Raw genomic sequence first — 52,377 nt, 5'->3', positions numbered from 1 at the left:
TTTGTATCAAATAAAGTAAAGGAAATTCACTATAAAATCTTTCACAAAATATACCCTTGTAATAACTTGTCTAAATTCAAATTCCTTTTTTGTGATAAAGAAGGAGAAACTATTATTTGTTTAAATGATGAATGTGACTGATGTTATTTTGGGTATGTTCAGTAATGTGGGGTTCCAGCTCAGTTGAGTATTGAATGCTGTTGCTTAACGAATGTATCACATGCAATGTGGGGTTGATATTTTTTGTTAGGGCAAATCAAGTCTGACATTTTAAAGTGTGAATTACAAACTTTAGAAGACTTTTTAAACCTCAAATACGAGCTTGCACTTCCTGTTCTCGGTGACAAAAGAGGGATCAAATTACAGTTTTTTACAATCGCTGGGACCCATTTCTCAATACTTAGGTCACTTTTTCAAAACTCTTCACACAACTCCTAACCAACTTTCAGCTTGGCACAGCAGTTAATTTCACATCCAAAATGCACTAAAACTACCAAAACACTTCATACATGTCTCAAATCAACTCATTCTTCCATAACACTATCAAAGCTTGTCACCCAACAAGCACACTTTATCACTCATAAAACAATCACCTAAAAAACACTAACGACAGGCAGCATTACACAATGTCTTCTTTTGTCAAATGTCTTTACAAAACAAAACAAGAAACACCTCTCTACTGTTTAGAATTCACTGCAGTATATGTTACAGGAATGAAACCTCTACTGTTTAGAATTCATTGCAGTATATGTTACAGGAATGAATCAGACATGATACAATATGCTTCAATTTGTTTTCTGGCATTGAGTGATTCCAAAATACAAGAATTTGTATATACATCATCTACCGATACAGATACAGTAGCAATGCTAGTCAACCCTGTCTTTTGCATTTGGCCACAGGTTCTCATCCACATTACATCTTATGTCATCTTGGGCAATACACCTAGGAAATAATCTTTTGGCATGCCTGGTCCATCCCGGCAATCTTCTGCAGATATGTCCAGGTATCCAGCGTTCATTGCGTCCAGGAGGGACATTTGATCATGTGGATGGTGGTCATAAACCTTCCAACTCCATGAGGAAAAGTGACACATCCTGGGATGGGCTGCATACCGCTCTGTGACTGCACGGGAGTGGTGAAATGCCACATTGTCCCATACAATTACAAACGTTGGCGGATTCCACCTCACTGCAACCCTTTCCTCACCTGGCCAACTCTTCCATAGAGGTCATCCAGGAATGAAATGAGACGCTCGGTGTGTATGGCCCAATTAGTGGTTTGTGTAACAGAAATCCATCAGAGGATATTGCTGCAGACATTGTGATGTTGGCACCCCTCTGGCCCGGGACATCCACTGTGGCTCTTTTCCCAATCACATTCCTTCCTCACCGCCGTGTTTTGGCCAAGGTGAAACCAGCCTCATCCACAAAGAGAATCTCCATGACTCTCTAAAATAAATCCATGCGACAACATAAGAGTTAGGCTATTACGGTAGTGACATTATACCTAAAACATGTATTGTGTGCCTCTGCCCTGTTTGGTTTTGTTCAAAAACAGTTCTGTATTTTATAGTCATCTTACCTGGATATATTGGTTCCTGAGTTGCTTGACTCGTTCAGAGTTCCTCTCAAAGGGGACAGTGTACAACTGCTTCATTCTGACTTGATGTTGTTTCAGAACTCTAGAAATAGTTGTTATGCTTACATTGTGAATATTTCCAAATGTAATGTCTGCCTAACACTCTGTCCCGAATCTCTGAGTTTTATGCCATTGTTTCTGATGACCATATCAACGATTGCAGTTTCCTGCAGTGAAAATCCTACCTCTCCTGCCTGTGGGAGGTAACCGTTGGGTCATAAGCAGAAATACAAAAACAATTACACACAAGTGGGTTTTGGAGGCTTTGCTCAATTTACTTCTGTAATGTGCAGTTCAGTCAGATGCCCTTGCAGAATGCACATCTTACCTGTTGTTTTGCCGGACATTTCTCACAATAGATGTTGAGCGTTGCAGATTTGTCTTGGCTCTGCAATAGATGTTGAGCGTTGCAGATTTGGCTGCACTCTCAGACCAGCCTCTCTCATTGATAGACCATGATTTATTACATGATCAATTATAGCAGCCCTAATCTCATCTGAGACTACAGCTCTTGATATTCCTCTCAGTCGTCTTCCCACCACACGTACGCACTCCTCTCCCTCTCCCAGCCACTCTTCTTCCTCTGTCAGCCACTTCTCTATCTCTGTCTGGGTCCATGTTTAGATTACAGCATTATTCCTAAACTGTCCCCTTTGTATAGATGGTAATGTTATGTCGTGTGTGTAGGTGGCAGGGAAGTCAGGCGCAGGAGAATCAAACTTGGTATAAATGGAGTAGTTTAATAACGTGAAACAAGAACTCCAAACCAAAGTACATAATAAAATAAACGTGGGTACAAGAACCTGTCACGCACCAATCCTTAATCACGAGCTTAACAACAAACAATCTCTGACTAGGACATGAGGGGAACAGAGGGTTAAATACACAACATGTAAATGGAATGGGATTGGAAAACAGGTGTGTAGGGAGACCAGACAAAACCAATGGAAAATGAAAATGGATCAATGATGGCTAGAAGACCGGTGACGTCGACCGCGGAGCACACCCGAACAAGGAGAGGCATCGACTTCGGCAGAAGTCGTGACAGTAATGAAATTGAAAGACTAACACCTGGGTAGGTGTTCAGCTACAATGGGAATCAGCTGTGGGTTGTCCTAATTGTTTGGATAGTGTTTAATTTTTTAGATTTGGAATAATTTTCAATTCGGTATTGCTGTAGAAATGTCTTATTCAATTTTGTGTTATGTTATGTTTTGAGCTTCAGTTTAAACAGTTTTGAAAAGAGTATGTAAACATGTGCAAATTGGCCTGTAGGAACATAGAGTTTTTGGTGGTGGTTGTGTCTGAGTGAGAAAATAATTCATGAAATTTGTAAGATGTAGTCCATTGAATGCATTTTGTGCCAAAGCAATGAAAAATGATCCACAGTTTAGCCCACATAGACTGCTGTTGTGTTCACTGTGTGAAGAGTTTTGAAAAAAGGGATCTAAGTATTCAGAAATGAGTCCTAGCGATTGTAATAAAAATAAAATAAAAAACTGTAAGATCTGTAGCACATAACACATTTTACTGACCACGGACAATAATGATTGGAGTTCAGGGATTATGGTGGAATTCAGTTATATTTATTTTGTATTTTTGTTAAAATAAAGAAAATATTTGAATTATTTGCATGAATACATTGTGGAACAGGGCTGCAAAACAACTCCAAACAGGATCTCCAAACAACTCCAAACAACCCCAAACAGGATCCCTAAACAACTCCAAACAACCCCAAACAGGATCCCTAAACAACTCCAAACAACTCCAAACAACCCCAAACAGGATCCTCCAAACAAACCCAAACAGTATCCCTAAACAACTCCAAACAACCCCAAACAGGATCCCTAAACAACTCCAAACAACCACAAACAGGATCCCTAAACAACTCCAAACACCACGAAACAGGATCCCTAAACAACTCCAAACAACCCCAAACAGGATCCCTAAACAACCCCAAACAGGATCCCTAAACAACTCCAAACACCCCCCAAACAGGATCCCTAAACAACTGTAAACAACCCCAAACAGGATCCCTAAACAACTCTAAACAACTCCAAACAACTCCAAACAACCCCAAACAGGATCCCTAAACAACTCCAAACAACCACAACAGGATTCCTAAACAACTCCAAACACCACCAAACAGGATCCCTAAACAACCCCAAACAGGATCCCTAAACAACTCCAAACAACCCCAAACAGGATCCCAAAACAACTCCAAACACCCCCAAACAGGATCCCTAAACAACCCCAAACAGGATCCCTAAACAACTCCAAACAACCCAAAACAGGATCCCAAAACAACTCCAAACAACTCCAAACAACCCCAAACAGGATCCCTAAACAACTCTAAACAACTCCAAACAACTCCAAACAACCCCAAACAGGATCCCTAAACAACTCCAAACAACCACAAACAGGATCCCTAAACAACTCCAAACACCACGAAACAGGATCCCTAAACAACCCCAAACAGGATCCCTAAACAACTCCAAACAACCCCAAACAGGATCCCAAAACAACTCCAAACACCCCCAAACAGGATCCTTAAACAACCCCAAACAGGATCCCTAAACAACTCCAAACAACCCAAAACAGGATCCCAAAACAACTCCAAACAACTCCAAACAACCCCAAACAGGATCCCTAAACAACTCCAAACAACCCCAAATAGGATCAGAGCAGCCCTGTTTGTGTGTGTGTGTGTGTGTGTGGTGTGTGTGTGTGTGTGTGTGTGTGTGTGTGTGTGTGTGTGTGTGTGTGTGTTTTCCGAAAGCAAATACAGTATTTGTGTTGTATTAATCTCTGCTCTCAAGCAGTAATAACTCTGATTAATTCAGATTGACAAATGACATTATGAGGCACCTGTTTCCAAGACAAATACAATTCTGCCTTTTTCTTCCTTTAGGATGTTTTATGTGAAAACACTGGAGTGTGCAGAACTGGGGAACTTAATTGACTAAAGCCAGTGATTATAGCTACATCCCAAATGGCACCCTATAGTCTATATAGGGCACTACTTTTGACCAGGGCCTCCACTGCACTATGTAGGGAACAGGGTGCCATTTTGGAACGTGATCTATGAGCACCTACCCTTTACATCGGTAATGAAATGTAGTTATGTTTATGGATTTTACATGGACAAATGCACCAAGCAGGTTTAGGATGTGCAGGAGACCTTGGTTCTAACCTAGTTAGTCTCATTAGGAAGCAGGTAACATGGAAGGATACTTATTTCACAATGTGGAATGGAGACATTGGCTTTTCAGCCTTTTGATATACCATTCAGTGTTCATCATAACATAATAGTAGATAGAAAAATAAGATCTATGTTGTGGTCCAGCCTTGAAGGGGAAATATAGGCCTGAATATTTGACTGGGGAAAAGTAACACTAAAGGACTTTTTCATTGCACTGGCTGCAGATATAAAGTACATTGTGAAATGAATGAAGTCATGATTATAAATGACAGATTACATAACAGAAATATTAAAAGATTATCTTTGTTAATGAGCAGGATGCCAAACCAGCATATAAAATATATGAATGCAGATCTGGACTAATAATGCCCAGATATTTGTTATTGTCAACAGTCTCCCCAAATTGATCCTTTACAGTCCTTTGTTGAGGGGAAGAGAAGATCCCCAACAATAACAGAATCATTCGTACATGTTGTCTGCCCTCATAAGTGCTCTGGCAGTCATATTTTCATTGTGAATTGAGCTGAATTGACAAAGTTGCATTAGTGTACCCAACAGTGTATTAGGTCTCAGAAACTGAAGACAGGTTCATTTCCTCTGACACTTTTGCATCAACGTTGGCAAGTTCAGACTGGGAGGCGGTGTTACTTCTCATCCTTTTGACAAATGAAAATGACCAATAGAATAAGAATCAGCAGCATCATCAGTAGAACTGAGAGGGTGGACAGGTGAACTCTCTCTGCCCCAGACTCCCAACTGACATCCAGCTTGTTGTCCAGACTGAGGTGAGAGGCAGTACAGGTGTAGTTGTGTCTCTTCTTTATGCTCCTCAGTACTGACCCTCCAGACTCTTCCTCAGCTGTAGGTCCCATCTCCACTAGGCAGCACCCTCCCCCCCTGTCAGCTCCTGGTTCTGCCACTGGCTGGCGTCTCTCAGCAGGGTCAGGTTGATGTGGCGGGGTAGAAACCAAACGCCAGGCAGCTCACCTGAAACCCTCCAGAAACCTCTTTCTTTATCAACCTGAGTCTGGGAGGAACTTTACGCATTCACAACGTTCCTTCTCCTCTCTTCAGGAGAGTCTTCTGTGTCTGATGCAAATGGGAAGGTGAACATTCTCAAACAGTACTGCTTTCATAGCTTGCCTCATCCCATCCTAGTAGTAGTTTCCCAGCATCATATATAAAATGTGTCATGTTGTAATATACCATTTGATCTGTATAATGGCATTGAAAGTGTCCTTTACCATGATCAGACTGGTTTCACCATTGTCCAACATCTCACAGCCAGACCATTCTTTGCTGAGCTTGAACACCTTCTGTGAGGTTGAAGTGGTGCTTTAGGTTAACTGATCTCTGCTTTCATGTGGTGGTACAATCTTTCCAAGTAAATAAGCTCCTTCCTGAGCTTCGTCGTGTATTTTGTCTGAGGTGTTATGTCCCCTGTAGATGAAGTGTTTCATGTTGGAGTCATAGTAAGCCACTTGAACATCATCCAAACATCACCACAACCGTAACTCAGGGAAAGGCGTCTCTCCTCTTATATATGTTGCAAGTGCCCACAGAGAATGTGATCCTGAACCTGGGAGAGGAGTGATATATACACAGATATGGATATTTTATATATTTATAACATTAAAAAAATAATTAAATGAGGTAAGAGAGAAAGTAGATAGTCCATCTTAACCTGCGTTGACAACGATGTAAAACGAATGAATAAATAAAGGACAGACGTTTGCCCATGATTTTTGAAATGTTCACTACTTTTCCAGTATCCTCACGTAGCAGTTTCTAGCTCTGAAGTGTCTGACAGACTTTTCTTTTCACTTGTCAAACAAGGTACGGTACTTTAAATTCTGTTGAACGAATCAACAAGTGGGAGGTGGAAATTTAAGACAAAATTAAGCTGAGGGGAGAATGAGGAAGAGAAGGTGAGTCATGTTGCATGTTGTGCACACAGACCAAACACCAATCAGATGATACTGTAAATGAATTACAAAAAATCCTTCGGACCTGAACGTGTGCGTGTATGTCCTGTGTTCATGTTCTGTCTGTCTGTGTTTGATTCAAATGTGTGCTAGAGTGTGCAGCATGTTGTCCAGTGTTCGTGTGTGTGATGTGTGTGTGTGTGTGTGGTTGTGTGTGTTGCGCGGGCATTAGCCTGCTAATCCTGCCCCTCTCTCTGTTTTGCCTGTCCAGCTCTCCTCATACACAAACATACACACACACCCACTCCTCCCCCACGTCACCCTCAGAGTGTGTGTGCAGAATGGGAATTTTTAATGCCACCTTCTAACACTTTCCAATCCAGACAAACTTCTAATAAGAGGCCAAGTAAGAATGTGGACCACTTTGCCAAAAAAAATGACTGACTATTGGCCGGTAAATCAATGAAATAGGAAAAGGAAGGAAAGGTTTGGGGCCACTCTTGACTTGAATAGACTTGTGGAAAAAGATCAGTTTCCAATACAGCTGGTTAAAATTAACCACCATTAGTATTGTGCTTGGAATGGGGACTTGACCCAGTTAGTTTAGGTTGTTTGTGCTTTGGAATGGGGAATTTGAACCAGTTAGTTTAGGTTGTTTGTGCTTTGAATGGGGACTTTGAACCAGTTAGTTAGGTTGTTTGTGCTTTGAATGGGGACTTTGAACCAGTTAGATTAGGTTGTTTGTGTCTTTGGAATGGGGACTTTGAACCAGTTAGATTAGGTTGTTTGTGCTTTTGGATGGATATTACATAGCCATCTTTTGTTCTAAAATGCAGGGTGACAATAAATGATGTATGAATTATATTGCCATACACATATTAAAAACAGCAGCTGTTCATATAAAAAGTACAACCAAATACAGTATATGTGTAGGTCTTGCTTATGTTTATTCCTATAACTTTCCAACCCTAGGACTTAATAATAGACTTTTCAACAACTAACTAAGTAGTGCCTTATTGTAATTTAATCAGGATGTGGAGTGGTAGAAAACAGACAGTCTAACAAAGTTAGGGTTGCAAAATTCCACTAATTCTCAGGTTTTCCTAGCTATTCCCTCCTGATTCCGGAAATCTTCCAACCTGGATTACTGGAAAACCTGGGAACTTTGGGAAAGTTATCAGGATTTTTCAACCCCATGCAGATCCAAGACAAGATGGGGCAGCAGGTAGCCTAGTGGTTAGAGCATTGGACTAGTAACTGAAAGGTTGCAAGATTGAATCCCTGAGCTGACAAGGTAAAAAATCTGTCGTTCTGCCCCTGAACAAGGCAGTTAACCCACTGTTCCTAGGCCGTCATTGAAAATAAGAATTTGTTCTTAACTGACTTGCCTAGTTAAATAAATAAAACATATAAACCGTTTCAATCTCAGGGAAACTCTTCTCTGACTGCAGCAGAAGCCTTGTTTATCATTCTGAAGTATTGTTGCCAGAAGCAGTATCATATTCCTATACTGTTCCATAACTATGTGGTTTGGGACCTGACATCTAAAAACGATCATGTTTAAACCCTCTCTGTGACTTATGTTTATTTTCATCCTATTGATTTACTGATTGACATCTTTATGGTGCAAAATACTGTATTTAAAATCTGTGCAAAAGTACTGTAAAATGCATTATAAACTGGATGGTTCGAGCCCTGAATGCTGATTGGCTGACAGCTGTGGTATCAGACCATATACCACAGGTATGACAGAACATATATTTTACTTGCTCTAATTAAGTTGGTAACCAGTTTATAATAGTAATAAGGCACCTCAGGGGTTTGTGGTATATGACCAATATACCACGACTAGGGCTGTATCCAGGCACTCCGCGTTGCGTCGTGATTTAAAAACAGCCCTTCGCTGTGGTATATTGGCACTATACCACACACCCTCGGGCCTAATTTCTTAATTATAATCTGGCAGTATAATTTCACTTGACACTTTTCTTGAACAATGTGCTTTATACAAAGGTGGATTATTTAACAAGAGTTTAATAAACTGAGTGATGCATAATTAATCCACAGTGCCTGATTATAATGAAATGTAAAGATGTTTTTGTGCACAGATCTATAGTATTTGTCCAGTCATATGGTCCATCACATTAGATGTTCCATAATACCAGTCCAGTCATATGGTCCATCACATTAGATGTTATATAGTATCTGTCCAGTCATATGGTCCATCACATTAGATGTTATATAGTATCCTGTCCAGTCATATGGTCCATCACATTAGATGTTATATAGTATCTGTCCAGTCATATGGTCCATCACATTAGATGGTATATAGTATCTGTCCAGTCACATGGTCCATCACATTAGATGTTATATAGTATCAGTCCAGTCATATGGTCCATCACATTAGATGTTATATAGTATCTTCCAGTCATATGGTCCATCACATTAGATGTTATATAGTATCTGTCCAGTCATATGGTCCATCACATTAGATTTATATAGTATCTGTCCATCACATTAGATGTTATATAGTATCTGTCCAGTCATACGGTCCATCACATTAGATGTTATATAGTATCTGTCCAGTCATATGGTCCATCACATAGATGTTATATAGTATCTGTCCAGTCATATGGTTCATCACATTAGTGTTATATAGTATCTGTCCAGTCATATGGTCCATCACATTAGATGTTATATAGTATCTTTCCAGTCATATGGTCCATCACTTAGATTTATATAGTATCTGTCCAGTCATATGGTCCATCACATTAGATGTTATATAGTATCTGTCCAGTCAATGGTCCATCACAGTAGATGTGTATATAGTATCTGTCCAGTCATATGGTCCATCACATTAGATGTTCTCCTCGTATCTAGTTGACTTTGTCAAAGCAATAAAATAACTTCAGTCTTTACAATGATGGTAAACATTGGGAGACATTTTGGGACTAAGTGGGCTGAAATCTTCCTAGAAGTGACACATGGTTGATGGAGGGCCATGACAAAATGCTGAATTTTTGCACTTTAGCTAGCCTTTATTTGATGGCTATGTTTACACAACCACCTGAAGAACCCGTTCTGTTTTTTTCCCCATATCCAATCTTTTTTTTTCTGACTGTTCACACTCAGTTTTACATGTGACCCATATCAGATTTGCACGTTCATGATGTAGCCTCAGTAGTATCACACAGATGCAAAGCTCAATTCCTGTCATTGTTCCTTACATTTTGGGGGTGGTTGTCATGGCAATGGCAGTGTCACACCCTGGCCATAGAGAGGGTTTTATTCTCTATTTTGGTTAGGCCAGGGTGTGACTGGGGTGGGCATTCTATGTCCTTTTTTCTATGTTTGTATTTCTTTGTTTTGGCCTGGTATGGCTCTCCATCAGGGACAGCTGTACATCGTTGTTGCTGATTGGGGAGCCATACTTAGGTAGCTGTTTTTCCTTTGGTTTGTGGGTGGTTATTTCTGTTCAGTATATCTTGTACTGTGGTTGTTTTAGACTATGAAGATATAAAGAAGAATTCAGAGACAACTCCAGTAATGAACGTTTCTATAGAAAACTGAGTGTTGATCCACACAGGTGTTCCAAAGGGATATATGCTTCTAATCTGGACGCAAAGCCCTATTCACCACCTATCTCAAAACCTGAATATGACATATCTTTGCTGTAAATGTGCCATACGTCCATGCCTGTACATTTTAACCGTAAATTACACAAACCTAAAACAACAACAAGGCAATTATCCAGGCAGACCAGTGGTGCAGGAATAGGCTCAATGCTAGAGCCATTGTCAAACTTTGTAGACTCTTTTATTAAAACTCATGTGCAAGCATTGCATCTTATGTAAAAGACTCTATAGACTTCATAAACAAGATCTCACCAATAAGCGGGTTTAACAGAAGACTGTATTCTGGTCACATTAGATGTCGAGAGTCTATATACCAGCATTCCCACACTATTTGGGAGACAGAGATACTATGAATATCCACCAACAAACTTTATTCTAGAGCTGCGAGAATATGTTTTGAAGTATAACTAATTTAGGTTTGATGATGACTACTACCTCCAAACGAAGGAACATCGATGGCTCCACATTCGCTCCGAGCTATGCTAACCTTTATGTGGGTCTATTTGAAGAACGTTTTGTCAATAATAAAAATGAATACCCATTTTTGAATAAAATCCTGAAGTGTATCGATTATGACGACATTTTTTGCATAATGGGAAGAACTGAACACGAGCTGTCAGATTTTATGGCACTACTCAATGACATGGATCCCAATCTCAAATTCACTATTGAAAGTGACACTCAACGCGTTCATTACTCGATATGTGGATTGAGAAATCAAATGGAACCCTGTTACAAACTCTGTATAGAAAAGAAACGGACAGAAATACTCTATTACAGGGGGGACAGCTTCCATCCTGAGCCATTAAAAAAGAGGACTTCCAAGAGGCCAATTTTTCAGACTGCGCCGTATATGCTACTCCACAGATTGTTGGGTTGCGTCAATCAAATCTTGGATTAGGATATAAACAAACCATGCAACTTAGTTTGCAGTGATTATTAATTCATCTTAGTAAATAGAATGATAGTACAAATGGTAAATATGATGTTCGTATACCGGGCTACTGCACCACCTCGCAGCGTATACAGAGAACTCACTTTTTAGCACAAAGTCCTTCTTAATACTCTGACAGAGATAGTTCCCGCTCAGAGCAGGCCTATCGAGTAGAGTCTGAGCGTGGTTTAGACTTACTCAGCCTATCGCAGGCGCACAGGCTGGTCCAAGCCTCCTGGCGCATCACATGTTGCCAGGCGTTGGATCTTATCTTCTTAGTGTATACTCAAGAGTCAGCAACCACTCAATTTCAGTGTATTTACTTATACAGTTGTTTCTCACACTCTATCTGTTCCTCACATGCTCCCTTGTGATGGGTTCCACAAACCTCCTATCACTAAGTCAGCTGCCTACACCTTGTTACACATGTTCTCTTTGTCTACCCATTATGCTGTCCTGTTAAGTTCTGATATATTATAAACCATAATTATAGTGCACATTCAATATCTGCAGAAGCATAAAACCGAAAAATTAACCCTACAAGATGAGTATCTAGAAAAGCAGCGGAGACGCGCATTAGGTTTCTAAGAAGAGGCTATTCGCCACAATGTGTGGATGAAGCATTGTGGCATTAGGAAAAAACACGAGATGAATTGTTACAAAAAAGACCGGCTAAAGCTAAAGTAACACTCCGGAATGGTCACAACCACATATACTTGAATTCGCGAACAGTGGGAGGTGTGGTCAAGAAACACTGGCAATATTTTATCATCGGACCCAGTTTGCCGGCTGAATTAAAAATCCACCACTTATTGTGTATGAGAGGTTCCGCTCGCTCCGGGCAGCCGGAGCGGAATGGAGAAAAACTCGCCTCCCTGCGGACCTGGCAATCTTCACGCCCTCCTCTCTACATTTTCCTCTTCTGTCTCTGCTGCTAAGCCACTTTCTACCACTCTAATTCCAAGGCATCTGCCTCTAACCCTAGGAAGCTCTTTGCAACCTTCTCCTCCCTCCTGAATCCTCCTCACCCCCCCCCCCCCCCCCCGCCTCTCCTCTCTGCGGATGACTTGTCAACCATTTCGAAAAGAAGGCTGATGACATCCGATCCGAAATGACACCGCTGGTCCTGCTCACACTGCCCTACCCTGTGCTTTGACCTCTTTCTCCCCACTCTCTCCAGATGAAATCTTGCGTCTCGTGACGGCCGGACCGGCCCCCCCACAACCTGCCCACTTGACCCTATCATCCCCTCCTCTCTTCTCCAGACACATTTCCGGAGACCTTTCTCCCCTACCTCACCTCGCTCATCAACTCATCCTGGACCGCTGGCTACGTCCCTTCCGTCTTCAGAGAGCGAGAGTTTGCACCCCTTCTGAAAAAACCTACACTCGATCCCTCCGATATCAACAACTACAGACCAGTATCCCTTCTTTCTTTCTTCTCTTCCAAAACTCTTGAACGTGCCGTCCCTTGGCCAGCTCTCCTGCTATCTCTCTCAGAATGACCTTCTTGATCCTAATCAGTCAGGTTTCAAGACTGGGCATTCAACTGAGACTGCTCTTCTCTGTGTCACGGAGGCTCTCCGCACTGCTAAAGCTAACTCTCTCTCCTCTGCTCTCATCCTCTAGACCTATCTGCTGCCTTTGATACTGTGAACCATCAGATCCTCCTCTCCACCCTCTCCGAGCTGGGCATCTCCGGCGCGGCCCACGCTTGGATTGCGTCCTACCTGACAGGTCGCTCCTACCAGGTGGCGTGGCGAGAATCTGTCTCCGCACCACGTGCTCTCACCACTGGTGTCCCCCAGGGCTCTGTTCTAGGCCCTCTCCTATTCTCACTATACACCAAGTCACTTGGCTCGGTCATATCCTCACATGGTCTCTCCTATCATTGCTACGCAGACGACACACAATTAATCTTCTCCTTTCCCCCTTCTGATAACCAGGTGGCGAATCGCATCTCTGCATGTCTGGCAGACATATCAGTGTGGATGACGGCTCACCACCTCAAGCTGAACCTCGGCAAGACGGAGCTGCTCTTCCTCCCGGGGAAGGACTGCCCGTTCCATGATCTCACCATCACGGTTGACAACTCCCTTGTGTCCTCCTCCCAGAGTGCTAAGAACCTTGGCGTGACCCTGGACAACACCCTGTCCGTTCTCCACTAACAATCAAGGTGGTGACCCGATCCTGTAGGTTCATGCTCTAACAACATTCGCAGAGTACGACCCTGCCGCACACAGGAAGCGGCGCAGGTCCTAGTCCAGGCACTTGTCATCTCCCGTCTGGATTACTGCAACTCGCTGTTGGCTGGGCTCCTGCCTGTGCCATTAAACCCCTTTAACTCATCCAGAACGCTGCAGCCCGTCTGGTGTTCAACCTTCCAAGTTCTCTCACGTCACCCCGCTCCTCCGCTCTCTCCACTGGCTTCCAGTTGAAGCTCGCATCCGCTACAAGTCCATGGTGCTTGCCTACGGAGCTGTGAGGGGAACGGCAACCTCCGTACCTTCAGGCTCTGATCAGGCCCTACACCCAAACAAGGGCACTGCGTTCATCCACCTCTGGCCTGCTCGCCTCCCTACCTCTGAGGAAGCACAGTTCCCGCTCAGCCCAGTCAAAACTGTTCGCTGCTCTGGCACCCCAATGGTGGAACAAGCTCCCTCACGACGCCAGGACAGCGGAGTCAATCACCACCTTCCGGAGACACCTGAAACCCCACCCTCTTTAAGGAATACCTGGGATAGGATAAAGTAATCCTTCTAAAACGCCCCCCCCCAAAAAAAAATATTTAGATGCACTATTGTAAAGTGGTTGTTCCACTGGATATCATAAGGTGAATGCACCAATTTGTAAGTCGCTCTGGATAAGAGCGTCTGCTAAATGACTTAAATGTCACATTTACGCGATAAATTGGGTTCATGCCAACTGCCAGCCACGAAAGAAAATCAGCCAGGCTCATTACGCCCTCTACCAAATGGTAGCTATAAATGCAGAGGATGCGCACAGTGCAACAATATGATGAAGTGTGAATATTTCTGCCACCCTCACACAGGTAAACGTTCCAAATAAATGATATCATTACGTGTTCCACCACCCATGTTATTTACATTATTAAATGTCCATGTGGGCTCTGTAAAACCTCCCGCTCTCTCAAACAGAGAATTAGTGAACATAAAAGTTCAATCAGGCGAAACCACAGGGATTATCCAGTCGCAGTACATTTAATGACCTAAAACATGACATTTCTACCATTAGATTTTGTGGCATAGAGAAGGTCAAGATATCAGACAGGGGAGGTGATATTATAATACTCTGAGCAAAAGAGAATGTTTTTGGATTTTCACCCTCCAGACATTATTTCCCAAAGGACTTAATGATGAATGCCTATGTATGTTATGTTGTGAATTTGAACATGAATTATGTGTCTATTTAAGATTGCTCTGATGTTTTTCGTATGATGTACCCAATGATTAATGAAAACTTGCTATGTCCTCATTGTGGTTTTATGACATATTCAATGCGTCTTATTTATACACTTTTGTGGTGTTTGTGAAATGCATATTGTTATGTTGGTAGCACTTATTTATTTTTCCTTTGTCTCCAACCCCTTTCCATGTGTGGAACGGATGTGGGTGGGGCTAGGTCTATATAGAGGTGCTGTTTTCAGAAAATTCACCAAAGCTCTGACGAAGGCCGTTAGACCGATACGTACGCTTATTAAATATCAGTGATACTATCAAGAGCAGTGTGCGGTTTCCTTTTTCCTTCATCCTGTTTCAACTGTTGCCATGCACCTGTAAAAAGATTGCTCAGATGTGCAGTGCCTTTTGAATTTTGTTTAGTATATCTTACCTGACAGAACTGTTTGGCTGTCATCTTTTGTTTCTCTGTTTGTGTTCTCAGTATAATAAATTAATGATGAGCACTAACCACGCTGCGCCTTGGTCTACTCCATTTGACAGGCGTTACAGGCAGGTCATGTGCAAATACTTCAGAGCAAAACAAATCTGATTTGAGATTCCAGACTGAGGTCACATGTGGAGCCAAATTGTGTCAGGATATATAATTGTATATAAATAATTGTCAAAAGACAGATGGGGAGAGGAATCAGCTAACTTCCTAAATTTCAACACATTTTGCCATGGTGCAGAAAGAAAAGTGAACAATTTTTTAATGCTATTCTACACATTTGTCATGAGGCTAAAATAACATTTGCAATTTTAAAGCTAATTTCATACACTTTTGTGATCGCATGCTTTCTGAGGGCCCCCCCAACCTCCAAGTCTGTCTGTCCCTGCTTGTGTGTGTGACTGTGTGCCTGTGTGTGTCAGATATGGATATTTTTGGTTATTTTGTGCCTCAGTGCAATTTCAGGAAGTATGAACGACAACCAGGCAAGTTTCACAATGAACAATACTTTATTTGGAAAAGGGTAGGCAGCACTAACTGATTCATTCAGACTGAGAAATGGCATTTACTCTTTATGAGGTATCAGTCTCCAAGACAAATGCAATTAAGCTTTTTTCTTCCTTTAGGATTTTTAATGGTAAAACACTGGAGTGTGCAGACCTGGGGAACTTAATTGACTTAAGCCAGTAAATATGGCTACATCCCAAATGGCAACCCTATTCCCTACATAGTGGACTACTTTAAACCAGGGCCCATGGCACACTATATAGGGTATAGGGTGCCATTTGGAGCACAACCTTTGTGCACGTGCCCTTTATGTCAGTAATGAAATGTAGATTAGAAATAGATGTTTGTTTTATATCTAAAATAGCAGCAAGACAGCAAGTTTAGGAATGTTGTCAGGGGTTGTAGGATTTAGCTCAGAGGGCTAACACAGTATTGTGGTGTGCAGGAGACCTCAGTTCAAACCTAGCTGGTTTCATTAGGAAGCAGGTAACGTGGAAGGATACTTTTTTCAAAATGTGGATTGGAGACATTGGCTTAGCAGCCTTTTGATATACCAGTCAGTGTTCATCCTAAAATAAAAGATCTAGATCTTATATTGAAAATCATGTTTTTTTTTGTATTCCAGACTTGAAGTGAAAATGTAGGCATTAATCAATTAGGCTGCATTTATTGTCTGTAATAAAGGTCTTATTGTGCAGTAGGATGAACATACACTACATACAATACAGAGACACTGTCACAGCTGTTTGAAGGAGGCGGACCAAAATGCAGCATCGGTTTCATTCCACATATTTATTAGTTAGTGAAACTTAATGCAATAACAAAGATAACTTACTGACAAAACAACAAACCGTGACGCAGGAGGAACAAACACACTCACAAAATATAATCACCCACAAAACAGGAAGAGAAAAACCCCTACTTAAATATGATCTCTATCAGAGGCAATAAGGATCAGCTGCCTCCAATTAGAAATCAACCCCAAACAATCCCAACATAGAAATAGAAAACTAGAACTTAAACATTTGGTTCTCCTATAGAAAACATAGGACAACCAAAAACACCCCCTGTCACGCCCTGCCCTACTCTACTATAGAAAATGACATCTTACTAGGGTCAGGACGTGACAGACACTGTGAAGACATTCCAGTAATAAACAGACCTCATACACATGATCACATGATTATCCTTCTGGTTAAGATACTGACTATCAGCTTATACAGCACAGATATAGAGCGCATTCTGAATTTAATGAATATCATGATTAGAAATTACAGATTATATAACAGAAATAACTACCAGATTATCTTGTTAATGAGCAGGATGCCAAACCAGCATATACAATATAATAAATGCAGATCTGGACTAATGCCCAGATATTTGTTATTGTCAACAGCCTCCCCAAACTAATTCATTTACAGTCCTTTATTGAGAGGAAGGGAAGACTGACCGACAATAACAGAATCTTTGCACATTTGGAGTCTACTCTGATAGGTGCTCTGGCAGTCATATTTTCATTGTGAATTGAGCTGAATTAACAAAACTGCATCCGTGTCCAAACATTTTATTAGGTCTCAGAAACTGAAGACAGGTTCATTTCCTCTGACACTTTGCATCAAAGTTGGCAAGTTTCATCTGGGAGGCAGTGTTACTACCACCTCCTTTTGACACAAATGAATATGACCAATAGAATAAGAATCAGCAGCATCATCAGTAGAACTGAGAGGGTGGACAGGTGAACTCTCTCTGCCCCAGACTCCCAACTGACATCCAGCTTGTTGTCCAGACTGAGGTGAGAGGCAGTACAGGTGTAGTTGTGTCTCTTCTTTAGCTCCTCAGTACTGACCTCCAGACTCTTCCTCAGCTGGTAGGTCCCATCTCCACTAGGCAGCACCTCCCCCCCTGTCAGCTCCTGTTCTGCCACTGGCTGGCCGTCTCTCAGCAGGGTCAGGTTGATGTGGCGGGGGTAGAAACCAAACGCCAGGCAGCTCACCTGAAACCCTCCAGAAACCTCTTTCTTTATCAACCTGAGTCTTGGAGGAACTTTACGCATCACAATGTTCTTCTCTCTCTTCAGGAGAGTCTTCAGGTGTTTGATGCAAATGGGAAGGTAATAATTCTCAAATTTGTTTATGTTGTATGCTTGCATTTTCCAATCCCATCCTAGAAGTATTTTACCAGCATTGTATGTAACATGTGTCGTGTTATAATACATCGCGTATCTTCAGAAATGCCATTGAAAATGTTCTTAAACATGGCCAAGCCCGGTTCACCATTGTCCATCATCTCACAGCCAGTCCATCTTTGCTGAACTTGAACACCTTCTGTGAGATTAAAGTGGTGCTTTAGTTCAAATGATCGGTCTTTCATGCTGTGGTAGATATCTCCATATATATGAGCTTCATCCTTTGCTTCATCATCCTCGGTTTTCTCTTTGATATTTTGGCCCCTGTAGACATACTGTTTATCGTTGGAGTCATAGTAAGTCACTTGAACGTCATCCAACATTAACACAACCGTAAACTCAGGGAAAGGTGTCTCTCTCCGCTTATATATGTTGCAAGTGCCCACAGAGAATGTGATCCTGAACCTGGGAGAGGAGTGAATATATACACATTTTTTAAGATAATATGGAAATATTGATTACCCTTCTGAATCACAGAGGTGCGGTTGTTGTGGATGGCTGTTCACAAATCGGAATGCGGAAAAAACATTTCAGCTGAATGCATTCAGTTGTGCAACTGACTAGATATGCCCTTTCCCTTCACAATCCGTAAAGCACAAATAAATTAAAGAGCAGCAGTGTGATTCACATCATCAATGTGCCATGTAGCCTAGATATCAATAATAAGTGATATCAGTATAGCCCGTCGACTACTCCCCAACTCTGTACACATTTATGGACATTTGACATTTTATGGCATAATAAATCATTAAATAAGGTAGAAAGTTAAACCCTTACCTGCATTGACAATGGGGTAAAACGAAAAGAACAAACAAAAAGACAGACAGTTTGCCATGATTGTGATAGTATAGCCTCGTGTCATAAGAAGACTTTCCCTTCAATTTAAACTGCGTAGCAAGTGTCTGTCAGACGTTCTCTTTCACTTAGCCAACTGCGTAGCAAGAAGTGTCTGTCGGACTTTCTCTTTCACTTACACAGGTTCAAGGGGGAACCTGAGAGGGCGAGTCTTGACAAGTCAAGACATCATGGGAAAATCAAAAGAGAATCAGCCAAGACCTCAGGGAAAAAATTGTAGACCTCCACAAGTCTGGTGTCATCCTTGGGAGCAATTTCAAAAGGTAGGTACCGATGTTCTAGTCGTACAAACAATAGTACGCAAGTATAAACACCATGGGACCATGCAGCCATCATACCACTCAGGAAGGAGACGCGTTCTCCTCCTAGAGATGAACGTAAGTGCAAATCAATCCCAGAACAACAGCAAAGGACCTCCTCTCTCTGTCTCTCTCTCTCTCTCCGCTCACCCTCTCTCCTCATCTCTCTCTCTCTCTCCTCTCATCTCTCTCTCTCTCTCTTCTCTCTTTCCTCTCTTTCTCTTATTTATATATATATACTGCTCAAAAAAATAAAGGGAACACTAAAATAACACATCCTAGATCTGAATGAATGAAATAATCTTATTAAATACTTTTTTATTTACATAGTTGAATGTGCTGACAACAAAATCACACAAAAATAATCAATGGAAATCCAATTTATCAACCCATGGAGGTCTGGATTTGGAGTCACACTCAAAATTAAAGTGGAAACCACACTACAGGCTGTAAGCACAACCCCCACCTGTGGACGTCGGGCCCTCATACCACCCTCATGGAGTCTGTTTCTGACCGTTTGAGCAGACACATGCACATTTGTGGCCTGCTGGAGGTCATTTGCAGGGCTCTGGCAGTGCTCCTCCTGCTCCTCCTTGCACAAAGGCGGAGGTAGCGGTCCTGCTGCTGGGTTGTTGCCCTCCTACGGCCTCCTCCACGTCTCCTGATGTACTGGCCTGTCTCCTGGTAGCGCCTCCATACTCTGGACACTACGCTGACAGACACAGCAAACCTTCTTGCCACAGCTCGCATTGATGTGCCATCCTGGATGAGCTGCACTACCTGAGCCACTTGTGTGGGTTGTAGACTCCGTCTCATGCTACCACTAGAGTGAAAGCACCGCCAGCATTCAAAAGTGACCAAAACATCAGCCAGGAAGCATAGGAACTGAGAAGTGGTCTGTGGTCACCACCTGCAGAACCACTCCTTTATTGGGGGTGTCTTGCTAATTGCCTATAATTTCCACCTGTTGTCTATTCCATTTGCACATCAGCATGTGAAATTTATTGTCAATCAGTGTTGCTTCCTAAGTGGACAGTTTGATTTCACAGAAGTGTGATTGACTTGGAGTTACATTGTGTTGTTTAAGTGTTCCCTTTATTTTTTGAGCAGTGTATTATTCAAGTTAGAATGTTCTGAAAATCCAGTGGCATTCGAGGATACTGGAAACTTAATTCACTCCTTAATGACCCAGTCTTTAACAAAGTAAGAAGGTAAAGGGAAAAAGTTCAAAGGATGATAAGCTCACTATTACACACAGTAAGGAACTATAGAAGCAAACATGTCTGAAAGGAGATGAGCTTATGAATAAATTGAATGTTCTTTTAGAAATGGATACCCTTCAGCAAAGGAAGAAACACATTTGAATACGTCTAGAATAGAACAAATGTACATTGATTTAATTAAAGGGATTAGATCTAGAGAACAATGGGTTAAGGAGGGAGAGAAAAACAAGCTATGTCTTTGCTCTTGAAAAAAGGAACTATGAGAGAAAATCTCTTTCTGCCTTAAATAATGACAATACCTTGTGTAATAACCCTAAAATCATCTCCAACTGTGTATTCTTTCTATGAAAATCTGTATAAATCTAGTTTTAATGGAATTGAATGTGAACATTTTATGAAACATGTTCCAATAATTTCTGATGAGTTCAAGTCCATATATGAAGATGAGTGTTCTATAGTAGAGATTAGAGATGCTCTTAAATATATGAAGAAGGGCAAAGCACCTGGAACAGTCAATCTTTCTGTGGAATTCTATTTACACTTTTGGGAACGTTTAGAGGAACCAGTATCTAACATGTTCCAAGAATGCCTGGCTAATGGTGAGAGTACTACTACTACTACCATGAAACAAGGGGTTATCTCCTTAATACCAGAACCTGAGAAAGATCCCCCTTTCATAGATAATAGGAGACCTATTACATTATTAAATACAGATTTTAAATTGATAATTTAGCATATTCTAATAAACTTAAAATGGGCCTAAACCACCTTTATAAATGAAACCCAAACTGGTTTGATGAAAGGTCGCCACATCAGCTGTAACATTAGTTTTAGACATGATTGATTACGCTGATTCAGTTGACTACAAGGCTATTATTTTATTCCTCCACTGTTGTAAATCATTTGCTACAATAGAACACAAGTTCCTAATACATTGTTGTACACTTTAGGTTTCGGGACTAGCTTTGTCTCTGTTATCAATATGTTTTATAAAGATATTAATGGTTCTATTATGATTATTTTTAACCTTTATTTTACTAGGCAAGTCAGTTAAGAACAAATTCTTATTTTCAATGACAGCCTAGGAACTGCCTTGTTCAGGGGGCAGAACGACAGATTTTTACCATGTCAGCTCGGGGATTCAATCTTGCAACCTTTCGGTTACAAGTACAACGCTCTAACCACTAGGCTACCTGCAGCCCCGATTAATCGTAACACATCTAAAGTATTTCATATTCACCGTAGTGCACGCCAGGGTTGCCCTATTTCAGCTTTCCTATTGCTTTAGTTGTAGAATTACTATATATTAGCATTTTAAATAACCTTAAATTAAAAGGTATTTCAATATTTGGAAAAAGTATATATATATATATATATATATATATATATATCAGTTAGCAGATGATACAACTCTATTTCTAAAAGACAAGGATCAAGTTACTGTTGCACTTAATATTATCAAATCATTCTCTTCTGCTTCTGGAACTTAACTTAAATAAATGTCCTTGTGTATCTCAAATTACCAATCTATTGAGAATATTCCAGTGAAAGATAATGTGAAATATTTACTGGTGCACATGGCGAAAAACTATATTGTCTGTCAACATGTCAATTTCTCTCAGAGATGAAAGAAAACTAAATCCATGTGTAATAACAGCAGTGTGATTCACATCATCAATGTGCCATGTAGCCTAGATATCAATAATAAGTGATATCAGTATAGCCCGTCGACTACTCCCCAACTCTGTACACATTTATGGACATTTGACATTTTATGGCATAATAAATCATTAAATAAGGTAGAAAGTTAAACCCTTACCTGCATTGACAATGGGGTAAAACGAAAGAACAAACAAAAGACAGACAGTTTGCCCATGATTGTGATAGTATAGCCTCGTGTCATAAGAAGACTTTCCCTTCAATTTAAACTGCGTAGCAAGTGTCTGTCAGACGTTCTCTTTCACTTAGCCAACTGCGTAGCAAGAAGTGTCTGTCGGACTTTCTCTTTCACTTACACAGGTTCAAGGGGAACCTGAGAGGGCGAGTCTTGACAAGTCAAGACATCATGGGAAAATCAAAAGAAATCAGCCAAGACCTCAGGGAAAAAAATTGTAGACCTCCACAAGTCTGGTTCATCCTTGGGAGCAATTTCAAAAGGTAGGTACCATGTTCATTCGTACAAACAATAGTACGCAAGTATAAACACCATGGGACCATTGCAGCCATCATACCACTCAGGAAGGAGACGCGTTCTCTCCTAGAGATGAACGTAAGTGCAAATCAATCCCAGAACAACAGCAAAGGACCTCCTCTCTCTGTCTCTCTCTCTCATCTCCTCTCTCTCTCCTCTCTCTCAGTCTCTCTCTCTCTCTCTCTCTCTCTCTCTCTTTCTCTCTTTCTCTCTTCTCTTATTTATATATATATACTGCTCAAAAAAATAAAGGGAACACTAAAATAACACATCCTAGATCTGAATGAATGAAATAATCTTATTAAATACTTTTTTATTTACATAGTTGAATGTGCTGACAACAAAATCACACAAAAATAATCAATGGAAATCCAATTTATCAACCCATGGAGGTCTGGATTTGGAGTCACACTCAAAATTAAAGTGGAAACCACACTACAGGCTGTAAGCACAACCCCCACCTGTGGACGTCGGGCCCTCATACCACCCTCATGGAGTCTGTTTCTGACCGTTTGAGCAGACACATGCACATTTGTGGCCTGCTGGAGGTCATTTTGCAGGGCTCTGGCAGTGCTCCTCCTGCTCCTCCTTGCACAAAGGCGGAGGTAGCGGTCCTGCTGCTGGGTTGTTGCCCTCCTACGGCCTCCTCCACGTCTCCTGATGTACTGGCCTGTCTCCTGGTAGCGCCTCCATACTCTGGACACTACGCTGACAGACACAGCAAACCTTCTTGCCACAGCTCGCATTGATGTGCCATCCTGGATGAGCTGCACTACCTGAGCCACTTGTGTGGGTTGTAGACTCCGTCTCATGCTACCACTAGAGTGAAAGCACCGCCAGCATTCAAAAGTGACCAAAACATCAGCCAGGAAGCATAGGAACTGAGAAGTGGTCTGTGGTCACCACCTGCAGAACCACTCCTTTATTGGGGGTGTCTTGCTAATTGCCTATAATTTCCACCTGTTGTCTATTCCATTTGCACATCAGCATGTGAAATTTATTGTCAATCAGTGTTGCTTCCTAAGTGGACAGTTTGATTTCACAGAAGTGTGATTGACTTGGAGTTACATTGTGTTGTTTAAGTGTTCCCTTTATTTTTTTGAGCAGTGTATTATTCAAGTTAGAATGTTCTGAAAAATCCAGTGGCATTCGAGGATACTGGAAACTTAATTCACTCCTTAATGACCCAGTCTTTAACAAAGTAAGAAGGTAAAGGGAAAAAGTTCAAAGGATGATAAGCTCACTATTACACACAGTAAGGAACTATAGAAGCAAACATGTCTGAAAGGAGATGAGCTTATGAATAAATTGAATGTTCTTTTAGAAATGGATACCCTTCAGCAAAGGAAGAAACACATTTGAATACGTCTAGAATAGAACAAATGTACATTGATTTAATTAAAGGGATTAGATCTAGAGAACAATGGGTTAAGGAGGGAGAGAAAAACAAGCTATGTCTTTGCTCTTGAAAAAAGGAACTATGAGAGAAAATCTCTTTCTGCCTTAAATAATGACAATACCTTGTGTAATAACCCTAAAATCATCTCCAACTGTGTATTCTTTCTATGAAAATCTGTATAAATCTAGTTTTAATGGAATTGAATGTGAACATTTTATGAAACATGTTCCAATAATTTCTGATGAGTTCAAGTCCATATATGAAGATGAGTGTTCTATAGTAGAGATTAGAGATGCTCTTAAATATATGAAGAAGGGCAAAGCACCTGGAACAGTCGATCTTTCTGTGGAATTCTATTTACACTTTTGGGAACGTTTAGAGGAACCAGTATCTAACATGTTCCAAGAATGCCTGGCTAATGGTGAGAGTACTACTACTACTACCATGAAACAAGGGGTTATCTCCTTAATACCAGAACCTGAGAAAGATCCCCCTTTCATAGATAATAGGAGACCTATTACATTATTAAATACAGATTTTAAATTGATAATTTTAGCATATTCTAATAAACTTAAAATGGGCCTAAACCACCTTTATAAATGAAACCCAAACTGGTTTGATGAAAGGTCGCCACATCAGCTGTAACATTAGTTTTAGACATGATTGATTACGCTGATTCAGTTGACTACAAGGCTATTATTTTATTCCTCCACTGTTGTAAATCATTTGCTACAATAGAACACAAGTTCCTAATACATTGTTGTACACTTTAGGTTTCGGGACTAGCTTTGTCTCTGTTATCAATATGTTTTATAAAGATATTAATGGTTCTATTATGATTATTTTTTTAACCTTTATTTTACTAGGCAAGTCAGTTAAGAACAAATTCTTATTTTCAATGACAGCCTAGGAACTGCCTTGTTCAGGGGCAGAACGACAGATTTTTACCATGTCAGCTCGGGGATTCAATCTTGCAACCTTTCGGTTACAAGTACAACGCTCTAACCACTAGGCTACCTGCAGCCCCGATTAATCGTAACACATCTAAAGTATTTCATATTCACCGTAGTGCACGCCAGGGTTGCCCTATTTCAGCTTTCCTATTGCTTTTAGTTGTACAATTACTATATATTAGCATTTTAAATAACCTTAAATTAAAAGGTATTTCAATATTTGGAAAAAGTATATATATATATATATATATATATATATCAGTTAGCAGATGATACAACTCTATTTCTAAAAGACAAGGATCAAGTTACTGTTGCACTTAATATTATCAAATCATTCTCTTCTGCTTCTGGAACTTAACTTAAATAAATGTCCTTGTGTATCTCAAATTACCAATCTATTGAGAATATTCCAGTGAAAGATAATGTGAAATATTTACTGGTGCACATGGCGAAAAACTATATTGTCTGTCAACATGTCAATTTCTCTCAGAGATGAAAGAAAACTAAATCCATGTGTAATAACTGGCTCCCGTGTGACCTCTCTATTATTGTAAGGGTTGTATTGTCCAAAGCAGAGGGTCTGTCACGTTGTCTACCCTGCTCTATCTGTAGCTGATCCAAACAGCAAGGATATCAACAACACTTTCCTAGACTTTATATGGAAAAATAAACACAAACGTGAGAAATCTGTAATGTCAAACCAAAAAGCTGATGAAGGGCTTGAAGTACTAGATTTATTGATATCAACAATACCTTTTAAATAAACTGGATAAAAACAAATATGTATGCTTAGCTCTGAATCTATACGGTACTTCAATCCTTGGTGCAACTAATCTCCAGCAAAACTACCCATCAAACTGTCATAATTTCCCCAACAAGCCCTTTTGGCCTGGAAACTATATCCACAACTTCTCCCCACACAAAACACTTCTGTGGAACAACAAAGATATTGTTGTTAAAAACAAGTCTATATTCTTCCCTAACTGGTTTGATAGAAATATTATTTTTGTGCATGATTTATTTGATTAAGAAGGGAATATACTCTCTTATAGAGAGTTCTTAGAAACATATAACTTACCAATACATTATAAAGATTGTTATTCTATATGCAAAGCAATACCTTCAAGACTTACTCAATTAATGACATTTCATTTGTGTTTTTGAGAGCATGTCAGGATACTATAGATGCACAACTTATGTTAGAAGGTTGCCCTCTGCTGTATAAGAAATGTAATAAAGCATTCTTACGGGAACTTCTTCAATCCAAGAACAAGATCTCTCAGAGGGAACTTCTTCTGGAACGCACATATTACTGACATTGAGTGGAAGAAATGGTTTCTCCATCATACATTTTGTATATCAAATAAAGTAAAGGAAATTCACTATAAAATCTTTCACAAAATATACCCTTGTAATAACTTGTCTAAATTCAAATTCCTTTTTTGTGATAAAGAAGGAGAAACTATTATTTGTTTAAATGATGAATGTGACTGATGTTATTTTGGGTATGTTCAGTAATGTGGGGTTCCAGCTCAGTTGAGTATTGAATGCTGTTGCTTAACGAATGTATCACATGCAATGTGGGGTTGATATTTTTTGTTAGGGCAAATCAAGTCTGACATTTTAAAGTGTGAATTACAAACTTTAGAAGACTTTTTAAACCTCAAATACGAGCTTGCACTTCCTGTTCTCGGTGACAAAAGAGGGATCAAATTACAGTTTTTTACAATCGCTGGGACCCATTTCTCAATACTTAGGTCACTTTTTCAAAACTCTTCACACAACTCCTAACCAACTTTCAGCTTGGCACAGCAGTTAATTTCACATCCAAAATGCACTAAAACTACCAAAACACTTCATACATGTCTCAAATCAACTCATTCTTCCATAACACTATCAAAGCTTGTCACCCAACAAGCACACTTTATCACTCATAAAACAATCACCTAAAAAACACTAACGACAGGCAGCATTACACAATGTCTTCTTTTGTCAAATGTCTTTACAAAACAAAACAAGAAACACCTCTCTACTGTTTAGAATTCACTGCAGTATATGTTACAGGAATGAAACCTCTACTGTTTAGAATTCATTGCAGTATATGTTACAGGAATGAATCAGACATGATACAATATGCTTCAATTTGTTTTCTGGCATTGAGTGATTCCAAAATACAAGAATTTGTATATACATCATCTACCGATACAGATACAGTAGCAATGCTAGTCAACCCTGTCTTTTGCATTTGGCCACAGGTTCTCATCCACATTACATCTTATGTCATCTTGGGCAATACACCTAGGAAATAATCTTTTGGCATGCCTGGTCCATCCCCGGCAATCTTCTGCAGATATGTCCAGGTATCCAGCGTTCATTGCGTCCAGGAGGGACATTTGATCATGTGGATGGTGGTCATAAACCTTCCAACTCCATGAGGAAAAGTGACACAATCCTGGGATGGGCTGCATACCGCTCTGTGACTGCACGGGAGTGGTGAAATGCCACATTGTCCCATACAATTACAAACGTTGGCGGATTCCACCTCACTGCAACCCTTTCCTCACCTGGCACAACTCTTCCATAGAGGTCATCCAGGAATGAAATGAGACGCTCGGTGTTGTATGGCCCAATTAGTGGTTTGTGTAACAGAAATCCATCAGAGGATATTGCTGCAGACATTGTGATGTTGGCACCCCTCTGGCCCGGGACATCCACTGTGGCTCTTTTCCCAATCACATTCCTTCCTCACCGCCGTGTTTTGGCCAAGTTGAAACCAGCCTCATCCACAAAGATGAATCTCCATGACTCTCTAAAATAAATCCATGCGACAACATAAGAGTTAGGCTATTACGGTAGTTGACATTATACCTAAAAACATGTCATTGTGTGCCTCTGCCCTGTTTGGTTTTGTTCAAAAACAGTTCTGTATTTTATAGTCATCTTACCTGGATATATTGGTTCCTGAGTTGCTTGACTCGTTCAGAGTTCCTCTCAAAGGGGACAGTGTACAACTGCTTCATTCTGACTTGATGTTGTTTCAGAACTCTAGAAATAGTTGTTATGCTTACATTGTGAATATTTCCAAATGTAATGTCTGCTAACACTCTGTCCCGAATCTCTGAGTTTTATGCCATTGTTTCTGATGACCATATCAACGATTGCAGTTTCCTGCAGTGAAAATCCTACCTCTCCTGCCTGTGGGAGGTAACCGTTGGGTCATAAGCAGAAATACAAAAACAATTACACACAAGTGGGTTTGGAGGCTTTGCTCAATTTACTTCTGTAATGTGCAGTTCAGTCAGATGCCCTTGCAGAATGCACATCTTACCTGTTGTTTTGCCGGACATTTCTCACAATAGATGTTGAGCGTTGCAGATTTGTCTTGGCTCTGCAATAGATGTTGAGCGTTGCAGATTTGGCTGCACTCTCAGACCAGCCTCTCTCATTGATAGACCATGATTTATTACATGATCAATTATAGCAGCCCTAATCTCATCTGAGACTACAGCTCTTGATATTCCTCTCAGTCGTCTTCCACCACACGTACGCACTCCTCTCCCTCTCCCAGCCACTCTTCTTCCTCTGTCAGCCACTTCTCTATCTCTGTCTGGGTCCATGTTTAGATTACAGCATTATTCCTAAACTGTCCCCTTTTGTATAGATGGTAATTGTTATGTCGTGTGTGTAGGTGGCAGGGAAGTCAGGCGCAGGAGAATCAAACTTGGTATAAATGGAGTAGTTTAATAACGTGAAACAAGAACTCCAAAACCAAAGTACATAATAAAATAAACGTGGGTACAAGAACCTGTCACGCACCAATCCTTAATCACGAGCTTAACAACAAACAATCTCTGACTAGGACATGAGGGGAAACAGAGGGTTAAATACACAACATGTAATGAATGGGATTGGAAACAGGTGTGTAGGGAGACCAGACAAAACCAATGGAAAATGAAAAATGGATCAATGATGGCTAGAAGACCGGTGACGTCGACCGCGGAGCACCACCCGAACAAGGAGAGGCATCGACTTCGGCAGAAGTCGTGACAGTAATGAAATTGAAAGACTAACACCTGGGTAGGTGTTCAGCTACAATGGGAATCAGCTGTGGTTGTCCTAATTGTTTTGATAGTGTTTAATTTTTTAGATTTGGAATATATTTCAATTCGGTATTGCTGTAGAAATGTCTTATTCAATTTTGTGTTATGTTATGTTTTGAGCTTCAGTTTAACAGTTTTGAAAAGAGTATGTAAACATGTGCAAATTGGCCTGTAGGAACATAGAGTTTTGGTGGTGGTTGTGTCTGAGTGAGAAAATAATTCATGAAATTTGTAAGATGTAGTCATTGAATGCATTTTGTGCCAAAGCAATGAAAAATGATCCACAGTTTAGCCCACATAGACTGCTGTTGTGTTCACTGTGTGAAGAGTTTTGAAAAAAGGGATCTAAGTATTCAGAAATGAGTCCTAGCGATTGTAATAAAATAAAATAAAAAACTGTAAGATCTGTAGCACATAACACATTTTACTGACACGGACAAATAATGATTGGAGTTCAGGGATTATGGTGGGAATTCAGTTATATTTATTTTGTATTTTTTGTTAAAATAAAGAAAATATTTGAATTATTTGCATGAATACATTGTGGAACAGGGCTGCAAAACAACTCCAAACAGGATCTCCAAACAACTCCAAACAACCCCAAACAGGATCCCTAAACAACTCCAAACAACCCCAAACAGGATCCCTAAACAACTCCAAACAACTCCAAACAACCCCAAACAGGATCTCCAAACAAACCCAAACAGTATCCCTAAACAACTCCAAACAACCACAAACAGGATCCCTAAACAACTCCAAACAACCACAAACAGGATCCCTAAACAACTCCAAACAACCACAAACAGGATCCCTAAACAACTCCAAACACCCCCAAACAGGATCCCTAAACAACCCCAAACAGGATCCCTAAACAACTCCAAACACCCCCAAACAGGATCCCTAAACAACTGTAAACAACCCCAAACAGGATCCCTAAACAACTCTAAACAACTCCAAACAACTCCAAACAACCCCAAACAGGATCCCTAAACAACTCCAAACAACCACAAACAGGATTCCTAAACAACTCCAAACACCACCAAACAGGATCCCTAAACAACCCCAAACAGGATCCCTAAACAACTCCAAACAACCCCAAACAGGATCCCAAAACAACTCCAAACACCCCCAAACAGGATCCCTAAACAACCCCAAACAGGATCCCTAAACAACTCCAAACAACCCCAAACAGGATCCCAAAACAACTCCAAACAACTCCAAACAACCCAAACAGGATCCCTAAACAACTCTAAACAACTCCAAACAACTCCAAACAACCCCAAACAGGATCCCTAAACAACTCCAAACAACCACAAACAGGATCCCTAAACAACTCCAAACACCACGAAACAGGATCCCTAAACAACCCCAAACAGGATCCCTAAACAACTCAAACAACCCCAAACAGGATCCCAAAACAACTCCAAACACCCCCAAACAGGATCCTTAAACAACCCCAAACAGGATCCCTAAACAACTCCAAACAACCCAAAACAGGATCCCAAAACAACTCCAAACAACTCCAAACAACCCCAAACAGGATCCCTAAACAACTCCAAACAACCCCAAATAGGATCAGAGCAGCCCTGTTTGTGTGTGTGTGTGTGTGTGTGTGTGTGTGTGTGTGTGTGTGTGTGTGTGTGTGTGTGTGTGTGTGTGTGTTTTCCGAAAGCAAATACAGTATTTGTGTTGTATTAATCTCTGCTCTCAAGCAGTACTAACTCTGATTAATTTCAGATTGACAAATGACATTATGAGGCACCTGTTTCCAAGACAAATACAATTCTGCCTTTTTTCTTCCTTTAGGATGTTTTATGTGAAAACACTGGAGTGTGCAGAACTGGGGAACTTAATTGACTAAAGCCAGTGATTATAGCTACATCCCAAATGGCACCCTATAGTCTATATAGGGCACTACTTTTGACCAGGGCCTCCACTGCACTATGTAGGGAACAGGGTGCCATTTGGAACGTGATCTATGAGCACCTACCCTTTACATCGGTAATGAAATGTAGTTATGTTTATGGATTTTACATGGACAAATGCACCAAGCAGGTTTAGGATGTGCAGGAGACCTTGGTTCTAACCTAGTTAGTCTCATTAGGAAGCAGGTAACATGGAAGGATACTTATTTCACAATGTGGAATGGAGACATTGGCTTTTCAGCCTTTTGATATACCATTCAGTGTTCATCATAACATAATAGTAGATAGAAAAATAAGATCTATGTTGTGGTCCAGCCTTGAAGGGGAAATATAGGCCTGAATATTTGACTGGGGAAAAGTAACACTAAAGGACTTTTTCATTGCACTGGCTGCAGATATAAAGTACATTGTGAAATGAATGAAGTCATGATTATAAATGACAGATTACATAACAGAAATAATTAAAAGATTATCTTTGTTAATGAGCAGGATGCCAAACCAGCATATAAAATATATGAATGCAGATCTGGACTAATAATGCCCAGATATTTGTTATTGTCAACAGTCTCCCCAAATTGATCCTTTACAGTCCTTTGTTGAGGGGAAGAGAAGATCCACCAACAATAACAGAATCATTCGTACATGTTGTCTGCCCTCATAAGTGCTCTGGCAGTCATATTTTCATTGTGAATTGAGCTGAATTGACAAAGTTGCATTAGTGTCCCAACATTGTATTAGGTCTCAGAAACTGAAGACAGGTTCATTTCCTCTGACACTTTTGCATCAACGTTGGCAAGTTCAGACTGGGAGGCGGTGTTACTTCTCCTCCTTTTGACAAATGAAAATGACCAATAGAATAAGAATCAGCAGCATCATCAGTAGAACTGAGAGGGTGGACAGGTGAACTCTCTCTGCCCCAGACTCCCAACTGACATCCAGCTTGTTGTCCAGACTGAGGTGAGAGGCAGTACAGGTGTAGTTGTGTCTCTTCTTTAGCTCCTCAGTACTGACCTCCAGACTCTTCCTCAGCTGGTAGGTCCCATCTCCACTAGGCAGCACCTCCCCCCCTGTCAGCTCCTGTTCTGCCACTGGCTGGCCGTCTCTCAGCAGGGTCAGGTTGATGTGGCGGGGGTAGAAACCAAACGCCAGGCAGCTCACCTGAAACCCTCCAGAAACCTCTTTCTTTATCAACCTGAGTCTGGGAGGAACTTTACGCATCACAACGTTCTTCTCTCTCTTCAGGAGAGTCTTCTGTGTTCTGATGCAAATGGGAAGGTGAACATTCTCAAACAGTACTCTTTCATATGCTTGCCTCATCCCATCCTAGTAGTAGTTTCCCAGCATCATATATAAAATGTGTCATGTTGTAATATACCATTTGATCTGTATAAATGGCATTGAAAGTGTCCTTTACCATGATCAGGACTGGTTCACCATTGTCCAACATCTCACAGCCAGACATTCTTTGCTGAGCTTGAACACCTTCTGTGAGGTTGAAGTGGTGCTTTAGGTTAAATGATCTCTCTTTCATGTGGTGGTACATCTTTCCAAGTAAATAAGCTCCTTCCTGAGCTTCGTCGTGTATTTTGTCTGAGGTGTTATGTCCCCTGTAGATGAAGTGTTTCATGTTGGAGTCATAGTAAGCCACTTGAACATCATCCAACATCACCACAACCGTAAACTCAGGGAAAGGCGTCTCTCCTCTTATATATGTTGCAAGTGCCCACAGAGAATGTGATCCTGAACCTGGGAGAGGAGTGATATTATACACAGATATGGATATTTTATATTTTATAACATTAAAAAAATAATTAAATGAGGTAAGAGAGAAAGTAGATAGTCCATCTTACCTGCGTTGACAACGATGTAAAACGAATGAATAAATAAAAGGACAGACAGTTTGCCCATGATTTTGAAATGTTCACTACTTTTCCAGTATCCTCACGTAGCAGGTTTCTAGCTCTGAAGTGTCTGACAGACTTTTCTTTTCACTTGTCAAAACAAGGTACGGTACTTTAATTCTGTTGAACGAATCAAACAAGTGGAGGTGGAAATTTAAGACAAAATTAAGCTGAGGGGAGAATGAGGAAGAGAAGGTGAGTCATGTTGCATGTTGTGCACACAGCCAAACACCAATCAGATGATACTGTAAATGAATTACAAAAAATCCTTGGACCTGAACGTGTGCGTGTATGTCTGTGTTCATGTTCTGTCTGTCTGTGTTTGATTCAAATGTGTGCTAGAGTGTGCAGCATGTGTCCAGTGTGCGTGTGTGTGTGTGTGTGTGTGTGTGTGTGTGTGTGTGTGCGCGTGCATTAGCCTGCTAATCCTGCCCCTCTCTCTGTTTTGCCTGTCCAGCTCTCCTCATACACAAACATACACACACACCCACTCCTCCCTCCACGTCACCTCTCAGAGTGTGTGTGCAGGAATGGGAATTTTTAATGCCACCTTCTGAACACTTTCCAATCCAGACAAACTTCTATAAGAGGCCAAGTAAGATGTGGACCACTTTGCCAAAAAAATGACTGACTATTGCCGTTAAATCAATGAAATAGGAAAAGGAAGGGAAAGGTTTGGGGCCACTCTTGACTTGAATAGACTTGTGGAAAAGATCAGTTTCCAATACAGCTGGTTAAATATTAACCACCATTAGGTATTGTGCTTTGGAATGGGGACTTTGAACCAGTTAGTTTAGGTTGTTTGTGCTTTGGAATGGGGACTTTGAACCAGTTAGTTTAGGTTGTTTGTGCTTTTGAATGGGGACTTTGAACCAGTTAGTTTAGGTTGTTTGTGCTTTGGAATGGGGACTTTGAACCAGTTAGATTAGGTTGTTTGTGCTTTGGAATGGGGACTTTGAACCAGTTAGATTAGGTTGTTTGTGCTTTTGGATGGATATTACAGTAGCCATCTTTTGTTCTAAAATGGCAGGGTGACAATAAATGATGTATGAATTATATTGCCATACACATATTAAAAACAGCAGCTGTTCATATAAAAGTACAACCAAATACAGTATATTGTAGGTCTTGCTTATGTTTAGTTCCTATAACTTTCCAACCCTAGACTTTAATAATAGACTTTTCAACAACTAACTAAGTAGTGCCTTATTGTAATTTAATCAGGATGTGGAGTGGTAGAAAACAGACAGTCTAACAAAGTTAGGGTTGCAAAATTCCACTAATTCCCAGGTTTTCCTAGCTATTCCCTCCTGATTCCGGAAATCTTCCAACCTGGATTACTGGAAAACCTGGGAACTTTGGGAAAGTTATCAGGATTTTTCAACCCCCATGCAGATCCAAGACAAGATGGGGCAGCAGGTAGCCTAGTGGTTAGAGCATTGGACTAGTAACTGAAAGGTTGCAAGATTGAATCCCTGAGCTGACAAGGTAAAAAATCTGTCGTTCTGCCCCTGAACAAGGCAGTTAACCCACTGTTCCTAGGCCGTCATTGAAAATAAGAATTTGTTCTTAACTGACTTGCCTAGTTAAATAAATAAAACATATAAACCGTTTCAATCTCAGGGAAACTCTTCTCTGACTGCAGCAGAAGCCTTGTTTATCATTCTGAAGTATTGTTGCCAGAAGCAGTATCATATTCCATACTGTTCCATAACTATGTGGTTTGGGACCTGACATCTAAAAACGATCAATGTTTAAACCCTCCTGTGACTTTATGTTTTATTTTCATCCTATTGATTTACTGATTGACATCTTTATGGTGCAAAATACTGTAGTTAAAATCTGTGCAAAAGTACTGTAAAATGCATTATAAACTGGATGGTTCGAGCCCTGAATGCTGATTGGCTGACAGCTGTGGTATCAGACCATATACCACAGGTATGACAGAACATATATTTTTACTGCTCTAATTAAGTTGGTAACCAGTTTATAATAGTAATAAGGCACCTCAGGGGTTTGTGGTATATGACCAATATACCACGACTAAGGGCTGTATCCAGGCACTCCGCGTTGCGTCGTGATTTAAAAACAGCCCTTCGCTGTGGTATATTGGCACTATACCACACACCCTCGGGCCTAATTTCTTAATTATAATCTGGCAGTATAATTTCACTTGACACTTTTCTTGAACAATGTGCTTTATACAAAGGTGATTATTTAACAAGAGTTTAATAAACTGAGTGATGCATAATTAATCCACAGTGCCTGATTATAATGAAATGTAAAGATGTTTTTGCACAGATCTATAGTATTTGTCCAGTCATATGGTCCATCACATTAGATGTTCCATAATACCAGTCCAGTCATATGGTCCATCACATTAGATGTTATATAGTATCTGTCCAGTCATATGGTCCATCACATTAGATGTTATATAGTATCTGTCCAGTCATATGGTCCATCACATTAGATGTTATATAGTATCTGTCCAGTCATATGGTCCATCACATTAGATGGTATATAGTATCTGTCCAGTCACATGGTCCATCACATTAGATGTTATATAGTATCAGTCCAGTCATATGGTCCATCACATTAGATGTTATATAGTATCTGTCCAGTCATATGGTCCATCACATTAGATGTTATATAGTATCTGTCCAGTCATATGGTCCATCACATTAGATGTTATATAGTATCTGTCCATCACATTAGATGTTATATAGTATCTGTCCAGTCATACGGTCCATCACATTAGATGTTATATAGTATCTGTCCAGTCATATGGTCCATCACATTAGATGTTATATAGTATCTGTCCAGTCATATGGTTCATCACATTAGATGTTATATAGTATCTGTCCAGTCATATGGTCCATCACATTAGATGTTATATAGTATCTGTCCAGTCATATGGTCCATCACATTAGATGTTATATAGTATCTGTCCAGTCATATGGTCCATCACATTAGATGTTATATAGTATCTGTCCAGTCATATGGTCCATCACATTAGATGTTATATAGTATCTGTCCAGTCATATGGTCCATCACATTAGATGTTCTCTCGTATCTAGTTGACTTTGTCAAAGCAATAAAATAACTTCAGTCTTTACAATGATGGTAAACATTGGGAGACATTTTGGGACTAAGTGGGCTGAAATCTTCCTAGAAGTGACACATGGTTGATGGAGGGCCATGACAAAATGCTGAATTTTTGCACTTTAGCTAGCCTTTATTTGATGGCTATGTTTACACAACCACCTGAAGAACCCAGTTCTGTTTTTTCCCCATATCCAATCTTTTTTTTCTGACTGTTCACACTCAGTTTTACATGTGACCCATATCAGATTTGCACGTTCATGATGTAGCCTCAGTAGTAGCACACAGATGCAAAGCTCAATTCCTGTCATTGTTCCTTTACATTTTTGGGTGGTTGTCATGGCAATGGCAGTGTCACACCCTGGCCATAGAGAGGGTTTTATTCTCTATTTTGGTTAGGCCAGGGTGTGACTGGGGTGGGCATTCTATGTCCTTTTTTCTATGTTTTGTATTTCTTTGTTTTGGCCTGGTATGGCTCTCAATCAGGGACAGCTGTACATCGTTGTTGCTGATTGGGAGCCATACTTAGGTAGCCTGTTTTTCCTTTGGGTTTGTGGGTGGTTTATTTCTGTTCAGTATATCTTGTACTGTGGTTGTTTTAGACTATGAAAAATATAAAGAAGAAATTCAGAGACAACTCAGTAATGAACGTTTCTATAGAAAACTGAGTGTTGATCCCACACAGGTGTTCCAAAGGGATATATGCTCTAATCTGGAGCAAGCCCTATTCAACCACCTTATCTCAAAACCTGAATATGAATATCTTTGCTGTAAATGTGCCATACGTCCATGCCTGTACATTTTACCGAAATTACACAAACCTAAAACACAACAAGGCAATTATCCAGGCAGACCAGTGGTTGCAGGAATAGGCTCAATGCTAGAGCCATTGTCAAACTTTGTAGACGCTTTTATTAAAACTCATGTGCAAGCATTGCCATCTTATGTAAAAGACTCTATAGACTTCATAAACAAGATCTCACCAATAACGGGTTTAACAGAAGACTGTATTCTGGTCACATTAGATGTCGAGAGTCTATATACCAGCATTCCCACACTATTTGGGAGACAGAGATACTAATGAATATCCACCAACAAACTTTATTCTAGAGCTGGCAGAATATGTTTTGAAGTATAACTAATTTAGGTTTGATGATGAATACTACCTCCAAACGAATGGAACATCGATGGGCTCCACATTCGCTCCGAGCTATGCTAACCTTTATGTGGGTCTATTTGAAGAACGTTTTGTCAATAATAAAAATGAATACCCATTTTTGAATAAAATCCTGAAGTGGTATCGATATATTGACGACATTTTTTTGCATATGGGAAGGAACTGAACAAGAGCTGTCAGATTTTATGGCACTACTCAATGACATGGATCCCAATCTCAAATTCACTATTGAAAGTGACACTCAACGCGTTCATTACCTCGATATGTGGATTGAGAAATCAAATGGAACCCTGTTTACAACTCTGTATAGAAAAGAAACGGACAGAAATACTCTATTACAGGGGGACAGCTTCCATCCTGAGCCATTAAAAAGAGGACTTCCAAGAGGCCAATTTTTCAGACTGCGCCGTATATGCTACTCCACAGATTGTTGGGTTGCGTCAATCAAATCTGGTATTAGGATATAAACAAACCATGCAACTTAGTTTTGCAGTGATTATTTAATTCATCTTTAAGTAAATAGAATGATAGTACAAATGGTAAATATGATGTTCGTATATACGGGCCTACTGCACCACCTCGCAGCGTATACAGAGAACTCACTGTTTTAGCACAAAGTCCTTCTTTAATACTCTGACAGAGATAGTTCCCGCTCAGAGCAGGCCTATCAGAGTAGAGGCTGAGCGTGGTTTAGACTTACTCAGCCTATCGCAGGCGCACAGGCTGGTCCAAGCCTCCTGGCGCATCACATGTTGCCAGGCGTTGGATCTTATCTTCTTAGTGTATACTCAAGAGTCAGCAACCACTCAATTTCCAGTGATTTACTTATACAGTTGTTTCTCCACTCTATCTGTTCCTCACATGCTCCCCTTGTGATGGGTTCCACAACCTCCTATCACTAAGTCAGCTGCCTACACCTTGTTACACAATGTTCTCTTTGTCTACCCATTATGCTGTCCTGTTTAAGTTCTGATATATTATAAACCATAATTATAGTTGCACATTCAATATCTGCAGAAGCATAAAACCGAAAAATAACCCTACAAGATGATTATCTAGAAAAAGCAGCGGAGACGCGCATTAGGTTTCTAAGAAGAGGCTATTCGCCACAATGTGTGGATGAAGCATTGTGGCATTGGGAAAAACACGAGATGAATTGTTACAAAAAAGACCGGCTAAAGCTAAAGAACACTCCGTAATGTTCACAACCACATATACTTTGAATTCGCGAAAAGTGGGAGGTGTGGTCAAGAAACACTGGCATATTTTATCATCGGACCCAGTTTTGCCGGCTGAATTAAAAAATCCACCACTTATTGTGTATAGGAGAGGTTCCGCTCGCTCCGGGCAGCCGAGCGGAAATGGAGAAAAACTCGCCTCCCTGCGGACCTGGCATCCTTTCACGCCCTCCTCTCTACATTTTCCTCTTCTGTCTCTGCTGCTAAAGCCACTTTCTACCACTCTAAATTCCAAGCATCTGCCTCTAACCCTAGGAAGCTCTTTGCAACCTTCTCCTCCCTCCTGAATCCTCCTCCCCCCCCCCCTCCTCTCTCTCTGCGGATGACTTTCAACCATTTCGAAAAGAAGGCTGATGACATCCGATCCGAAATGACACCGCTGGTCCTGCTCACACTGCCCTACCCTGTGCTTTGACCTCTTTCTCCCCACTCTCTCCAGATGAAATCTTGCGTCTCGTGACGGCCGGCCGCCCAACAACCTGCCCACTTGACCCTATCCCCTCCTCTCTTCTCCAGACCATTTCCGGAGACCTTCTCCCCTACCTCACCTCGCTCATCAACTCATCCTTGACCGCTGGCTACGTCCCTTCCGTCTTCAAGAGAGCGAGAGTTGCACCCCTTCTGAAAAAACCTACACTCGATCCCTCCGATATCAACAACTACAGACCAGTATCCCTTCTTTCTTTTCTCTCCAAAACTCTTGAACGTGCCGTCCTTGGCCAGCTCTCCTGCTATCTCTCTCAGAATGACCTTCTTGATCCTAATCAGTCAGGTTCAAGACTGGGCATTCAACTGAGACTGCTCTTCTCTGTGTCACGGAGGCTCTCCGCACTGCTAAAGCTAACTCTCTCTCCTCTGCTCTCATCCTTCTAGACCTATCTGCTGCCTTTGATACTGTGAACCATCAGATCCTCCTCTCCACCCTCTCCGAGCTGGGCATCTCCGGCGCGGCCCACGCTTGGATTGCGTCCTACCTGACAGGTCGCTCCTACCAGGTGGCGTGGCGAGAATCTGTCTCCGCACCACGTGCTCTCACCACTGGTGTCCCCCAGGGCTCTGTTCTAGGCCCTCTCCTATTCTCACTATACACCAAGTCACTTGGCTCGGTCATATCCTCACATGGTCTCTCCTATCATTGCTACGCAGACGACACACAATTAATCTTCTCCTTTCCCCCTTCTGATAACCAGGTGGCGAATCGCATCTCTGCATGTCTGGCAGACATATCAGTGTGGATGACGGCTCACCACCTCAAGCTGAACCTCGGCAAGACGGAGCTGCTCTTCCTCCCGGGGAAGGACTGCCCGTTCCATGATCTCACCATCACGGTTGACAACTCCCTTGTGTCCTCCTCCCAGAGTGCTAAGAACCTTGGCGTGACCCTGGACAACACCCTGTCGTTCTCCACTAACATCAAGGTGGTGACCCGATCCTGTAGGTTCATGCTCTACAACATTCGCAGAGTACGACCCTGCCTCACACAGGAAGCGGCGCAGGTCCTAGTCCAGGCACTTGTCATCTCCCGTCTGGATTACTGCAACTCGCTGTTGGCTGGGCTCCCTGCCTGTGCCATTAAACCCCTTTAACTCATCCAGAACGCTGCAGCCCGTCTGGTGTTCAACCTTCCCAAGTTCTCTCACGTCACCCCCGCTCCTCCGCTCTCTCCACTGGCTTCCAGTTGAAGCTCGCATCCGCTACAAGTCCATGGTGCTTGCCTACGGAGCTGTGAGGGGAACGGCACCTCCGTACCTTCAGGCTCTGATCAGGCCCTACACCCAAACAAGGGCACTGCGTTCATCCACCTCTGGCCTGCTCGCCTCCCTACCTCTGAGGAAGCACAGTTCCCGCTCAGCCCAGTCAAAACTGTTCGCTGCTCTGGCACCCCAATGGTGGAACAAGCTCCCTCACGACGCCAGGACAGCGGAGTCAATCACCACCTTCCGGAGACACCTGAAACCCCACCTCTTTAAGGAATACCTGGGATAGGATAAAGTAATCCTTCTAACCCCCCCCCAAAAAAAAAATATTTAGATGCACTATTGTAAAGTGGTTGTTCCACTGGATATCATAAGGTGAATGCACCAATTTGTAAGTCGCTCTGGATAAAAGCGTCTGCTAAATGACTTAAATGTCACAATTTACGCGATAAATTGGTTCATGCCAACTGCCAGCCACGAAAGAAAATCAGCCAGGCTCATTTACGCCCTCTACCAAATGGTAGCTATAAATGCAGAGGATGCGCACAGTGCAACAATATGATGAAGTGTGAATATTTCTGCCACCCTCACACAGGTAAACGGTTCCAAATAAATGATATCATTACGTGTTCCACCACCCATGTTATTTACATTATTAAATGTCCATGTGGGCTCTGTAAAACCTCCCGCTCTCTCAAACAGAGAATTAGTGAACATAAAAGTTCAATCAGGCGAAACCACAGGGATTATCCAGTCGCAGTACATTTTAATGACCTAAAACATGACATTTCTACCATTAGATTTTGTGGCATAGAGAAGGTCAAGATATCAGACAGGGGAGGTGATATTAATAATACTCTGAGCAAAAGAGAATGTTTTGGATTTTCACCCTCCAGACATTATTTCCCAAAGGACTTAATGATGAAATGCCTATGTATGTTATGTTGTGAATTGAACATGAATTATGTGTCTATTTAAGATTGCTCTGATGTTTTTCGTATGATGTACCCAATGATTAATGAAAACTTGCTATGTCCTCATTGTGGTTTTATGACATATTCAATGCGTCTTATTTATACACTTTTGTGGTGTTTGTGAAATGCATATTGTTATGTTTGGTAGCACTTATTTATTTTTCCTTTGTCTCCAACCCCTTTCCATGTGTGGAACGGATGTGGGTGGGGCTAGGTCTATATAGAGGTGCTGTTTTCAGAAAATTCACCAAAGCTCTGACGAAGGCCGTTAGACCGATACGTACGCTTATTAAATATCAGTGATACTATCAAGAGCAGTGTGCGGTTTCCTTTTTCCTTCATCCTGTTTCAACTGTTGCCATGCACCTGTAAAAAGATTGCTCAGATGTGCAAGTGCCTTTTGAATTTTGTTTAGTATATCTTACCTGACAGAACTGTTTGGCTGTCATCTTTTGTTTCTCTGTTTGTGTTCTCAGTATAATAAATTAATGATGAGCACTAACCACGCTGCGCCTTGGTCTACTCCATTTGACAGGCGTTACAGGCAGGTCATGTGCAAATACTTCAGAGCAAAACAAATCTGATTTGAGATTCCAGACTGAGGTCACATGTGGAGCCAAATTGTGTCAGGATATATAATTGTATATAAATAATTGTCAAAAGACAGATGGGGAGAGGAATCAGCTAACTTCCTAAATTTCAACACATTTTGCCATGGTGCAGAAAGAAAAGTGAACAGTTTTTTAATGCTATTCTACACATTTTGTCATGAGGCTAAAATAACATTTTGCAATTTAAAGCTAATTTCATACACTTTTTGTGATCGCATGCTTTCTGAGGGCCCCCCAACCTCCAAGTCTGTCTGTCCCTGCTTGTGTGTGTGACTGTGTGCCTGTGTGTGTCAGATATGGATATTTTTGGTTATTTTGTGCCTCAGTGCAATTTCAGGAAGTATGAACGACAACCAGGCAAGTTTCACAATGAACAATACTTTATTTGGAAAAAGGGTAGGCAGCACTAACTGATTCATTTCAGACTGAGAAATGGCATTTACTCTTTATGAGGTATCAGTCTCCAAGACAAATGCAATTAAGCTTTTTTTCTTCCTTAGGATTTTAATGGTAAAACACTGGAGTGTGCAGACCTGGGGAACTTAATTGACTTAAGCCAGTAAATATGGCTACATCCCAAATGGCACCCTATTCCTACATAGTGGACTACTTTAAACCAGGGCCCATGGCACACTATATAGGGTATAGGGTGCCATTTGGAGCACAACCTTTGTGCACGTGCCCTTTATGTCAGTAATGAAATGTAGATTAGAAATAGATGTTTGTTTTATATCTAAAATAGCAGCAAGACAGCAAGTTTAGGAATGTTGTCAGGGGTTGTAGGATTTAGCTCAGAGGGCTAACACAGTATTGTGGTGTGCAGGAGACCTCAGTTCAAACCTAGCTGGTTTCATTAGGAAGCAGGTAACGTGGAAGGATACTTTTTTCAAAATGTGGATTGGAGACATTGGCTTAGCAGCCTTTTGATATACCAGTCAGTGTTCATCCTAAAATAAAAGATCTAGATCTTATATTGAAAATCATGTTTTTTTTTGTATTCCAGACTTGAAGTGAAAATGTAGGCATTAATCAATTAGGCTGCATTTTATTGTCTGTAATAAAGGTCTATTGTGCAGTAAGGATGAACATACACTACATACAATACAGAGACACTGTCACAGCTGTTTGAAGGAGCGGACCAAAATGCAGCGTCGGTTTCGTTCCACATATTTATTACATCGTGAAACTGAATGCAAATAACAAAGTAAACTTAAGGGAAAAAACAACAAACTGTGACACAGGAGGAACAAACACACTCACAAAATATATAATCACACACAAAACAGGAAGAGAAAAACCCCTACTTAAATATGATCTCTAATCAGAGGCAACGAGGATCAGCTGCCTCCAATTAGAGATCAACCCCCAAACAATCCCAACATAGAAATAGAAAACTAGAACTTAAACATTTGGTTCTCCTATAGAAAACATAGGACAACCAAAAACACCCCCTGTCACGCCCTGCCCTACTCTACTATAGAAAATGACATCTTACTAGGGTCAGGACGTGACAGACACTGTGAAGACATTCCAGTAATAACAGACCTCATACACATGATCACATGATTATCCTTCTGGTTAAGATACTGACTATCAGCTTATACAGCACAGATATAGAGCGCATTCTGAATTTAATGAATAGTCATGATTAGAAATTACAGATTATATAACAGAAATAACTACCAGATTATCTTTGTTAATGAGCAGATGCCAAACCAGCATATACAATATATAAATGCAGATCTGGACTATGCCCAGATATTTGTTATTGTCAACAGCCTCCCCAAACTAATTCATTTACAGTCCTTTATTGAGAGGAAGGGAAGACTGACCGACAATAACAGAATCTTTTGCACATTTTGAGTCTACTCTGATAGGTGCTCTGGCAGTCATATTTTCATTGTGAATTGAGCTGAATTAACAAAACTGCATCCGTGTCCAAACATTTATTAGGTCTCAGAATCTGAAGACAGGTTCATTTCCTCTGACACTTTTGCATCAAAGTTGGCAAGTTTCATCTGGGAGGCAGTGTTACTCCACCTCCTTTTGACACAAATGAATATGACCAATAGAATAAGAATCAGCAGCATCATCAGTAGAACTGAGAGGGTGGACAGGTGAACTCTCTCTGCCCCAGACTCCCAACTGACATCCAGCTTGTTGTCCAGACTGAGGTGAGAGGCAGTACAGGTGTAGTTGTGTCTCTTCTTTAGCTCCTCAGTACTGACCTCCAGACTCTTCCTCAGCTGGTAGGTCCCATCTCCACTAGGCAGCACCTCCCCCCCTGTCAGCTCCTGTTCTGCCACTGGCTGGCCGTCTCTCAGCAGGGTCAGGTTTGATGTGGCGGGGGTAGAACCAAACGCCAGGCAGCTCACCTGAAACCCTCCAGAAACCTCTTTCTTTATCAACCTGAGTCTTGGAGGAACTTTACGCATCACAATGTTCTTCTCTCTCTTCAGGAGAGTCTTCAGGTGTTTGATGCAAATGGGAAGGTAATAATTCTCAAATTTGTTTATGTTGTATGCTTGCATTTTCCAATCCCATCCTAGAAGTATTTTACCAGCATTGTATGTAACATGTGTCGTGTTATAATACATCGCGTACTCTTCAGAAATGCCATTGAAAATGTTCTTAAACATGGCCAAGCCCGGTTCACCATTGTCCATCATCTCACAGCCAGTCCATCTTTGCTGAACTTGAACACCTTCTGTGAGATTAAAGTGGTGCTTTAGTTCAATGATCGGTCTTCATGCTGTGGTAGATATCTCCATATTATATGAGCTTCATCCTTTGCTTCATCATCCTCGGTTTTCTCTTTGATATTTTGGCCCCTGTAGACATACTGTTTATCGTTGGAGTTCATAGTAAGTCACTTGAACGTCATCCAACATTAACACAACCGTAAACTCAGGGAAAGGGTGTCTCTCCGCTTATATATGTTGCAAGTGCCCACAGAGAATGTGATCCTGAACCTGGGAGATAGGAGTGAATATATACCACATTTTTTAAGATAATATGGAAATATTGATTACCCTTCTGAATCACAGAGGTGCGGTTGTTGTGGATGGCTGTTCACAAATCGGAATGCGGAAAAAACATTTTCAGCTGAATGCATTCAGTTGTGCAACTGACTAGATATGCCCTTTCCCTTCACAATCCGTAAAGCACAAATAAATAAAGGAGCAAGCAGTGTGATTTCACATCATCAATGTGCCATGTAGCCTAGATATCAATAATAAGTGATATCAGTATAGCCCGTCGACTACTCCCCAACTCTGTACCACTATTATGGACATTTGACATTTTATGGCATAATAAATCATTAAATAAGGTAGAAAGTTAAACCCTTACCTGCATTGACAATGGGGTAAAACGAAAGAAACAAACAAAAAGACAGACAGTTTGCCATGATTGTGATAGTATAGCCTCGTGTCATAAGAAGACTTTCCCTTCAATTTAAACTGCGTAGCAGTGTCTGTCAGACGTTCTCTTTCACTTAGCCACCTGCGTAGCAAGAAGTGTCTGTCGGACTTTCCTCTTTCACTTACACAGGTTCAAGGGGAACCTGAGAGGGCGAGTCTTGACAAGTCAAGACATCATGGGAAAATCAAAAGAAATCAGCCAAGACCTCAGGGAAAAAAATTGTAGACCTCCACAAGTCTGGTTCATCCTTGGGAGCAATTTCAAAAGGTAGGTACCATGTTCATTCGTACAAACAATAGTACGCAAGTATAAACACCATGGGACCATGCAGCCATCATACCACTCAGGAAGGAGACGCGTTCTCTCCTAGCAGATGAACGTAAGTGCAAATCAATCCCAGAACAACAGCAAAGGACCCTCCTCTCTCTGTCTCTCTCTCTCTCTCTCTCTTTCTCACTCTCTCTCTCTCCTCTGCTCTCTTCTCTCTTTCTCTCTTCTCTCTTTTTTATATTATATACTGCTCAAAAAATAAAGGGAACACTAAAATAAACACATCCTAGATCTGAATGAATGAAATAATCTTATTAAATACTTTTTTTATTTACATAGTGAATGTGCTGACAAAAAACACACAAAAATAATCAATGGAAATCCAATTTATAACCCATGGAGGTCTGGATTTGGAGTCACACTCAAAATTAAAGTGGAAACCACACTACAGGCTGTAAGCACAACCCCCACATGTGGACGTCGGGCCCTCACACCCCTCATGGAGTCTGTTTCTGACCGTTTGAGCAGACAACATGCACATTTGTGGCCTGCTGGAGGTCATTTTGCAGGGGCTATGGCAGTGCTCCTCCTGCTCCTCCTTGCACAAAGGCGGAGGTAGCGGTCCTGCTGCTGGGTTGTTGCCCTCCTACGGCCTCCTCCACGTCTCCTGATGTACTGGCCTGTCTCCTGGTAGCGCCTCCATACTCTGGACACTACGCTGACAGACACAGCAAACCTTCTTGCCACAGCTCGCATTGATGTGCCATCCTGGATGAGCTGCACTACCTGAGCCACTTGTGTGGGTTGTAGACTCCGTCTCATGCTACCACTAGAGTGAAAGCACCGCCAGCATTCAAAAGTGACCAAAACATCAGCCAGGAAGCATAGGAACTGAGAAGTGGTCTGTGGTCACCACCTGCAGAACCACTCCTTTATTGGGGGTGTCTTGCTAATTGCTATAATTTCCACCTGTTGTCTATTCCATTTGCACATCAGCATGTGAAATTTATTGTCAATCAGTGTTGCTTCCTAAGTGGACAGTTTGATTTCACAGAAGTGTGATTGACTTGGAGTTACATTGTGTTGTTTAAGTGTTCCCTTTATTTTTTTGAGCAGTGTATTATTCAAGTTAGAATGTTCTGAAAAATCCAGTGGCATTCGAGGATACTGGAAACTTAATTCACTCCTTAATGACCCAGTCTTTAACAAAGTAAGAAGGTAAAGGGAAAAAGTTCAAAGGATGATAAGCTCACTATTACACACAGTAAGGAACTATAGAAGCAAACATGTCTGAAAGGAGATGAGCTTATGAATAAATTGAATGTTCTTTTAGAAATGGATACCCTTCAGCAAAGGAAGAAACACATTTGAATACGTCTAGAATAGAACAAATGTACATTGATTTAATTAAAGGGATTAGATCTAGAGACAATGGGTTAAGGAGGGAGAGAAAAACAAGCTATGTCTTTGCTCTTGAAAAAAGGAACTATGAGAGAAAATCTCTTTCTGCCTTAAATAATGACAATACCTTGTGTAATAACCCTAAAATCATCTCCAACTGTGTATTCTTTCTATGAAAATCTGTATAAATCTAGTTTTAATGGAATTGAATGTGAACATTTATGAAACATGTTCCAATAATTTCTGATGAGTTCAAGTCCATATATGAAGATGAGTGTTCTATAGTAGAGATTAGAGATGCTCTTAAATATATGAAGAAGGGCAAGCACCTGGAACAGTCGATCTTTCTGTGGAATTCTATTTACACTTTGGGAAACGTGTAGAGGAACCAGTATCTAACATGTTCCAAGAATGCCTGGCTAATTGGTGAGAGTACTAACTACTACTACCATAGAAACAAGGGGTTATCTCCTTAATACCAGAACCCTGAGAAAAGATCCCCTTTCATAGATAATAGGAGACCTATTACATTATTAAATACAGATTTTAAATTGATAATTTAGCATATTCTAATAAACGTTAAATGGGCCCTAAACCACCCTTTATAAATTGCAACCCAAAACTGGATTTGATGAAAAGGTCGCCACATCAGCTGTAACATTAGTTTAGACATGATTGATTACGCTGATTCAGTTGACTACAAGGCTATTATTTTATTCCTCCACTGTTGTAAATCATTTGCTACAATAGAACACAAGTTCCTAATACATTGTTGTACACTTTAGGTTTCGGGACTAGCTTTGTCTCTGTTATCAATATGTTTTATAAAGATATTAATGGTTCTATTATGATTATTTTTTTAACCTTTATTTTACTAGGCAAGTCAGTTAAGAACAAATTCTTATTTTCAATGACAGCCTAGGAACTGCCTTGTTCAGGGGCAGAACGACAGATTTTTACCATGTCAGCTCGGGGATTCAATCTTGCAACCTTTCGGTTACAAGTACAACGCTCTAACCACTAGGCTACCTGCAGCCCCGATTAATCGTAACACATCTAAAGTATTTCATATTCACCGTAGTGCACGCCAGGGTTGCCCTATTTCAGCTTTCCTATTGCTTTTAGTTGTAGAATTACTATATATTAGCATTTTAAATAACCTTAAATTAAAAGGTATTTCAATATTTGGAAAAAGTATATATATATATATATATATATATATATCAGTTAGCAGATGATACAACTCTATTTCTAAAAGACAAGGATCAAGTTACTGTTGCACTTAATATTATCAAATCATTCTCTTCTGCTTCTGGAACTTAACTTAAATAAATGTCCTTGTGTATCTCAAATTACCAATCTATTGAGAATATTCCAGTGAAAGATAATGTGAAATATTTACTGGTGCACATGGCGAAAAACTATATTGTCTGTCAACATGTCAATTTCTCTCAGAGATGAAAGAAAACTAAATCCATGTGTAATAACAGCAGTGTGATTCACATCATCAATGTGCCATGTAGCCTAGATATCAATAATAAGTGATATCAGTATAGCCCGTCGACTACTCCCCAACTCTGTACACATTTATGGACATTTGACATTTTATGGCATAATAAATCATTAAATAAGGTAGAAAGTTAAACCCTTACCTGCATTGACAATGGGGTAAAACGAAAGAACAAACAAAAAGACAGACAGTTTGCCCATGATTGTGATAGTATAGCCTCGTGTCATAAGAAGACTTTCCCTTCAATTTAAACTGCGTAGCAAGTGTCTGTCAGACGTTCTCTTTCACTTAGCCAACTGCGTAGCAAGAAGTGTCTGTCGGACTTTCTCTTTCACTTACACAGGTTCAAGGGGAACCTGAGAGGGCGAGTCTTGACAAGTCAAGACATCATGGGAAAATCAAAAGAAATCAGCCAAGACCTCAGGGAAAAAATTGTAGACCTCCACAAGTCTGGTTCATCCTTGGGAGCAATTTCAAAAGGTAGGTACCATGTTCATTCGTACAAACAATAGTACGCAAGTATAAACACCATGGGACCATGCAGCCATCATACCACTCAGGAAGGAGACGCGTTCTCTCCTAGAGATGAACGTAAGTGCAAATCAATCCCAGAACAACAGCAAAGGACCTCCCTCTCTGTCTCTCTCTCTCTCTTCTCTCTCTCTCTCTCTCTCTCCTCTCTCTCTCTCTTTCTCTCTTTCTCTCTTTCTCTTATTTATATATATACTGCTCAAAAAATAAAGGGAACACTAAAATAACACATCCTAGATCTGAATGAATGAAATAATCTTATTAAAATTTTTATTTACATAGTTGAATGTGCTGACAACAAAATCACACAAAATAATCAATGGAAATCCAATTTATCAACCCATGGAGGTCTGGATTTGGAGTCACACTCAAAATTAAAGTGGAAACCACACTACAGGCTGTAAGCACAACCCCCACCTGTGGACGTCGGGCCCTCATACCACCCTCATGGAGTCTGTTTCTGACCGTTTGAGCAGACACATGCACATTTGTGGCCTGCTGGAGGTCATTTTGCAGGGCTCTGGCAGTGCTCCTCCTGCTCCTCCTTGCACAAAGGCGGAGGTAGCGGTCCTGCTGCTGGGTTGTTGCCCTCCTACGGCCTCCTCCACGTCTCCTGATGTACTGGCCTGTCTCCTGGTAGCGCCTCCATACTCTGGACACTACGCTGACAGGACACAGCAAACCTTCTTTGCCACAGCTCGCATTGATGTGCCATCCCTGGATGAGCTGCACTACCTGAAGCCACTTGTGTGGGTTGTAGACTCCGTCTCATGCTAACACTAGAGTGAAAGCACCGCCAGCATTCAAAAGTGACCCAAAAACATCAGCCAGGAAGCATAGGAACTGAGAAGTGGTCTGTGGTCACCACCTGCAGAACCACTCCTTTATTTGGGGGGTTGTCTTGCTAATTGCCTATAATTTCACCTGTTGTCTATTCCATTTGCACATCAGCATGTGAAATTATTGCAATCAGTGTGCCTTCCTAAGTGGACAGTTTGATTTCACAGAAGTGTGATTGACTTGGAGTTACATTGTGTTGTTTAAGGTTCCCTTTATTTTTTTGAGCAGTGTATATTCAGTTAGCATGTTCTGAAAAATCCAGTGGGCATCACGAGGATACTGGAAAACTTAATTCACTCCTTAATGACCCCAGTCTTTCAACAAAGTAAGAAGGTAAAGGGAAAAAGTTCAAAGGATGATAAGCTCACTATTACACACAGTAAGGAACTATAGAAGCAAACATGTCTGAAAGGAGATGAGCTTATGAATAAATTGAATGTTCTTTTAGAAATGGATACCCTTCAGCAAAGGAAGAAACACATTTGAATACGTCTAGAATAGAACAAATGTACATTGATTTAATTAAAGGGATTAGATCTAGAGAACAATGGGTTAAGGAGGGAGAGAAAAACAAGCTATGTCTTTGCTCTTGAAAAAAGGAACTATGAGAGAAAATCTCTTTCTGCCTTAAATAATGACAATACCTTGTGTAATAACCCTAAAATCATCTCCAACTGTGTATTCTTTCTATGAAAATCTGTATAAATCTAGTTTTAATGGAATTGAATGTGAACATTTTATGAAACATGTTCCAATAATTTCTGATGAGTTCAAGTCCATATATGAAGATGAGTGTTCTATAGTAGAGATTAGAGATGCTCTTAAATATATGAAGAAGGGCAAAGCACCTGGAACAGTCGATCTTTCTGTGGAATTCTATTTACACTTTTGGGAACGTTTAGAGGAACCAGTATCTAACATGTTCCAAGAATGCCTGGCTAATGGTGAGAGTACTACTACTACTACCATGAAACAAGGGGTTATCTCCTTAATACCAGAACCTGAGAAAGATCCCCCTTTCATAGATAATAGGAGACCTATTACATTATTAAATACAGATTTTAAATTGATAATTTTAGCATATTCTAATAAACTTAAAATGGGCCTAAACCACCTTTATAAATGAAACCCAAACTGGTTTGATGAAAGGTCGCCACATCAGCTGTAACATTAGTTTTAGACATGATTGATTACGCTGATTCAGTTGACTACAAGGCTATTATTTATTCCTCCACTGTTGTAAATCATTTGCTACAATAGAACACAAGTTCCTAATACATTGTTGTACACTTTAGGTTTCGGGACTAGCTTTGTCTCTGTTATCAATATGTTTTATAAAGATATTAATGGTTCTTATGATTATTTTTTTAACCTTTATTTTACTAGGCAAGTCAGTTAAGAACAAATTCTTATTTTCAATGACAGCCTAGGAACTGCCTTGTTCAGGGGCAGAACGACAGATTTTTACCATGTCAGCTCGGGGATTCAATCTTGCAACCTTTCGGTTACAAGTACAACGCTCTAACCACTAGGCTACCTGCAGCCCCGATTAATCGTAACACATCTAAAGTATTTCATATTCACCGTAGTGCACGCCAGGGTTGCCCTATTTCAGCTTTCCTATTGCTTTTAGTTGTAGAATTACTATATATTAGCATTTTAAATAACCTTAAATTAAAAGGTATTTCAATATTTGGAAAAAGTATATATATATATATATATATATATCAGTTAGCAGATGATACAACTCTATTTCTAAAAGACAAGGATCAAGTTACTGTTGCACTTAATATTATCAAATCATTCTCTTCTGCTTCTGGAACTTAACTTAAATAAATGTCCTTGTGTATCTCAAATTACCAATCTATTGAGAATATTCCAGTGAAAGATAATGTGAAATATTTACTGGTGCACATGGCGAAAAACTATATTGTCTGTCAACATGTCAATTTCTCTCAGAGATGAAAGAAAACTAAATCCATGTGTAATAACTGGCTCCCGTGTGACCTCTCTATTATTGTAAGGGTTGTATTGTCCAAAGCAGAGGGTCTGTCACGTTGTCTACCCTGCTCTATCTGTAGCTGATCCAAACAGCAAGGATATCAACAACACTTTCCTAGACTTTATATGGAAAAATAAACACAAACGTGAGAAATCTGTAATGTCAAACCAAAAAGCTGATGAAGGGCTTGAAGTACTAGATTTATTGATATCAACAATACCTTTTAAATAAACTGGATAAAAACAAATATGTATGCTTAGCTCTGAATCTATACGGTACTTCAATCCTTGGTGCAACTAATCTCCAGCAAAACTACCCATCAAACTGTCATAATTTCCCCAACAAGCCCTTTTGGCCTGGAAACTATATCCACAACTTCTCCCCACACAAAACACTTCTGTGGAACAACAAAGATATTGTTGTTAAAAACAAGTCTATATTCTTCCCTAACTGGTTTGATAGAAATATTATTTTTGTGCATGATTTATTTGATTAAGAAGGGAATATACTCTCTTATAGAGAGTTCTTAGAAACATATAACTTACCAATACATTATAAAGATTGTTATTCTATATGCAAAGCAATACCTTCAAGACTTACTCAATTAATGACATTTCATTTGTGTTTTTGAGAGCATGTCAGGATACTATAGATGCACAACTTATGTTAGAAGGTTGCCCTCTGCTGTATAAGAAATGTAATAAAGCATTCTTACGGGAACTTCTTCAATCCAAGAACAAGATCTCTCAGAGGGAACTTCTTCTGGAACGCACATATTACTGACATTGAGTGGAAGAAATGGTTTCTCCATCATACAT

General features: G+C 40.6%; 3 pseudogenes; all 3 read right to left on the bottom strand.

Annotated features, from left to right (window-relative positions):
• Window positions 1-5,405: 5,405 nt before the first annotated feature.
• On the bottom strand, window positions 5,406-6,558 carry LOC115189676 (major histocompatibility complex class I-related gene protein-like; annotated as a pseudogene).
• Window positions 6,559-17,236: 10,678 nt separating this feature from the next.
• Window positions 17,237-33,095, bottom strand: LOC115189678 (uncharacterized; annotated as a pseudogene).
• Window positions 33,096-43,531: 10,436 nt separating this feature from the next.
• Window positions 43,532-48,627, bottom strand: LOC115189677 (major histocompatibility complex class I-related gene protein-like; annotated as a pseudogene).
• Window positions 48,628-52,377: the final 3,750 nt, after the last annotated feature.

The sequence above is a fragment of the Salmo trutta genome, unplaced genomic scaffold (assembly GCF_901001165.1).
Source record: "Salmo trutta unplaced genomic scaffold, fSalTru1.1, whole genome shotgun sequence".
NCBI classification, from domain to species: domain Eukaryota; kingdom Metazoa; phylum Chordata; class Actinopteri; order Salmoniformes; family Salmonidae; genus Salmo; species Salmo trutta.
Note: the sequence above shows the minus strand (reverse complement) of the source record. Positions and strands in the feature narration are given on the sequence as shown.